The sequence below is a fragment of the Lissotriton helveticus genome, chromosome 3_1, assembly GCF_964261635.1.
Source record: "Lissotriton helveticus chromosome 3_1, aLisHel1.1, whole genome shotgun sequence".
Classification (NCBI taxonomy): domain Eukaryota; kingdom Metazoa; phylum Chordata; class Amphibia; order Caudata; family Salamandridae; genus Lissotriton; species Lissotriton helveticus.
The window spans coordinates 752,681,094-752,753,182 of record NC_136061.1 but is presented as its reverse complement, the minus strand read 5'-3'; positions in this window follow the sequence as shown (position 1 = coordinate 752,753,182).

Genomic DNA, 72,089 nt, shown 5'->3' with positions numbered 1-72,089 from the left:
GTGGAGTAGTAGAGTGTAGTAGAGATTGAGTAGTAGAGTGTGTAGTAGAGTAGTGCATGTTTAGTAGTGTGTAGTAGAAAATAGAGTAGTAGAGGGTGTGTAGTAGAGTATTGAGTGTGTAGTAGAGTGTGTAGTAGAGTAGTAGAGAGTGTGTAGTAGAGTAGTAGAGAGTGTGTAGTAGAGAGTGTGTAGTAGAGAGTGTGTAGTAGAGAGTGTGTAGTAGAGAGCAGTGTGTCTAGTAGTGAGTGTGCAGTAGAGTGTGCAGTAGAGTGTGTAGTAGAGTAGTAGAGAGTGTGTAGTAGAGTAGTAGAGAGTGTGTAGTAGAGTAGTAGAGAGTGTGTAGTAGAGTAGTAGAGAGTGTGTATTAGAGAGCAGTGTGTCTAGTAGTGAGTGTGCAGTAGAGTGTGTAGCAGAGTGTGTAGTAGACAGAGTGTGTAGAAGAGAGTAGTAGAGAGTAGTGGAGTAGTAGAGTGTAGTAGAGATTGTGTAGTAGAGTAGTGCATGTTTAGTAGTGTGTAGTAGAAAATAGAGTAGTAGAGGGTGTGTAGTAGAGAGTGTGTAGTAGAGAGTGTGTAGTAGAGAGTGTGCAGTAGAGAGTGTGCAGTAGAGAGTGTGCAGTAGAGAGTGTGCAGTAGAGAGTGTGCAGTAGAGAGTGTGCAGTAGAGAGTGCAGTAGAGAGTGTGCAGTAGAGAGTGTGCAGTAGAGAGTGTGCAGTAGAGAGTGTGCAGTAGAGAGTGTGCAGTAGAGAGTGTGCAGTAGAGAGTGTGCAGTAGAGAGTGTGCAGTAGAGAGTGTGCAGTAGAGAGTGTGCAGTAGAGAGTGTGCAGTAGAGAGTGTGCAGTAGAGAGTGTGCAGTAGAGAGTGTGCAGTAGAGAGTGTGCAGTAGAGAGTGTGCAGTAGAGAGTGTGCAGTAGAGAGTGCGCAGTAGAGAGTGTGTAGTAGAGAGTGTGTAGTAGAGAGTGTGTAGTAGAGTGTGTAGTAGAGAGGTGAGAATAGTAGAGTGTGTAGTAGAGAGTGTTTAGTATAGTGTGGTGAGTGTGTGGTAGTGTGTAGTATAGAGTGAGTAGTAGAGAATACTAGTGAGTAGTAGAGTGTGTACTAGAGTGTGTAGTAGAGAGTAGTGAGTGTGTTGTAGTGAGTGTGTTGTAGTGAGTAGTAGAGTTTAGTAGAGTGTGTAGTAGAGTGAGTTGTAGAGTGTGTAGTAGAGAATAGTAGAGTAGTGAGTGTGTAGTTGTGAGTGTGTAGTAGAGTGTGTAGTAGAGTGTAGTAGAGAGTGTAGTAGAGTGTAGTAGAGAGTGTAGTAGTGAGTAGTAGAGAGTAAGTAGTAGAATAGTAGTGAGTGTGTAGTAGAGTAGGGAGTGTGTAGTAGTGATTGTGTAGTACAGAGTGTGTAGTAGAGTGTGTAGTAGTGAGTAGTAGAGAATAGTAGAGTGAGTAGTAGAGAGTGTGTAGTAGAGAGTGAGTAGTAGAGAGTGAGTAGTAGAGTGAGTAGTAGAGTGTGAGCAAGCACTACAACAGAGCTTTAGACGCTAGGCGGGCACCCCCCCTCCCCCCCACCCCAGTATTCCTGGTGTGCTGATTCACCCTCCTAAAGGTACTGGCTGTAATGTTTGCCTGATTCTGTAGTGTGATAACTTTGAGGTACCAGGCGGTACCCTAAACATTTACCGGGTCCACTTTGGGATTTCCACTGGTGCCTTGACGGCGGGCCATACCTGTCCTGGGCACCAGTGGTAAAGGAGCGTAGGCGCTATGGATAGTGCCTAGTAATCCTAGCTAGGTTTGGCAAACAACGCTTTGGAAGTAGTAACTCTCCACAGATCAAGCCAGAATAAAGCCTCACAGCGCTGCCTGGTTCCATGAGTATCGCTACTGGTTTCTTGGCCTTTGACCGGGGTTGGGCGTTGTGCTGATTACTGGTCCTATTTCCTTTGGGGTCCTGGTGAGAGGCTTTCACCTGTGACAGCGCTGCTAGTCCTCTTGTTTGACGTAGCGCGAGCTAGATCGACAGGAGGAACTTCCAGGCGCTTTACAAAGCATCATCCAAGTCTAGGAGGCAACACGGTGGACGTGCAGAGAAGTGAACGTCAAACACCTACATTGGGGTGAAAGGTTCCATTATTTCCTGGGTTAAGGGGCGCAGGCTGGCATCAGATGAGAGAGTTAGTGTATTGCATGACCGAGTGACCAGCCTCGAGGCGCTAGAGGCGAAGGGGGACGGGTATTTGCACGTCCTTCTGAGGACGCGGGGCGCAGGCTGTGAATCTCAGCTTCCGACTCTGGCAGCTTCTGTAGACATATAATGTTCGTTGTCGGCGAGCTACACCCTCCTGCACGCTGCTTTACCAGGTGAAGTGGGGGGCGGAGGGGGCCCTGTTTAAATGCCAGGAACACGCAAGTACTCCTCTCCATAGCCCTGCTTTTCCATACATAGCCCCAAGATCACAGGCTGGTGCACGACCTAGAAAGTGCCACAGTGCCTTGAAGCCGCCCGCCAGGTTTGAGATGTTTATTTCCTTGACTCTGATGCATGGCGCAGAGGACGCACACATAGCATCTGAGCTGTGTGTCTTTTTGCAGATGTGACACTTTGTGCATTCTGGGGTTACCCTGCTAGTGTCCACGGGTTTGGTTTTGAGTGGCCTGTAGGCGCCTGCTGCCTGTAGACAGACCCCGGCCCTCTCGGGGCCCTGGACCCTTCATCTTTGGTACGTGACCAGGATCACTGTCTGTTGAACATTTGATGAGCCTCGATTCTTTCATTGTCTGCCCTTGAGCAGAGTGCTGTGCAGCAAGACTGTCTGTGGGGTCAACGGGGCGAGCTTGTCTCTGAGCACAACGGAACGAGCCTGCCTCTCTCATCGAGCCCATGGCCCAGGGGCACTATCTTTGCCATCTTAAGAGGGAAGCGTCAGCAGGCACACAATCGGCAGCGGCTGAAAGCGTGTTCCTAAGTCTTCGAAAAATGGTTTTACACGCATTTAAACTTTCGCAACCGCTCAAAAATATACGTTGGATTACATTTTCAATAACTAAAAATAATTAATCATGCGCTAAACATACCAACTAATCTATGTGTAAATCCTTAGCGCTAAAATTTCATATCAACCCCACAACATACCATTTCATTTTAAAAAGCCCAAAGTTACCAAAAATAAACTTACCAACCACGCTGCCAAACGTTTCAAAAGCCGCAGAACTCAACTTAACAGCCCTTCGCAGGATACTCAGATATAATGCAAATTTAAAAGTCCAACGCTGTCCCAACAAGTACAAACAACAGCAGCCACCGCAGCGAACACGGAAGACTACGAAAGTAAAAGCAGCTCAGTACTGGGTTGTAACTGAGGGCGGGGGCTGCCTGCGCATGCGCGTCATTCCAAAGTTTCGTTTTTAGGAGCGAGCCCCGGAGCGAAAACGAAGTGGCAGCTGAAGTCCCGGGTCCCAGGAGGGGGCCCGGGTGAAGACCAGCAGATACCAGTGCGGGAGAGAGAGACACGGAACCCGGAGAAAGAGACGAGGGGGCCCGGGTGAAGACCAGCAGATACCAGTGCGGGAGAGAGAGACACGGAACCCGGAGAAAGAGACCGGTGAGTGGGGAGATGTGTGTGCGTGTGTCTGTGTACATGTGTCTGTGTACATGTGTCTGTGTGTAGAGCACGGTGAGTTGGTGAGGGGGGGTCGGGAGTGTGTCTACATGTGTGCGCGTGCGTGAGAGTGATCCATGGTGACTGAAGAGCCTGCCGGAATCGGAGCGCGTGTTGACGCGCGCGACCTGATCCCGGCAGGCTGCTTCATGCGTGCGCGTGCCAGTCTCTTGTCCTCTCCCTTTCAGTCCTTGAAAGGCAGAATGATTGCAATAGTCTCGCTCTGCGACAGCAGGCCTTTGGCCTGCAATCGCAGGACGAGACCTAAAAAGGGCTCTTAGTTGAGGAAGATATGAGTCCTTCCCAAGTAGGATGTAAAGATTCTTGTTCAGTTAAATACAACATTTCAATAATTTAAACCTGGGCTCACCCCCAGGTAACTATTTCACAGAATAGGAATGCTTAATTTAGGAGAAGTTTCTAGATTATGAACAGTACCCAACTGATAAACAGGCTAAACAAACACAATTAAAATCCAACAGACATTGTCTAAAAATATTTAAAAAATGTTATTTAAATAATAAGACACAAAAAGTGTTAAAATCCAATTAGGGAAACTTGAGATATGGATTTTCTTTCTTGTAGGCAGTAGTAACTTTGTTCATACTGTGGTTCTTGTCTCCTGGGTGCACAAGGATCCTACGTCACCTAACCCACCATCAATAATATTGATGGCCCCCCTGAATATGAAGTGGGGCTATTACTGGATTCCCGGCAGTGTGTGACAATTTGCAATATATAGTGGCATGGAAGGGCTAGAGCACTTCAAAACAATCCTGGGAACCTATTTTATTAGTAGGAACCTGTAAGGTATTCAAAGTGTATCATAAAAAATTCCCCCGGGAAACCAGGCCCAAACGAGCATAGGGAAAGCCATTCTGGCCATTGGGGAAGATAGTGTCACGAATCAGTCTTAGATCATCGTTGTCCATGGGCCTGGGTCACAGAAATATATTCCCAGTCATTTCGGACATTGCTTTCCAAAAGTACTAACAAGTTACAGGAGTGAAACACAATTACACAGGCCAGGAAGCTATGTTTTAGGGCTTGAACACTCACAAACATTTTTGAAGGGGGGCACAATGTTTGGTCTTTGGTGTGACTGGGGGCCCCACTGAAGCCAGCAGGGGAGGTTGGTGTAAAATGGTGTAGAGGAAGCGAAGCATGTATATCTACTGGGTAACCTTAACTGCACAATGTGAAACCCTGCTTCTCCTCCCGACCAAAATTTATGAACCTCTGAAATTGTTTTATTTCAATTTCCCTCATTTTTCTTCATCATCACATATAAAAAGGACCTTGAAATACATGCCTTCAGGATGTGTGCTGTACAAAACAATCTTTTGTGCTTGGCTGTAATCACTAATGGCATTGTTGTCGGGCAGAGCATGAACGTTTCTAAATACATATATGAAAACAGTCACTTGAAAATAATTCTTCTGAAGGCACTGCTATAATTTGATTTACTAAAGTGAAATGGTTCTACAGGTCAATGAAATACACTTTTTGAATTTTGGAAAGGCTATCGTATTTTTAGGTGTTTGACGTTTTTAAAAATGAAGTGTTCCTGAAGTAAATGGCCTAGTTACTTCCTTTTGTTTAACTGCAATTGTTTTAAATAAGTGATTGCTGTATATATATATATTTTTTAAGGTTATTGCTGAGTCGAGCTAAAAGCAGCCCAGTGCTGCTGCTCAGGGGGCCGCATGTAAAGGACAGGAGGGCCGCATGCGGCCCCTGGGCGGTATTTTGTGTATCATTCTTTTTTGGAGTTCACTTGACACTGTCAGACACCTAGATTATCCAGCTTGTTGATGTTGCTTCTTGTCTCTGTTACTAATTTGGAGGGGAAATTATTTTTTTTACCGTTTACTGTTGATAGTTATTTTCTTGCTATCTGAAAACTTTCACCGTGCCACATTTTGGAACTGCTAGCATAAACTTAGGAAACACTATTTTGCATAGTAACTGCAATGTTGCAAACTTGCTGATTCAAACATTACTTAGTATTTCCACCACAACGCCTACTGTTGAAGGTCCTCTATTGGTAAAGAAAAAGGGAAATGCCAAAATCCCTTGTTTGTTAATTGGAGTGCCTGGGCTAAACTCACAACTTTCACATTTGGGTTCTTCGGATCACAGCAGTGCATAATAAACAGCAGCTGACAACATCGAGGCATGCAGGTGGAGCGCACACATTGCGCCAAAGAACTCAGGCTAACTATAATTTGTGTGTGGATATGTAGTCAGTAACTCTTACTATATTACCCCCAAAATCAATTAAACTGCAGACACAATGAGTACAACTTTTAGAAACAGAATGGGGTACTTGTTCCTATGTAATAAAGGAATGAAGAAAGGTTGAAATTGATACCAAAGATGGGAATCTTCTTTTTTAGGAAGTGATGACCCACACATTACTTCCTAATAAGGAAGATCCCACTCAGAGCTATATATTCCAACCTTTCTTCACCCCTTTATCACATAGGGACAGGTACCCCATTCTGGTTACATATATTCCCTTACTAAGTAGCATTGGTACTGGACCTTTGTCTTATTCCTTGTACCTCACTCTACGTGATATATAAAAAAGTAGAACCCACTTATTGCACAGGTTCAAAAGATCTATTCCATGTGGCACTGTGGGATAGGAAGTCATAAATCTGACAATTAAGCTGGGTGTGGCGGGTCTCTCGGAAAAATGCGTGAGTAGCTTGCCCTTTAATAGCTCGTGGGGATTTCCACTGATCCGAAGTAGCTCTCACTACAGAATAGGTTGGTGACCCCTGCACTAGGGGCTGGACAGCAGTATCACAGTGTGCAGAGTTAAAAATCAGCAACACCAGTCAGCAACAAAAGAGGGATTTTCTTATTTCTGAGCAGGTGACTGTTCTGAAACAATGCTGGTGGTTGCTCTGTGAAGTTATGTAACACATTGGAGCCAACAGTGCAGATGGTCTCCTATAATTAGCCCTGTCTGCTTATTTCAGTCAGTCATAGCATTCTTATTGATAGCTTGGCCAATGGTGGACACATTGGCTGTGCCCTGGTTTGGTTTCAATCATTGTTCCAGAAACCTTCAACAGCAATATCATGGGTGTTGTAATCAGGGATATCATAATTGATAGGATTTGAGATGTCATCAGTGATGTCATTAAACATGACATAACAGATTTCATATTGGAGGTCATAAGCAGAGCAAAATGGAGGCATGAGTTATGGTTACTTTAACCATAACTGGTGAGCTTCACTGTTATTTTTGTTTTTGTAAATATAACTTCACTTTAAATGTGCTTTGCTTTTCAATTCCTGAGGTTTTTATTTACTTACGTTAAGACTAAGATGCCATTTCTTAAATTGCCTTCGCCTTCGCATAGCATGTTGTTTTATTGTAAGCAGTCTGATGTACTTACCTGTGGTTAATTGTCTTTTGTTTTTCCTTATATAGGTTTGTGGGTTCATCTCCCCTTAAATCTTGTGGTTACCTCACTTCATTCCCGTCTTAGTGTGGCCTGGACTCCCTTTTTCAGGCGGTCGGTTTTGTTGAATGTCGCCATTACCTCATTGTTTATTCTTGTATGTTTCCCCCAGGTATGTTTTTCTCAGTCATCCTTTTGGATATGTACTGTCTCTTCTTGTATTTTCTTCTTCTCTTCCTTTCCTTAATTTCTATTATCTGGTTCCATTCATCTTCCTCCTGTTTTTGTTCTTTCAGTATCACGTTTTACATCTGTATAGATCTCTTTTTCCTTCCTTTATTGCATCCCGGCTCTTTCTTTGATGTTACATGTTATATTCTTTTTCTCTCTATTCCTTCTCTCATTTTTTGGCTGTATATTACTTATCAGCATTCTTGCATCTTTATGCTATTTGTAAATTCAGAGTTGTCTCCTGGAATGTAAAAGGTTTTATTAGTCCTATTAAACGTCAGAGAGTCCTTTCCCATTTAGCCTCTTATAACCCTGATATAGTCCTTTTGCAAGAAACCCACCTTATTGAAATCGAATCCCTTAAATTAAAAAGAGGTTGGGTTGGTACCGTTTTATTTTCACCCTCCAACAACAAAAAGAATGGAGTTGCCATTTTATGTCATAAGAAATTAAAATATAAAGTTTTATCTCAAGAAAATGACGATGATGGTAGATGGATACTAACTAAGTTGCTAATTAATTCTATACCTTTAACTGTTTTAATATCTATGGCCCTACTCAACCCGATTGCTCTTTTTGGCCTTTAATTACGAACAAATGTATTCAACTTAAGGATGATTTATTTATTTTGGGTGGAGACTGCAACCAGATTGTTGACCCATTCCTTGATCGTAAATCCACAGTTCACGTCATACCTCACAAAACTCACAAACAATTTCTGGACACCATTTGGCAATCACATTTTATTGACTCTTGGCGGCTATCATATCCCGATACTTTGGACTACTCCTTCTTCTCTCCTCCTCACACATCTTTTTCTCGGCTGGACTACATTTTTCTCTCTCAACCTCTATCTCAAAATTTAAAGTCTTCCTCTATTGAACCCATAGGTATTTCGGATCATGCCCTTATTGTAACAAATATTGACTTGCTTCCACCGCGCCCCAAGCCATCTCCTTGGTGCTTTAATAGCGCACTTCTCACTAATCCTAACTTCTCTTCCTCTTTTCGCTCCTTTGTTAAGGATTTCTTTCTATTGAATTCTGACCCTAGTACCCCTCCACATATCCTCTGGGATTCCTTTAAGGCCACCGCGCGAGTATTCATTATTGACTTCGTTTCTAGGAAAAAGAAGCAATATCTTCAGAAACGGACAACTTCTCTCGCACATATAAAGTCTTTGGAGCATACATTTTATACTTCTTCAGATAAACATATGTCACCAGATCTTTTACGAGCATAATTATAATTTAATAAATTTACCCCATATAACGCATCTTCAATTCTCCTTCGTAGTAGTGCTCGTTATTATGGTGGTCATAACAAGTCAGGGAAACTCTTAGCTAATTATCTTAAATCTCGTAAAGAACATACTCTTATAGAATCTATTTATTCTTCTGATAATACTCTCCTACATAAGGACAAGGAAATGCTTGACCAATTTCAATTATTTTATCAACAACTCTATACCCCAGAATCTCCTCCTACTCCTTCCCTTATTCATAATTATTTTGAGAAACATCCTAAATCTCCTAATTCTCATCTTCATTTTCCAGACCTTGATCTTGATCTTTCATTACATGAACTTTCGGTAGCTTTGACATCCCTTACTAAAGGTAAAACTCCCGGTCCTGATGGTTTCCCTGTTGAATTTTATTTACATTTCTCTGATCTTTTATTGCCCAAACTTTTAATGCTTTTTCAGTCATTCTTTTCATCTGGTAAAGCGGAAGGCACATTTCAAGACGCCACCATTTGTCTTATCCCGAAAGATGGTTGTGATCCCAAATTTTGTAAAAACTATCGTCCGATTTCTTTAGTTAATGTAGACTATAAATTATTTGCTAAATTACTCGCGTTACGCTTAGATGCCTTTATGCCACATCTCATTGGCAAGGAGCAATGTGACTTTGTTAAAGGTAGACTCACCTCTGATAACTCTCGTCTTTTTCTTAATGTTTTGAGTAAAGCCCCTTCTCTTTCAATCCCTTTAGCCGCTATCTCTGTTGACGCGGAAAAGGCTTTTGATAGGGTTGATTGGTCTTTTCTGTTTGCTTCATTGCGTTGTCATGGCTTTGGTCCCAAATTTTATCCCTTATATCCCTGTTATACTCCGCACCCAAGGCCTCCGTGCTTGTAAATGGTCAGCTCTCCTCCTCTTTTACTCTTGGGCGCGGTGTTCGTCAGGGCTGTCCCCTCTCCCCACTTCTTTTTGTCCTAACTCTTGAACCATTTTTGTCTTCCATCCATACTAATACCCCCATTTCTGATTTTCCCTATGGTGACAATCAATTGAAGCTTTCTGCATATGCAGACAATATCCTCTTGTTTATTACGACCCAGAAATGTCTGTTCCCCCTTTATTATCTGAATTCGACTCATTCTCTCTGGTCTCAGGAAATAGATTTAACTCAGATAAAATTGAAATTCTTCCTCTAACCAAAACTTGTCTTCCTCATTTTTCTCCTCGACTGGCTTTGCCTGGAACAGTTCAAAGATGAAATATCTCGGCATCTGGTTCTCTAACTCCATTTCTTCTTCAATTAAATTAAATATGACCACAGTTTTGTCCCCAATTGACCGAATATTCTCTACCTAGAATCCGCTTTTTCTTTCCTGGTGGGGTCGATTGGACTCATTCAAAATGATGATAGCCCCTATTCTAATTAATATATTTTCCATGTTACCTGTTCATATTCCTGCTCTCTATTTTAAACGTATTGATTCCTCCCTTTCGAAATTTCTTTGGAAAAATAAAAAATCTAGAATTTCTCTTGTAGCCCTTCGTAAGTCTAGATCTAATGGTGGAGTAAAATTTCCCGATTTCCGTCTCTACCATAAATCCTTTTCTTTACACCAGGCCTCCCGATGGCTCTCATCAGGTCCTTCCCCTTTTACTCCTCTTTGGTTCCTTATTGAAAAATGTTTGTTATTACCCTTTTCCTTTGATGAAGTGATGCGTTTCTCTACCAAATCTCCCTATACTTCATTTTCCTTATTTAAACATACTTCTCCTCTTTTAAAAACCTTGCTTCTTTCGGCTACCATCACGCATGACTCCTTTTTAAATACCCCTATTGGGTATAATTCACTCATCCTTTTAAATAACAGACCCATCTTTTGGAGTTCTTGGCGATTAAAAGGTGTCATATGGGTTAGCCATCTCTTTGATGAATTATCACCTTGCTCCTTCCCCCAATTTCAACTTTTATTCCACTGCCCCCGATCTTTTTTGCAGAAATGTACTACTCTCATGGCAATAATTCTTGATCGTTATTATTCTCTTCCTTCTTCAGCATCATTACTCCCTCACTCTTCTCTGCCTAACATCCTCTTTATTCTCCCTAAAGCATCTCTTATTTATAAAATGTTCTCCTCTCCTAACCCAGATCGTGCTAAAACTAAATTGGAGCTTGCTTGGGAAGCGGATTTTGGTTGTACCCGGTCTGTGGTTCCAGACTCCACAGGATACAGCGGCATGGATTAGCAAATTTAGCGGCACAAATATGGAAATTTAGCGGCACAAATATGGAAATTTAGCGGCATTTTTGCGACACTTTATTTTACTCATAATCATTAATTCTCAGCCTTAAATCAATGGAAACTGTTTTAGCAGAGTATTCCGCTTTGAAATAGGCAACCTGGGATATGGAACAGAGGAAGCAGCCCATAGGTGAAGGTTGTTATCCCTTGGAAATGCAATCCTCCTTTTGCTTTAGTATAGGTTCTGAGAACCCCATAAAAGATGGGCTGGTAGCATCCCATGGGAAATGGTATTCCAGAACCTACCTTAGTGAAATTAAATTTTTGCCTAAGATCACACAATTTCAGCATGGAAGCCACGATTTTATCCAGATTTTCTGGTTTCACTCTGTAGTGCGGTGAGGGCCCCCCGGGCATTGAGAGTCAGTGCCTCCTTTGTGGTGGGGCCAGGGGCCCTGTTATGCGGCAAGAGGACCCTGGGCAGTGACAGGCATTCAAGGACGTAATCTGAGGAACAAACATAGCCAGACAATCGGGTATCCTGAAACTCTCTGAGGCCATTGTGCTATCTTCAAAAAAAGATCCTTTCACATGAATAAACCTTTTTTTGTGGGGCAAGGCACAGTGGTGCTGGCTGCGATTCACGCTAATCTTAGGGTAAAGAAAGAAATAACGGAAGTAGAGCTCTGTTAGTTGGGCATGGGTGCTAGAGCCAGACGATATGGAGAGGGTACAGACAGGGCAGAACCTTGGCATGATTACTATGCCACTCATGGACCAAGTCTGACGTTATTGAAATGCCCCAGGAAGACTACACAGCTGCACATGATGCTGAGGAGATTTTCAACCAGCGCCCCCCTCAGTTTAAGAATCCTCACCATTAAAGAGTATACGGTTTATATCTTTTTCCATTTGTCCCCGTGATTATAGACTGAGTCATTGTTTTTCCAGCCAATAGGTGTGCAGGGAAAGAGCTTAGCAAGTATAAGGTAAATGTTGGATGTCTGAGGTGCTATTTCTTTTCCAGCAGCCTGCATCCTTCCTTGTGGCCATGCCATACTCCTCACTGTTCCTACCACTGCCCCAGATGCATTGCTTTGACTCTGTGAGGATTGGCTCTGTAAGGCAGTAACACCGGCGCCCTATGCTGCACCTTCATCTCTCCCTGAGCCAGCAGATTTTCTCCTGAAGCCAGTCATCTCTGCAGAGTGCCCGTGGAGCCTTCTGGTGCCCAATACACCCACTCCTTGGCCGCACTTTTCAGTAACAAACACTCTTTAAATATTAAATTAATTGTGCAGCATTAACAGTTCTAATCACCATCAATCCTAATGAACATAAAGGAAGCAAGGGGAAGGAAAGAGGCCTATGGTTAATAATTATAATAAAGTAATAAAAACTTGCATGACTGTGTGAATTGAGCATTCCCTACACCAGAGTGTCCGCTTCTGATCGTCATTTGTATTATACCAGAGAACCGATGGGTTAACAATCCTTTAAAAAACACAAGTAATGCGATCAATTACACTGTCCATATTTCAAAATGTGATTTATTAAAGAAATGGTTTCTGTTATTTGCTGCTTGTCTACCTTTCACTATTAATGAACTCGCCTGCACTTTTGTAAAAATTGCGGCATTTTTACAAAAGGGACGATTTCACCGCAAACTGCGAAATCGCGATATTGCGAAATCCTGGAGGGTCTGTTTGGGATAAACTTTGGCCCAGATCTTTAAAAATCTCTTGTTCTGCTTCTCTCACTCAGTCTTTATTTTATCTATATCATCAACTTTATCTTTCTCCTCTTTCTTTGTCTCGCTTCACACCCTCTTCTGATTCCAAATGCTGGACTTGTGATACTTCTAATGCTGATCTTCTTCATCTGTTCTTTTTCTGTCCTGTTGTTTCTGCTTTTTGGGAAAAAGTTTGGTTATACCTCTCTCGCATTTTCACACTTTCTGTTCCATACTCAATTACTTTTCTTTTTTTGGGTAGCCTATCTGATTCTTAAAAAATCCCTCCACACTCACATGTTCTTTTTGATCTCATGCTTGCTCTCGCATTCCAGCACATTTCTTCCAATTGGAAATCCCTTGCAAACATCTCCATACAAGGTTGGTGGAACACTTTATGTCATTTTCACAGGCTTGATGTTGCCTTTGCCTCCTCTTGCAAACCCATACGTAATACTGATCTTTATTGGTTACCTCTCACTACATACCTGGATTGATTTGCTCTGAAGAAATCTGATCATATCAATTAAGAATACTTTAAGCGTCCTTGAAAGACTTCAACTCTCTCCTTCTTGTTATTTCGTTACCTTTTATAGGTTTCTCATGATACATTATTTATTTATGCTGTACATTTTATGTTGATCATTTGTACCATTTTATTATATGCCGTGACTATTCTTGATATTACTATTTTGCAATGCTATTTTTCTTTCCCCCTCCCCCTTCCTCCCTTTCCTATTTTCTCTTTCTTTCTCCTTTCCCTTTATCTTCAAAATCCCTATAAATTGCTTTTTGCTTCCCACTCATTGATATTAGCACTGTTATGTTCTATGCTATGTTTGAGCATATCCTTTGCCTCTGCTGATATCTTTGCTTTTTTTTTTCTCCACTAAAGCTTTTAAAACACAAAGAATAAGATGCCATAAGCAAGCATGGATCACAATTTCACTTTAACCTTCATTTGTTGTTAGTGACCTACCCTCTGTAGGTGACCAGGTCCACTGTGCACGGTTTTTGGATTGTGCACAGTGGGAGTTGGCAGCAGGGCCTGGTTTTAGCAAGGCCCTGTGACCAACCTGAAGCAAGTGCCAGATCCCTGCTGCATGTGGCCTTTGTTTTTTTATTTTTAAGGTCTCTTAGGGTTTGCAACCCCTTGCTGATTCAAACTGCAGGACAGGTTTAAAAGCTCCATCAGCTAATCAGATTTGAATGATTTTGTGTCCGCAGAAGGTTCACGAAACAATGTTTGCAGACCTTAGCGGATTAATGGTCCAGATATCTCTCTAATTTAACCCTTCTAGGTATGCCAATTCTAATTCCCCCAAAACTGGCATCAGACTTACCTGAGCCCAACAGTGACACTTCTATGAGGAAAATTGTACTTTCATACGAAGTTTGGTAGAATTTTGTTCAGTGATTTTTCTGTATCATCATGCACAATGCTTTATGGGAATGAAAATGGGAAATGTCACTTTTTCCCTCCCTCCCTTATTTTGGCCCCTGCTTGACAGATCTGTATATTTTTTATCTTTATTTTTCGAAACTCTTTTTATTAAGGTTTGCTTATCGTACAAAAAAATGTAATATTTGATTCTAACGTACAGTGTACACTTCAAGCAGAGCATATAACAGCATGACCATAAGAATTTCTGTGGAGACCTCACATAGTGGCAAGACACAAATGGAGCACAGAGATGTCAGGTTTCCCCCCCTTCCCTGCCATGCCCATCCCCGCAGGTTCAGTAGCCTTGGTAAGGATGCCAATTGCCCCATACTTGTTCCCATTTCTTTGGGCAGCCCTTGCTCTGATAGACTGCTTTTCTTGCTGCTGGCACCAATCCATGTTAGACTCCCAGTCTGTTATTCGTGGGGTGTAGCCACCCCCGCTGTCACAACCAGACACATGTTCTGGTACCTAGGTCACATCGCCTCACTTGTAATGTTTAGTATGAGCCATTTTGCATCTAGGGGAACTGCCAGGGTGACCAACTTGGCCATTATTTGTACCACTCCTGAAAAGTAGTGTTGTATGATCGGGCAGTCCCAGAGTATCTGAAAAGAGGTGCCCACCTGCCCACAACCCCTCAAACAGAGCACAGTCACCCCTTCCCATCTTGTGTCGAAGCACTGTAGAATAGTATGATCTATGCAAGATCTGAAATTGCACCAGTCTGAAGCAGACCAATATCACCAGGCTTTGTAACGCTTCCTCCCTGTCATCATCTTCAAATGTCTCAGTGTCCCTTCCCCAGGCTTATTTTAAAGACTTCAGGAGGTCAGGGGAGTAATTCATTATTTCTTTATATATCATGGAAATTGCCTCATCTGTCAGAGGGTCCAGGAGGAGGTGGTCCTCCCTTGGCACCGCCTCAGGTAGATGTTCCTCGTCAATAATGGGCTGCCCGAGGTCGTGTCTGAGCTGAATGTACCTAAAGCACTCAGTCGCCACTGTCTCATATTCCTGTTGCAGGAACTCAAATGTCAACAGCTACTGTCTCCTCCATACTCCCAGGCGCTCTATGCCAATCAGGGCCAATTGTGGGAAACCTTCAATGTTTCCCACCTCCCTCAGTAGATCTGGTCCTTCAACTTGTAACCCCAGCCTAAATACCTGGAAGCGTCTCGCCACATCCTCACCACTGTTTCAGTTTGGGTCGGCAGGTCATGTTCCCGCTGCCGTCTATAAAGAATCCCTGGGTGTCCCCTGTTCCCCATGGCCACCCTGTCAACCTGGTAAGCTCAGTTCAGTCTGCAAACACCCACTTGTTAACCACAAATAGTTGTGAGGCCCAATAGTATTTGAGTATGTCGGGGAGCACCAACCCTTTGTCGTAAACACCCGTTGCAGTTTGTGAGGCACGATTGCGGCTCTGTCCCGTCTGAAAGGAGAAGTCTTACCTCATGGCCTACTTTTTTTAAGAAGTCCAGGGGGAATCTGTTCAGCGTATTCTTGGGACTGTATAGGAGGCGAGGTAGGGTCATCATTTTGTAGAGGGAACCTCTGCCCATCAAAGAGAGTGGAAGAGTCCCCCAGTGCCTAACATCTCTGTGAAGCCTGTCCAATTGTGGAGACCTGTTCCTGTACAGGAATTGCCAGGATCCCGGGTGACCTTTACCTATCTTTATTTTTTTATTGAGTTTTAAATGAACAATAAGTCAATTACATAAAAGTTGCTTTAGAGCAAATATTATAACCATACTGCAAGGTACAGGCAAACTTCCAGAACGAGTGTCTCACTCCACAATAATTGTCCAGCGCAAGTATCGGAAATGAAAAGGCCCCCACAGATAAGCATGGCGGTATTAAACTTTACTGAGTCAAATTACTAGAAATAACGATTGACCGTCTGACATATGCCTAATGATTTGGAAGATGAGAGTGAGAGAATGACTCAAAGGCAGATAATATAGCAAAAACACATAGCCAACAAATGATACAAACAACCTGCAGAGATCTGACCAAACCAGTTCTGGAGGATTCCATTCCATCCGTTTGAACAGAAGACAAGAGTATACATTTGGGAACTAAATGGGACTGTCAACAATAAGCAGGAGATTGGACGGGTAGTCTTACCGTCCACCTGGCACTCGGGTATCGAGGTGTTAAAGCAAATGATCGCGGATAGGTTCCCTAGAGGCTCTTGAATTTATACAGCTACTCAATTAATGTATAAATCATCCTCTTATGTGACACTGGGATCTGCCATGCCTGAGAACCATTCCTCCATGATCGGCAGTTTTGCATTCTTCCAATGCCTTAATATGCATACTATGGCCACTGCCATAGATGAAAATAAATTGTTCCCGAGCACATAGACACAGATTCTTAGATTGTCCCAAGAGAAAAGATAACCACAATCCAAATTGCTTTTTCAATGTTCATCAAATCAAGTTCCTTTAATTTTCATTTCTTTTCTCTTCATATATCAACAAAAACTCTTCATAATCTCCTTCAAATTGACATAAATGTAGCCAATGCATCAAGGACCAATGCCAACACGTGTTTCGTCAGAGGGTACAATTACCCAAATGACTTCTTCAGGGCAAAAGATACAGTCCAAATATGAGGTCAGACAACCAAATTCCAGAAGATATTAGTTCCTCAAATATTACCGAGAACTCAATCCATTTTCTATTTCAGAGTTCTTCTTGTAGAGTAAAATATAATTAAGATCTAGGAGAGTACTCCTTACGCCGGAAAAAAAAAAGGGGGTTCGTTTTCTATGAGACATAGAAAACGAACCCCCTTTTTTTTTCCGTCAATTTGAAGGAGATTATGAAGAGTTTTTGTTGATATATGAAGAGAAAAGAAATGAAAATTAAAGGAACTTGATTTGATGAACTTTGAAAAAGCAATTTGGATTGTGGTTATCTTTTCTCTTGGGACAATCTAAGAATCTGTGTCTATGTGCTCGGGAACAATTTATTTTTGTCATTTGAACTCCCTGGTCCCAAGGGAGTTCTTCTTTTTGGGGGCGCTGGTGGCCGTTTCTCCCTGTTCCCTTGAGCCGCTTTATTTGGAGAATATTACAGCAGTTGTTGTTGCGCAAAATTTACCCAGCACCAAATGATATCGATGGGATCGATGGGATTGTTTGACGGCCTTTGTAGCCCTGGAACCGGGACCTGTGTTACCGTATGCCGCCGGAGGCTGCTGGGGCAGTGACGGATGCTTGAGCTGGGGCGGAGCTGGCGCCTTGAGACGAGCTGCCTACGGTGAAGGAAATAGACGGACCCTGATTCGACCTGTGCACATCGGCTGAGTGAGAGCGCATTCTGTTCCTTTCTCATTGTGGAACACTGCAGGTGGGCTGTGCTGTGCTGACCCCATTCTGGCGCTGTAGTATATAGACCCCGTGTATTCCCCCGACTTGAGCCGCAAAGGAGATGACACTCGCTGTGGGCTGACCATTTCTAGCGTGTCCGGACGTAATCGGCGGTTTTGACTCCAGCCTCTCGGTGCCGGTTTCGTCCCCACACTCCTGTGCATTCCCTGACGGGGTGGCAATGGCGGCTGGCTCTGTGGCTGTGGGGGTGAGTGTCTCCTCGACTCCTGACTGTGTCGCCCTGCGTGGAGCTGAGCGGTGCGTTGGACCGTGTGTCACGTCTCGTGCCACGGACTTGTTGGATCGACAGCCGATGTTAACTTATGGTTCCGTTCTTGCCACTCTTGCTGATTTACGATCTGAATGGATGGAGTGCTCCCGAGTGCTGAGTGGGAAACTTGATGCTGTTACACTGGCTCTGGGCAATGCGCAACTGCCCTGCTCTCATCGATGTGCTGCTCAGCTTCTGCTGATTTCTGACTGGGCTACGGTGCTACCACACGAGTGCGGGGAAGATCGGTCCCTCGGCTGTGTTGGTGCTTGCGGACTGCATTCCGCCTACCTGAGCAGCGCTACAATGTCTCCCTCTCTACCGAAGCCTGCGCCCTCACCCTTGATGTCGCTACTTTTGTTTCTGACGCCGCTGCCACAGCTACCTGTTCCCCTTCTTGCCTTTGTCTCGCTGGCTAGGCTATTCCTACACTGTACTGCATTTTATCGGGCGAACCTGGAAATGCCCCTTCTCTGGGACAATGGAACTGTTTGTGACTGGCGATGTCCATTTTGTTTTGGTGCACGTCTCCTTTACCGAATGTGGCCATTTTGTTCCTTTGTTCTGTCTGGGGCGGGTCTTCTTTTGGCGCCATGCTTAGGGAGACGCCCACGAACTGGCCAGGGCTAGGGGAATCCTTTTTTTTTTTTTACAACTTGTGCTTGAGTGGCCGGTGGGGACTCGGTCTGGAGCGCTTCCACAACACGTACTGCTGTGATATGTGATGATTCTCCCCATTCCATCCTGTGCTTGAGTCATTTTGCTGATGTTGTTATGTACGGGGTAGAATTCAAATGTGTGGCGGAGGAGTCCGGGAGAATTTCGAATTTGCCCTCCTCCGGTCTTATGTGGTTTCCTTTTTCTTTTCTTCCTTTCTTTACTTTCTATATTTCGGGTTCTTTATTGGGCGACAGGCACACTGCTGGGGGGGAGGGGGGGGTAGGCCGTGGCCCCTGCATGCGTGTAGGGTGGGGGGTAGGTGGTGGGGTTTATTATTTTTTCCGTTTTCGTTTCTATGGGCCTTATTTTTCTCCTTTTTTCTCAACACTTTTCTTTTCTTGTTTCTAACTTGGGTACGCGGGTTGGTTTGATACGGGGTGGGTAACGGTAGACATGATCTATATCAGTTGTTTGATATTCCTGTTGCATATATCCTTGTGCCACCATGCTGAGTGGGGGGACTTCATTGCTTGCTGATATTTACTCCACGATGTTGCCAACTCATGTTGTCAGAGGATTGTACGGACTCCGCTTATCTTTTTGTGCTCTATTTGAAAACGTTTTATATTAGGGAAAAAGTCGTTAAAATTAACCTTCTTTGCTCCTGTCCTCAGTAACACGATGGTATCCGGTGCAACCCTAATTGATTGTCAATTTGTGTAGATGTGCTACTGAGTCGCCGCATTGCTTGCAATATTGCCTCGAATGATATCGTGGCCGGCCGGATGGTTGTGGGCCCGTATTTGTTCTTCTGCTATTTCACAATAAAGGTTTAAAAAAAAAAACAATGTTTCTGTGGTGTCTGTAAAACATCACGGATGGCATTGGATTTAATGGCATACTCTGTTGTAGTGGAATGTAATTTTTTTTTAGTAAAATTAGGTAAACCTAGTAGTTCATGTAGTTAGTGTAGGCCTGCTTGAGTTCATTTACTTTCTATGGGTGGCTTGGCCAGGTGGTGGCGGCCATTTTGTGTTTGTAGCCACTGTGTTTTTGCCATAGGCCTCCAAGCTTGTGTCCTACTCTGCCAGTAGGCCCAAGGGTACTACTAGAGTCCTCATCATGGGTGCATGAAAGTTGTTCAACCGTTATTGGGGTGTTCAAGTTGTAAGTGTAACATCATGTAGGTCATGGATGGTTTTGGATTGATTGGCAAAATGTGTTTTTGGTGTTAAATTGCAGGTTTTGGATGTGTGTTGAATAATATGGCTTTTTCTGCGCACTAGGTAACCCTAGAATTCAGCTCGCGTAGTTTTGGTAACTTTGCACAGTGCAACAACACGACCTTACAGTTTTTGTCTTCTTCGCGCGCTCAATGTGCGTGCTCGGGCACGCGATAACGACGTTTTGTACAGTTCGCGCTGCCGAACACGCCAAATTTGCATTCTCGCGAGCAATATGTATCGAGTTGCCTAAAACCTTCCCGAAAATGTTTATGCTGTTCATTTTGCTAAAGAAACTCCTCAGGTTGTCATTTGCTTGTAGTTTTTGGAGCATGGACCTCTTACTGTTCTGTCCTCTATGTACTTTGTTGTTTGAGGGTGGCCTGACCATGTGGGCGGCGGGGCGGCCATTTTGTGAAGCCAAGCATTGTCCTTTTGCCATAGGCATGTATTGTCTCTCTTCTCTTTCTTTTCATGTTGTTGGGGGTGGCCAGGCCATGTGGGGGCGGCCATTTTGGGTGACCTTCCATCGTGCTTTAGTTTTTTTGTCAGCAAGCCTACAAACTTGTGATTTCTTCTGCCAGTAGGCCTAGAGTCCCAGAGGTAGTCAGCGGGGATGCTTGATGTAGCGGTTTCCATTTTGTCTGTTGAATTTAACATCATTTAGGGCATGGGTGGCAATGCATTGAATTTTCAAATGTGGTGTTTGGGGTGTAGTTAACTGTTTGGGTGTAAACTGTAAATGCCTTTGTTGTTTGTGTTGTTGTGTAACTTTCAAACCTTTTAGCCATGGGGATTTTCTTTTTTGCATTAAGCTTTGATGTGTAACATGCATCCTCCTTTTTCTGGCCATATAGGGATATAGGCCTGCTTGAGTTTATTGTTTTCTGGCCTTTACCCATGTACCTGTGATGAGAGTGCCCATGTGGAGCTGTGGTGGTAGCAGTAGTGTGCTGTTTTGTTTTTGACAAATTGGCCTGTGTCTTGCCATTGTTCCTGTTGGCTTACTACTGTTCACATCCCCATTGCTATCTGCTGCAGGTCACTGATGCTGCATCCATCTGAAATGATGCACAAATTAAGGATAAACAAGTTCCACTTCCACTACATTTGCATTTTAGTTCTTTGCTATTCTTACTCTTACTGAGTGTACTAATACTTCTAGTAGTAATTAAAATTAAAGCTAAAAAAAATCCACATTCGACTGATGTTATTCTGCCTTCTGTGCTTGTAGGTGCACAAAAGACTGAAGAGGAGGTGTCTATCATCATTCATCGCCTGTTCTACTGCCAGGCGGACGTCCTTCTGTACTACGTCACGTGTGGTGTGACTAACCTGACCAGACATCATTCTCAGCAACTTGTGCAACTGAGTGCTGCTGCTGACATCTGAAGAAGATGGGCCCAAAGAAAGCAGGTACCAGGTCCTCCAAGACCAAGAACGTTGCTGAGAAGAAGAAGGAAGAACAGAAGAAGGAAGTGACACTTAAGTCTGGTGTTGACCCGAAAACCTTTTTTGGGAAAAAAAAGGTACGCCTGCAGCAGCAGTGACCGGGGTCCAAGCTGGGGCCAGCACCTCCGCATCAGTGGGCCCAAGCCACCAACCCAAGCCCAAGCAGATGAGTGGGGAAGAGGTAGCCAGCCTTATGGTGGAAAGCAGTGATACTGAGCCTGACCTGAACTTATCGCTATCTCAAAGTAGTACACATTCCACGCAAGAGGGAATACAGCAGAAAAGTGGTGAACAACAGCCACCGCCCGCAATAGTAGATGTTCAACCTGAGCCACCGCCCGCAATAGTAGATGCTCAACGAAAAGAACAACCACAACCACCGCCTGCAATAGTAGTTGTTCCACAACCACCGCCCGCAATAGTAGACGTTCAACGAAAACAACAACCACAACCACCGCCTGCAATAGTTGTTGTTCAAGAACCACTACCCGCAATAGTAGTTGTTGTTCCTCCCGAAGTCGGGGCAGTTCAGGAAATTGAGCCTGATGCAGAGCAAGAAGAAGAGGAAGCACCTCATGCAGGAGATCTATTGTTTTCCAAATCCCCACCAAGGAAAAGGAGGGTTAGTCCATCGAGTTCTTCGCCAAGCATCCCTTCTGATGATCTTGATCTCAATTGGGAGCCACAACAATCTGAGCATGAGAGGGAGAGACATCCCAAGAAGACTAGGCTAGGGAAAAGAAAGGTTCCAGGAAGCCTTGCACTTATGGAGTGCGATGTTCAACAGCCGGATAATGATGGTGATGACGAGTCAGACCCAGTCATCACAAGCATTACTCCTGGCCCTGAGGACATGGAGACCAACATTTTAACCCTAGCGAGAATGGCTGTGACTAGGGATGTAGCACGCATACCACTGTCATATAGCTACTGTATATCTTTATAATGTGTTAAGTTAGCATAGGCTCATTACATGTTTAAACGCCATTTTTCCTTTTGCTGCTTCTGCACACGACACTTAATTGTTGATTTAGCTTTCAACCTAGTAGTTCGTTGTGGTTTACAGGAGAATAATATGTTATTACTCTGATATCAGCTTTGCTTAATAAACTATGTCTGTACAGAGAGTGGTGAAGCTTCAGGAATAACACGATACAGAATTGTTATGAGGTCTGATCTTCGCGCCTTCATAGACATAACATAAGTGCAGCTTCTGCCAACTTTGGGCTTTAGGCGGGTTTTATATTGCTTTGTTTGAAGCACACAAACACACTTGATGCTGTTCGCATGCAGAGAGAGCTGATGTATGTTGATGTGATCTCTTCATTCTAGGATCCTGAGGTATGGGCCCGCCCTGCTAAAACCCAAAGAGACCTTCTTAGCTATTAATATAATATGTGAGTTGGGGAGGGTGAGAAATAAGTGTTGTTAACCCTTATTCATTACAGCATGTTAACATGCTGTCACCATTTGCTTTCTATGGACTAGTAACTATGCTGATAACTTTGCTTCTGATAATATGTTTCCTTGTATTATCTAAGATACTGCGCCTGAGAAAACGGCATTAGTAAATAAATATTTCAAATGTGCACGTGTCCTCATTTACTCCACGTTCTGGTTTGAAATGATTGTATAACGAAAGAGTGCTCATGTGTTCCACGTAACCTGAGGTATTGTAAGTTCATGTTCTGGTTTGTCTAAACATTGGGAGTTTGTTATGACCAATGAGACACTGTAGCTAGCTCGGTAAGGGGTTTGTTGGGTACTAAGGTGAGTTTTCGGTCACCCTAATTCGCTGAGGTTCCAATCCTCTGTGCACAGTTCTGTGGGAAAACAGAAACCCTGCTACATGGCGCCCATACGTTGGTGGTCTTATATCATGGCACTCGAGTAGTATATCATTCAAACCTTAACCCCTTCACTATTGTTTCCGGAAGACGGTGGTGTCGGAAAAACCTACCTATTTTTGAAATAGGTCTTTTCAAGCTTGAATCTTTCTAAAACGGTTTCTTTGAACTACTGCCCAGTTGTGCTACAAAGTTTCCTTTGTTTTTCAGTAGTTCCGGTGTAATCATGGCTCAGGCTGTAGACATCCCGCAGCATAGTCGCATTGCGGTGCGCAACCATTTACAGACTTTCCAGGTCCCTGTGGATGGCTTGGCTGTGATTTTAGTGGTGTGTGCAGATCCGGCGTACCCTTTCGGACTGTTTTATTCGTGGGTAACGTTTCCGGCAATAGACGCAAATTCTGGTGTCTTCCTCACCTACACACCCTCACCTGTACCGGCTGAATATACACCGTACAGGGCACTGGAAATACCTATTGATCATTGGCAGCATCGCGTTTGGTTTGATGGCGCCCTACCCCACTCTTTGTCCGCTGCGAGGTTGGGTCCTTTGTCTATTCCAGGCACAAATTGGCCTGCTTTGGGTGGATTCACCCCGCACCCGAATCACGGCGCTTGTCCCCTAGCGGATATATCCGCAGACTACATGCTGTTTCGATTGCCGTGATTCGTGCGTTAGTGCAATACATAGGTCGTCATCTCCCGGGTGGCCCCCGGGGGGTCCGGCTGTTCAGACGGAACATGGCGGTTTAAGGCTCAATCCGGTTATGGTCAATTCGGTTTTTGGTAAGCGCCCCGATGATAAAGATGAGTTCCCTTTCTGGCTTGCCGAGAAATTTGACCAACTGGAGGCTGTGTTTCCGAATTCTACTCCTGCTGATAAACATAGAATGTTGACGATTACTTTGCCTAAGGATTTAACTCCTGAACTAGTTGACTGTGAAAGTTGGGGGAAAACTTTTGCGGCTGTTTATGCGAGGTGTTTCGGCACCCCATCTATGTCTGTACTGCCTACGATCGTTAAACGTGTTCAGTATGATCACGGACCGGAAGCAGCGGTTGAATTGGGTATGCGCCTGTGTGGTTCTTTTGAGATTGTTAGCGATCTCATCCTCTCCAATATAAAGGGAGATGCAGTGAACTTTCAGGTGTCGAATGCTTTGGCTGCTCTGCCCCATGCCGAAAAACCCCGACAGTTAGCGAAGATTGTTGTGGCCGCATATAAAACTATAGATCGCACAAGTAAAGGTCTGAAATATTTTGCTATCAAGGAGAAAAAACAACCACAAGGGCAGTCTGCTGCGGCAGATGTCCAGCCCAAGTCCAAAATACAAAATTGGCCTAAAAATCAGAAACAGGGGAAGCAACAACAGCAGACTCAGGATTCTTATCCTGCGCCACAAGTTCCTGCGCCGACAGAGAGTGTTTATGATTTGCGCGATCGCGCGATGATTAAATCACCTGATCGATTTCAGGTTTCTGATCAACGCTCTACTCGTTCCTTTCAGGACTCATCGGCCCCAAAAACCGGTGGAGGAGGAGGCGGACGGGGACGTGGTGGCCAACAAGGACGTGGCCAGCCCCGCCAGACTGAAGGCACAGGGAAGCAGGAGGATTCTACGCCAAAGAGACCGCAGTTTGTGAAAAAGAAAGTCGCAGCCTTAACAGCTCATTGATATGCCACAGATAGTGAGAACGCGGCTTCGGAATCTGACGTGGGCTCTGACCTTGTTGGACAGCACGGCGGAGATTACCATAGTGAGAGAAGTGCTGCATCCACTACTGAGGGTGACAGCGACTGATGTCTACGTTGTAATAGAAACAGCCGATACGAGACTTGCTCCCCCTGAAAGACTTTATGAAATTGTCCTGTTAATTGAAGGTGACATACAGCGTACCATCAAAGGGGTATTTTGGGAAAATCTTTCTTCTACGTATGATATTTTGCTTTCGGAGGCTGACTGGCCCCCACCTTTTGTGCTCGCGGCGCCGCGAGGGGAGGAGGTAATCCTCCCCAGTTTCGCGAACACTGTCTCGAAAGAGCATGCGCAGCATTTTGCAGAAGAGTGGGCTCGGGCTCTCGCACCGGCTCTGTACCGTAACCAATGTGGTTGGGATAAATTGTCCCCTTGCCACGAAATTCCCTTGCGGTCTCAGCCGCAGCCTCAACCTCAATATCCCATTCGGCATGAAGCCAAGGCTTCCGTCGCGGAAATCCTTGAACAATTGGAATATCAGGGAGTTATTGAAACGTGTGTGTCACCGATGAATAATCCTCTTTTTACTGTGACCAAGCCTGACGGATTGTATCGTTTGGTATTGGATTACCGGCATTTGAACTCGCATTGCCGTAACTGTGCAGTACAGAATACTCACGGCTCTACCCTAGTGGATAGTCTAGTGCGTAAGCGTTTTAAAACAACGCTTGACATATCCAACAGTTTCTATGCCCAAAGATTGGATAGCTTTAGCTCCCAATGGACCAGTTTTACATGCGCTGGGGTCCAAAAACAATTCCGGCGTCTCCCAATGGGCTATAGGAATAGTCCTTGTATTTTTAACGCACGCATAGTCTCTCTTTTGGAGAGGATCGACCCAGATGCTTGTTCGTATGTGGATGACATATATCTCACAGACGACGAAATTTGGGAGCATCTGTGTCGTGTGAATTCGATTATTTGTAACTTTGCAGATATGGGTTACAAATTTACCTTTGCAAAATCGCACATTGCTGAGTACACAGTGTTGTTCCTGGGCTATGAGCTCAACAATGAAGGTAGAGGTTTGGCTCCTCACTTCTTGGAGAAATGCACACAGTTGCGCGCTCCTACAACACTGAAAAAATTACAGTCTTTACTGGGCTTTTTAAATTTCGGGAGGACATACATTCTGGAATATGCCCAGCGTATCAAGCCTTTATATGCTTTGATACAACCAACTTTTTCCAAATCATTCTGGCTGCCTCAGCCATCTTGCAGTCCTTGCAGGCTGACCTGCTCGCTTCTAAATTCTTACTGACTCGTGATAACCATACCAACCTGGTGATAAGAATATTACCGGGGACAGTGGGTTTCACGTACCTCACTTTTAATGAAGGAGACACAGTACCTATTGCTTACAAGTCACACTTGTACACTTTGGCTGAGATGCGGTTTCCCACTGTGGAAAAGGTTTTAACAGCTGTGCAGATGGCGATTCTTAAGGAACGAGCTCTGTCACAGGGGAAACGCATTTTGGTTGTTACACCCTGTCCTAATTTGGAGGCAGTCATGAAAGCCAGTGTACCAAATTCTAAAGCTTTGCACCCTCGGTGGATTCATTGGGCTGCGTCCTTGACGTCCACGGATGTCACGTTTATTTTTGACCCCTCGTTGCGGTCGCAAGAGTACTTGCAGTATGAGTTTGTTCATCCTGCTCCTCTAGCTATGCGACCTTTGGAGGACTTCCATTGCATCATTTACACTGATGGTTCGGCGCAGGTTGCGCATGGCTCTAAACATGCCTACGTTTCCGCATGCGCCATTGTGGTCGATGCCATGTTGAACGATGAGTTCATATCCAGGGAAGTGCACACGCTGCCACTGGGAGACTGCACCGCACAATTGGCAGAGCTTCATGCTCTCTTACTAGCATTGGAGTACGCTGATCCTAGTGTTACTACTCTTATTGTAAGTGATTCTTTCTACTGTGTCCAGTCTTACAATGAAAACTTGTTATTTTGGTTTCAGAATGATTTTCGTGATTCCAAGGGTAGCACAATAAAACATAAGATGATCTGGGTTCGAGTGGCGGAGCTTAAGGCTACGTTGCCGCTCGTTTTTGTAATTCATACTCTTGGCCACCAGCGTGTTGGAGTCCACGCTGTCGGTAACTCGCTTGCTGATGAAGCAGCGAAATCAGCGGTGTCTACATACTTAGTTGTAGCAGTTACTCGGTCCAAAAGTAAGATTGATAGTGACATCTTGGCGGCTGTTGCTGCCACTGAGAAGGGAGGTAAACATCCTACGGGGTTCCCTTCAAAATACACATACCACTTAAGTCCCGAAAAGGTTCCTTTTGTGAAATTCCTGATGTTGGGGAACGTTTGATTCCCAACTCGGATCGCAGGGCTGACTTGATTACAGCGGCTCATGAAGGTGTGGCGTCTGCGCATGCGGGCGTCTCGGCCACTGTAACTCAATTACAACAACGTTTCTGGTGGCGGGGACTGTCAAACAGACGCGTGATTATGTCCTTCTTTGTGACATTTGTCAGCAGATTAAACCTTCGACTGCTGCGCATCCGCCACAGACACAGTTGTACATTTCTAATAAACCGCTAGGTTGTGTTTATTTAGATCACTGCGGTCCTTTTTCCTCTGATACTGCATATAAGTACATCTTAGTAGCAGTTGATTCATGCACACGCTTTGTGTGGGTCTGGCCCCATCGCAGCGCTGATTCACGGACTGTCATTAGAGATTTGCGCATCTTTGTAGGGATTTTTGCCTGTGGTACCTTCCATTCGGATCAGGGTCCGGCTTTGGCCTCTAAGGCGTGGATCACTGAAATATTATCGACGGTCACATTATCGACTAGCAAAAATATAGTTGAAAAATTATCGACTACAAAAATATCCACTTTGTATACTTATTACACCAACTACTAAAATATCGACTCAAAAATATCGAGTATTTACAATATCGAGTACATAAATATCGCCTTAATAAATATCGACTACAAATATATCGTTGTTCATGAAATTACCCCTAACACTACAAAAATATCGACTACTAAAATATAGAGTACTAAAATATCGTTAAAAAAAAAATATCGAGTTCTTTTTTGTACCCTTTCATGTCTAAGATACCATATTAATCATCTATAAAAGTCATTGCTCTATACAAAAAACATTTTACATATAATACCTGTTACTTTTATAAAATTCCTATTTATCTACATTTGCTATACATTCTATTAAATGCGTTCTATCTTGTGGAAAATATTCTTTACATTTAACTAACATTTTCATTATTTTTTACCACTTACACATCTATTTTATTTAACAACTAACTTGCTTTAATGCGGAAATCACCACATACCACCATTCTCACATCAACAAACATACCAATTAACAAAAAAAAAATTCAAACTAGCCTATACAATCCTTCCTTTCATCCTACAACCAATCAAATCAAAGCACACAAAATACACATACTATAAAAGGGATACATGCATTATACCATTTGCTGCTGCTAACTCTATAGAAAGAAGATGCCAACACTCTGAAGATTTTGTTCCTGAACAAACATCTTAAAAGATCCAGCTCACTAGCTAATTAATCAAGTAAGTTACAGTGCATTATGTAGAAATCTAAATTAGTAGTGTACTAATTTACTTATATCTCCTAACTCTTGCACTTATTTAATTTTTATCTCCTCCTACATTTCTGATAGAAACTACTACAAATAAATTCATAATACATGCTCCTATTTCTTCACCTGGAAAATCAGATAGTAAGTATATATTAATGCTCTGTTATACACCAACTGCTGTTTTTAAACACTATTTCACAAGATTCATTCTTTATTTTAAACATTTTATTCACAGATATTCAGAGAATTTCCTATTTCAACACTACAAATGTATAAAACTAGACTAATTAAACATGTAAGTATATATGTTTTTGTTAGTAAACCCCCAATATTACAAATGCTATTTTCTAAACAACATATCTTGCATATTACATCTTCCCTACAGATCCAATAATAACATCCAACATCAACTATACCAAAAGACAAGACTACCCTTGTAAAAAATGTAAGTATACTTGTAATTGGTCTAAAACTTCCGAAAAAAACGAAAACTATGTTCTTAACACCATGTTATGTATTTTATATTTTCTCTACAGATATTCTGAATACATCATACATCTATTCTACCTACAGCAAACAAAACTACGTATTTAGAAGTCAGTATACTTTTAAATATTTCCAATTTCCCAACAGTTCCCAAAAATTTTCATAATATTTTACATTTATTTATTCTATCTTCTCTACAGATCTGAACTTTACTACCTTGATCTACTCCACCAAATACTACAAGTCAACTATTTAAACAAGTAAGTATATGTAATGTTCACATCAAATGTAGTACTAAGCAAAATTAAAAACTGCTTTTTCCTAGGAAAAACGTTTGTTATGTGTAAACATTAACTTAGCATTTCTATATTTTCATACCAACAGTAAATAAAGAAATACATACAAGAAAATCCTTCAAAATACAGTTCTGCATTTGTGATTACTACTTTTAGTAACTGTAAGTATAAATACATCATTAATTATGTTAGCACCACAAAGTGAAATATATGTTTTTTGATTTTGTTTCTTTCTACTCTTTCCTAGAACAAGTAAAACAAAATGACAGAAGGTGCAGAATTTGTTATGTCACAGAAAAATAAATTACTGTTATGTTATATGGGTTATGTTTATAATCAGAAAAGACAAAGTGGTAGAAAAGTTTTCTGGAAATGTACAAAATATTACTCAAACAAATGTTATGGAAGGGCTACTACTGAGGAAACTAATGTGTTATTTACCAGGGAACACAATCATCCCCCCAATGTCACAGAAATTGAAATAAGAGATGCTTTAGAAAGTATAAAAACTGCTAGCACACAAGGGTGTCGATTCCGATCCGGTAAAATCCCCATCCGTACGAATCATATCCGGAGCCGTTTCCGTACGACTCGTACGGACGCCATACGACCGGACGATTCCGATCCCGATCGGCCGACCAGGACGCGATTGGTACGGTACACGTCGATTTGTACGGAAAAGCGCACGATCACCTACACACCGTACGGTGCGTACCCCCCATGATCGCAGGGGTACGCGCCGTACCCCTGTGATCATGCGGGGTACGTGCCGTACACCCAGCGTACATGGGGTACGTGCCGTACACCCACCGTACATGGGGTACGGTGCGTACCCCATGCAGCTGCGTGTTCGGCACGTACCCCGCATGATCACTGGGGTATGGCGCGTTCCCCTGCGATCATGGGGGGTACGTGCCGTACCCGGGGGGGGGTGTTCCGTACCTGTTTTGGCGCGAACCCTGCGTTTACGACTGTTTTCAGCTCCCGTAGGAAAAGGGTCGTACGGTGCGTACCCGACACGAATCGTACTTGCTGGGTCGTAAAAACCAGCCGCGAACCGTAGCGATGTCGTGTACAGCAGGTTCCGAGTGAGACTCGTACGGATATTTTAGTCGTACGGAGTCCTGTACGACTCGTACGGACTTTGGCTCCTGGTACGGATCGTACTTCGTCGTACGTACGGGGACGTTTACGGGTACGATTCGTACGGGGAAAAATGCTCCGTACGACGATTCGGAGCGCATTTTACCGAATCGGAATCGACCCCAAAGTGAGAAACCAACAACACAAATCCTTAAGGAAGAACTGTTAAAATTCCCAGCCCATGCTTCCGGTCAACTACCCTCTATTGACTCCCTAAAACGCACAATTGCATACACTAAAAGACACACTTCCACAACCCCACTCAACCCTACTACTTTTGAGGAAATTATTATTTCACCAGAAATGTCCATCACACACAATAAAGACAAATTTATCCTTTTTGACAATGAAAGCAGTACAAACAGAATCATAATGTTTGCAACTGCAAGTAATTTAAGAAAAATCCAACAGTGTCCCCAATGGATGATGGATGGAACATTTAAACCATGTCCAAAACCTTTTTATCAACTATATTCCATCCACGGTTTATACCATAACTATAACATCCCTTTCATTTACTGTTTGCTACCAAACAAACAGCAAAACACTTACACAGAAATATTAAATGTTCTCAAAAATGAAATCAATAATTATTTTCCAGAAAAAATAATTATTGATTTCGAATTAGCTATGATTAATAGCATTTTGAGAACATTTCCCCACACAGCAATCCAGGGTTGCTACTATCATTTCAATCAGAGCATATGGAGACATCTCCAGAAATCAACTTTAAGTATTCTATACTCAACAGATAGCACCTTTGCCTATCAAATTAAAAAATTGATAGCACTGGCCTACGTTCCTGTTACCGATGTAGCAGAACACTACAATTTATTAATTGACAGCACATATTACAAGAGGAATGAAGAAAAATTAACCCCATTACTGGACTATTTCGAAGATACTTGGGTGGGAAGGTTGCACAGATCTGGACATCGATGTCAACCCAAATTCCAAATCCCTTGGTGGAATGTCTATCTTAGTACTTTAAACCAAGAGTCTAAAACAAACAACAGTGTAGAAGGGTGGCATAATGCTTTCCAAGCTACCACAAGCAAAGCCAGACCCACATTCCATAACCTACTAGAAGCTTTGAAAAAAGAACAAAGCTATCAAGAACTAAGAATGGAACAATCTGTGACCCAAATTGGTCCAAAACTAACAAAACAAACTAAACAAATGTTCCGACTACTGCAAAGTCAAGTCACACTATATCCTACAACTAGAGGATTAGAATACCTGTCAATAATAGCTAAAAGCCTACTATAAAAATGTCAACAAAAGATACTAATGTCTTCTTACAATAATGGTACATAAAAAATCATAATTTTTTTAATAATTATAAATAATACATATTTGTTTAACAAACTTATCAAAAATGTGGACATTATTTCTGAACAAATATGCAATATTTATAATTACATCACACATACACATTACATTAAGTTCAACATTTCCCACCCAATAAAAAAAGTACTTTAAATACTTACAATTTTTGTACATGAAAAAGACGTAATGAAGCAAAATACAATCCATACAATCCATTGCAATGTAGGATAATTCCAATATGGGAAACCATCAAAAACCCGAAAATTATTTAAAAATGAAATAAACGCTCCAGGAAATCCCGAAAACAATAGTGTAGACACTTTACTATTTAAAGTGATATACACACAACTTTTAAAAAACGGTCACGCATATCAATGTATCAATCCAATACGAAACCCTCCAAAAACCCGAAAAAAGGTTAAAAAAATTAAAATCCGCTCCTGGCAAACACGAAATATAGGAGATACACGTCAAAATATAACCATAATAAGTCATACATTAGTATCTCAGGAAAAAAACACGCTTCCTTCCATGTAGTTTTCATGCGAGGAACCGGAACCTGTAAAAAAACATACATAACGAAACCCACCCACAAATAGCCCATAACATTTGTAAATACACTCACAATTAACATTAACCATGTAAGAAGACATTTCCTAACACTTAAAATAACACTGGAACTAAAACATACACGACGCATCTATAACGACGACATTTCACCTAAAAGCGACATAAACAATTCATACATACACACAAAAACACTACACAGTTCGAATATACCCTCAAACATTACCACTCAGTTATAAATTGTATGTAAAATTAACCTTACCTCTCTCCACACGAAGCAACTCCCAACCGCGAGCTTCTCCAGTCCTGAATGAAGCGCAATAACCTTACGCGGTAAAAAAGTAGTCCCCTTAAACCATTTTTGAAAAGGTATTATAGAAAATACAATGTTATAGTATAAAAATATAATACTTACACATTGTTATTTTAACAAATTAATACACTAGACTCATAAAAATTTAAACAGTTTAAAAACTATAAATGTATTTAATATTAAATAATATATAGTAATTATTATATATTAATAATATTAAAAAATAATGTAACACTTGAAATGATATATGTAAAATTATTTCTTTTTGTGTACATTTATAGGAATAAGTTTGTGTTTGTTTATAACTAAACATTATAATTGTTTATGTTAATAATTCATAATAATAAATAATATAACTTATTTATTGTTATTAATAAAAAAATTATAACCATTTAGTATATAAATAATACCCTGAAATAATGTATTTTTATTTCTCTGAATGTATGTTTTTCTGAAAAGAAGAGATAAATGTTTAAGTTTAATAATTAATAATAATAATAATAATAAATATATTTGTTATTATTTTTATTAATTATTAAAAAATGTTTTATAATAATTTCTAAGTATTATAAAAGTATATAATTGCATAAATAATCTTTTGACAATACCAGATATTATTATTAAACATATTATTCCCCTTTACAGTTACAAAGTTAACAACATAATATATTTATATTTTTGATTTAAAAACAACATTGTCTGAAATATGTGCCAAAAAATGTCTTAATTTGTATTTCCATATCTTGAGCAAATATAATAATTGTCATGTTACTTTATAAAAATGTAAGTGTTTAAATTAAATATTTAATAATATTAATATATAATATTAACATTATTAAATATAAAAGGAAGAAGCAGAAAAAAACTGCTTGTTTATTTTTTTCAATATAAATACTTGTTACTCAAAGTTAATGATGATAAATATTTTTATTTACAGAAAAAATGTTGTTAAATATATGTTTGTGAAAAATTACAACATGTACATAAATGTTAATGTGTTAATCAGCAAATACTACATTTGCAAAAAAATGTATGTTCTTTTTGATTGTGATTGTATTGTAGTACACATTAAAAAATTTAAAATTTGTAATAAAGTTTTGTGAAAACATCCATTTTGCATTGTTTTGTAATATAATAACATGGTAATGTACAATTATATGCAAATGTGCTGGACACTGATCAATTAATATTTACTATTAATACTCCAGTCAAGCTACTATAATGTATGGTGCTGGACATTGACCAATAATTATTTACTATTCCTACTCCAGTCAAACTAATATCAGGGAAGGTGCTGGATTCAGAAAAAAATTATATTACTATTCCAACTCCAGTGTAGCTAATATCAGGGAAGGTGCTGGACACTGACCATGTATAAATTAGAATAGCTACTTTAGTATAATGTTACTGTTTAACAAATTTAAAAAAAAATTAGAAATTTTTATTAATTTTATTTACATATATTTTTATTATATTTTTAGCTGAGTAGTACAAAAATATTTTATTAGCATAAAATTTTTTAACTTTTTGTCACTACATTTTTTTCAAATATTTGTAATATTTTTAATATTTTTTAGCACACTTTATATACACAAAAGTAACCCTGAACCCTAAAAATACCCCTTTACCCAAGAACTGAAAACTGACCCTGAACCCTAAAAAAAACCCTTAACCCAAGAACTTAAAACTGACCCAGAACCCTAAAAAATACCCCTTGACCCCAAAACCCAAAACTGACCCTGAACCCTAAAAATACCCCTTTAACCAAAAACTAAAAACTGACCCTGAACCCAAAAAATACCCCTTTACCCAAGAAGTGAAAACTGACCCTGAACCCTAAAAAAAACCCTTAACCCAAGAACTTAAAACTGACCGTGAACCCTTTAAAAATACCCCTTCATCCAAAAACCCAAAACTGACCCTGAACCCTAAAAATACCCCTTTAACCAAAAACTGAAAACTGACCCTGAACCCAAAAAATATCCCTTTACCCAAGAACTGAAAACTGACCCTGAACCCTAAAAATACCCCTTTACCCAAGAACTGAAAACTGACCCAGAACCCTAAAAAATACCCCTTGACCCAAAAAACCAAAACTGACCCTGAACCCTAAAAATACCCCTTTAACCAAAAACTAAAAACTGACCCTGAACCCAAAAAATACCCCTTTACCCAAGAACAGAAAACTGACCCTGAACCCTAAAAAAAACCCTTAACCCAAGAACTTAAAACTGACCCTGAACCCTTTAAAAATACCCCTTCATCCAAAAACCCAAAACTGACCCTGAACCCTAAAAATACCCCTTTAACCAAAAACTGAAAACTGACCCTGAACCCAAAAAATATCCCTTTACCCAAGAACTGAAAACTGACCCTGAACCCTAAAAATACCCCTTTACCCAAGAACTGAAAACTGACCCTGAACCCTAAGAATACCCCTTTACCCAAAAACTGAAAACTGACCCTGAACCCAAAAAATATCCCTTTAGCCAAGAACTGAAAACTGACCCTGAACCCTAAAAATACCCCTTAACCGAAGAACTTAAAACTGACCCTGAACCCAAAAAAGACCCCTTTACCTAAAGACTAAAAACTGACCTAGAACACTAAAAATACCCCTTTACCCAAAAACCCAAAACTGACACTAAACCCAAAAAATATCCCTTTATCCAAAACATGAAAACTGTCCTAGAATCTAAAAAATACCCCTTTACCCAAGAACTGATAACTGACCCTGAACTCAAAAAAAAACCCTTTACCCAAAAATCCAAAACTGACCCTGAACCCTACAAATACTCCTTTACCAATAAATAATTATTATTATTTAATTACCAATTAATTATTAATTAACAATAACAAAGAAGTTAATATATTAGCACATTAGCTGTAATTAATTAATTGTAATAATTAATATGAATTTTTCCTAATTAATTAATTAACTATAACTAAAAATAAAAAATAGAAAAAAGACTCTAATTAATATAAATAACAAATGAATATTAATTAATTACCAATTAATTACTTATAAAACATATGTACAAAATTATATTAATTAATTAACTAATTTATATTAATTATTTACCAATTAATAAAAAATTAAAATTACAAACCTATATTATTTAAATATTTATTTTAAATTACTCCCCACCCTTATCCCCTATTAACCCAACATCCCGCTCCTAAACATTAACTACAATTTATAACATTAAAAATAAAATTACTCTATTAGCACAATACCTGTAAATAATTTAATGTAATAATTATTAGTATTTTTCCAAAATAATTAACAATAACAAAATATAACATATATAAAAAAAACTCGAATTAATTAAATTAACTTATTAATATTAATTAATTACCAATTACTTACTAATAAAAAATATGTACAAAATTATAATAATTAATTAACTAATTAATATTAGTTAGTTAATTAATTAACTAATTAATATTAATTAATTACCAATTACTTACTAATAAAAAATATGTACAAAATTATATTAATTAATTAACTAATTAATATTAATTAGTTAATTAATTAACTAATTAATATTAATTAACAATTAATTACTAATTAAAAATATGTACAAAATTATATTTATTAATTAACTAATTAATAAGTTAATTAATTAACTAATTAATGATAATTATTTACCTATTAAATAATGATAAAATAAATTTACAAACATATATTAATTAATTAATTATTTTAAATTACTCCCCACCCTTATCCCCTATTAACCCAACATCCCGCTCCTAAACATAAACTACAATTTATATTACTATTAATAAAAAAAAAAAAGTAACATTTTTTCTACATATTATCGATATTTTTTACTTCCACTATATATCGATATTTTGTCTTGTCGAGTTTTTTTGAGTCGATATTTTTGTACTCGATATTTTTTATCATTATTTTAAACGATATTTTTACCAACGATATTTTTGTTATCGATATTTTTGTATTGTCGACATTTTTAACTCGATATTTTCTCCATTCGATATTGTGGAGTCGATATTATGTCTAGTTACCGTCCGTTCCAGTGGTTGTTTGCTTCCTTAAATATGAATGCCCCACATGTGGAAGGAGCCGCCCAGCCCCTCCTGGCGCTGTTTCGCAACCGGATGCTTGAATATTATGGCACGCTGCCGCTTGCGATTTTAAGCACGGCATATGGATTATCGTTTCGATTTTCCTACTTCACCGGTGTCCAGCCTGTGTTTCATTGCCTGAGCTGTGATTTCGACTGGGCCATTGATTTGTGTCTCTGCGGACCGGTTTCTCCTGACGTCGACTTTAATCAGCTGATGAGTCCCATCGTTAATCACGAGTTGGTTTGTACAGGCGAAAGGATTATGGCCTTAGCAGCGATGCATGGACTAATGGGTCCTTGGAACATTCTCGCAGCAGCGCAAGATTTCTTGGCAATGAGCTTTCTTGAAAACCCACCGAGTTGTCCTCTTATGGTGATAGAGGCTCCGGTACTAGGAGAACATGTATGTTCTTTCCCGCTTTTAAATTGGATGGCTGACCTGTTTTCTGAGGAAGACGGTGATTTCATGCTGGAGGCTGTTGCTGCATATTTTTCGTATTCAGTCTTGCCTTAACTTTCTTTCTTGATTTATGATGATGCCACCTTTTTCATTTCATTTTTTTCACCTCCCAGTCCTATTGACTTGACTGCTATTTGTCACTAAATGATGACATTTTGAATTTTTTGGTTTTGTAGTCTTTTCCATCACTTTATATGATTGTAACGTTGTTCATCGTTCTTAAACTCTGCTTTCATGAAGTTGCCCTTATCTTATCTTATCTTATCCGTCCTCGGATCATGGGGGGCTGTCATATAGCTACTGTATATCTTTATAATGTGTTAAGTTAGCATAGGCTCATTACATGTTTAAACGCCATTTTTCCTTTTGCTGCTTCTGCACACGGCACTTAATTGTTGATTTAGCTTTCAACCTAGTAGTTCGTTGTGGTTTACAGGAGAATAATATGTTATTACTCTGATATCAGCTTTGCTTAATAAACTATGTCTGTACAGAGAGTGCTGAAGCTTCAGGAATAACACGATACAGAATTGTTATGAGGTCTGATCTTCGCGCCTTCATAGACATAACATAAGTGCAGCTTCTGCCAACTTTGGGCTTTAGGCGGGTTTTATATTACTTTGTTTGAAGCACACAAACACACTTGATGCTGTTCGCATGCAGAGAGAGCTGGTGTATGCTGATGTGATCTCTTCATTCTAGGATCCTGAGGTATGGGCCTGCCCTGCTAAAACCCAAAGGGACCTTCTTAGCTATTAATATAATATGTGAGTTAGGGAGGGTGAGAAATAAGTGTTGTTAACCCTTATTCATTACAGCATGTTAACATGCTGTCACCATTTGCTTTCTATGGACTAGTAACTATGCTGATAACTTTGCTTCTGATAATATGTTTCCTTGTATTATCTAAGATACTGCGCCTGAGAAAACGGCATTAGTAAATAAATATTTCAAATGTGCACGTGTCCTCATTTACTCCACGTTCTGGTTTGAAATGATTGTATAACGAAAGAGTGCTCATGTGTTCCACGTAACCTGAGGTATTGTAAGTTCATGTTCTGGTTTGTCTAAACATTGGGAGTTTGTTATGACCAATGAGACACTGTAGCTAGCTCGGTAAGGGGTTTGTTGGGTACTAAGGTGAGTTTTGGGTCACCCTAATTCGCTGAGGTTCCAATCCTCTGTGCACAGTTCTGTGGGAGAACAGAAACCCTGCTACACCACCAACACAGGCCACACCAAAACTACCTCCAGCTTCCATTTTTACATTTGCACAGAGCCGGCAGCGTCCTACATCCAGCACAAGTTCCACCTCAGCAGAAGTAGGTAGTGGTACTACTGCGCAGCCACATAGTGAAATTCAACACACAACCTCCGGTTCATCCGGCATTGGAAGTGGCACCTCTAACAGGAGACAAAAGTTAAGCTCTCCAGTGTGGGACTTCTTTACAGTTAGCGCAAATGAGGACAACATTGCTATGTGCTCCATTTGTCATTCCTCTGTTAGTCGTGGTAAGCTTGGTACAAACTATTGTACCGGAGGCCAAATGACCCATATGAAAAAACACCACGCAATCAAGTGGGAGGACCACCTACGTAGCATAAATGCAGGAACCATTAATGTTGGTGGGGAAGCAGTAGAAGGTCCACGGGTCGAACAGGAAGAAGAGGGAGACATTCTATCTGGTAGTGGTACACTAAGTACCCCTGTCCCCAGCACTGCAGTGGTAGATCCCACATCCTCCGCATCAGCAACATCTCAGTGGCACCAGAGTAAGAGTAACCCGGAGACACCAAGGAGTACGGGTGCGAAGTCTGCGACGCAAAGTACTGCATTGAGCATAACTGAAAGAAATACCAAGCAGCGTACCATTATTAGCATGTTTAGGCAGGAGGGAAAGTACGAACGCAACCACCCAATAGCACGTTTGTACAATGCTAAGCTTGCTAAAATGTTAGCACTGGACCTTCTCCCTTTTTCTTTTGTTGAAGGGGTGGGTTTCCTGGAATTTGTGACAACACTCTGCCCAAAATGGAATGTTCCCAGCCGCTACTATTTTGCCAGAGTTTCTGTTCCAGCACTACACCACGACGTGCTGGAATTGCTTGGAAAAGCCTTGCAGCAGAGTGCTGTGCATAGTATCCACCTGACAACAGACATGTGGACCAGTTGCCAAGCCACTGATTACATGTGCATCCCTGCACACTGGATCTCTTTTTCAGGTGTTAGAGACAAGATATCTGCAGGCATTGACACTGCTGAGATTTTTAATGATACTCGCAGACATGCTACTGTAGCCATGTTTGCTATGGAGAAATCGCATACTGCTGCAAACATTTTGGATGAGTTTAACAGCAAGGTCTTTAAATGGCTGCGGCCAAGAGGCCTTAACATTGGTTTTGTTGCCACCGACAATGGCAGTAATGTAGTTAAGGCCATGAAAAATGGTCGCTATTTCAGGGTCCCGTGTTTGGCACACTGCATTAACATTGTGGTTCAAGACTTTCTGAAAAATGAAAGCAAAGTCAGCAACTTACTGACCATTTGCAGAAGAATCTGCACGCATTTCAACCATTCTTTTAAAGCCCGGAAGCAGCTACGGGTTATTCAACGTGAGTATAAAATGCCAGTCAAAGCACTCATCCAGGAGGTACCAACACGTTGGAACTCTACTTATTACATGCTTGATCGGCTGTTTGAGCAGTACATACCGCTTAATGCTTATGTCATGACAATGACAAGAAGATCAGGGAATCCAACTGTTATTAAAGCCATGACAGTTGAGATCTGGCAATGGGACCTCATTAAATGCCTGACAGAGATGCTACTTCCTTTTGAGGTCTTCACATGTGCAGTCAGCAGGGAGGACTGTACTATGGGCCAAGCTATCCCATTGTTGTACATGCTAGAGCAAGAGCTGAAGGAGGTGTCTGAAACATACGAAGGTGTTGAAGGAAAACTTGAAGCATGTAATTTGGCGAAGGCCTTAGCCGGCCGCTTATCTGAGAATACAAGGATTCAAAATAAGATTGTGTCACATCAACATTACATTACTGCCACAATTTTGGATCCACGGTACAAATTTTTTGTGAACAGTAATGCAGTAATTCCTTTTTCAGAAGGGGATGTTTCCAAGAACAAAACTGTAATAGCCGAGGAAGCCACTGAGTTAGAAAACGAACGGCTCTCAATTAGAGGCCTGCCAGTGCCAACCCAGGACAGTGCAAGTACTACTGAGCATCCTACAGAGTCAAGTTCTTCTTCACAGCATGCGAGCAGTGCGTTTGCTTCCCCGGCAGTCACCAACACAACCAATAACAACAACCGCACCAACAGGATCTGATTCATCAGACACAAGCAAAAAAATAGCTGCTTGGTTTCTACAGAAAGGGATGGGTAAGTCCGTTGCTGTCGCAAAGCAAAAAGAGGACGAGCAAACCCGAGCACCAATGAACATTGAGCGGTTGGTCCAGGCCTATCTGGATGACACAACAGAGGTGTTCATGGAGCAAAGCCCATTGGTGTATTGCTATAGGACAAGAAAGCAATGGCCAGTGCTCAGCAGGCTGGCGATAAAGTATCTAGCTTGCCCTGTTGCAAGTGTCTCTTCTGAGCGTGTTTTCAGTGCTGCTGGTGCCATTGTAACTGTGAAAAGGACCAGTCTCTCACCCAAAAGCGTGGAGAGGTTAACCATGATCAAAATGAATCAGCACTTCATACCACCAGACTACAAAATACGTGAATCAGAGCTGGAAGAGGAGAGCGAGTCGGAAGACATAATTAGTGGGTTACATGACCTACTTCTGTCAGAATCAACCACCAGGGTTTGAGGACGAGCTCCTCTTCCCTGACAACTAGGCTTTTAAATTGTTACATTCTCCCTTCCTTTATTTCTCCCTTCCTTATTTGTGTGTATCTGTCTTTCTGGCTCAAACTTCAAAACCAACACCATCTTCCTTTCTCTTTTAATTACCTATTGGAGTTGCACATCTGAGCATTTACTGTGCACTCCACTCATCAGAGTCCTGCTCCATCTTCCTGACTCACCCTAAATACATTTCCATCTTGCCATACATTGGATGGAGATGGACAATAGTGCAATAATGTAGCCTCTAACAGTCCCTCCATAACAAGTGAAATGTACGTGACTATAGCCATCTTCTGTTTTGTTTCCAATCTGAAATGCATCACTGTCTTAAGGCTACACCTCTGTCTGCAGGCATACACAACTCTTCAATGTCAGAACTTGAGCAGGGCTCCAAAATTAAAGTAAACTCGTCATCGCTTTCAGAAGGCTCTGCTGCCTCTGTGACACAAAGAAGAGAAAGACAGGTATATGAAAGGAATGATCCCATACATTGCATTGGATGCTTGCTGACTCAGAGCAAATGTGCATGAAGTAGAACTATACTAGTAGTTTAATATAATAACAAAGTACTTGTGTCTCAAGTGATGGTCAATGTTTCCATGTTGTTTAATAATATGTATCCAATTGTACTCCTACTACTGCAGGTGCAGTCAGGACTTAATCGTAGTCACTCACTACAGACTGAGTTGCTGTTGGTGGTCTGTTGGAGAACAAGTACACATGCCACACCGGATGATGATGATGATGACCACCATGCCATCTTTGCACGCTGTCAGTCAGTTTGATCTGAAATGATTGATGGAATATGTTCAGGAAGTGGAATACAAGGTAAACACCCAACCAATCAACAAGAACCACAGCAGACCTAGGCTACATGTGTGTGCAGTGGTGGAATAGAATAGTGGTATGATTGACTTACATTGGCGCATTGATTTAATCACTTGTTTTGTAAAATGCTAGGTTGCTGTATATGCCTTTTGTCTGAAACTGTGAAAAATGTAGGTAAATGGAGTTTGGGCCACAGACTCACGGCCCGGTGTTGTGGTGTGGCCCTGTAACTGTTCTGTGCTGGCTCCTATCTTGTTGTTCTTTTCGATGACTGCTGTGCAACTAGAAGAGTAGAGTTAATCAATGTATCCAAGCAGCCTCAGTCTGAAAATCTTCTCGCTAACGAGTCTTGTCTTTTTTGCACTACACCGTAATTGATTTTTATGTTTTCTTTCAGTTAACATATTTTGTAATACCCCATTTCTTCTTTCATCAACACTTACAGGCCGGCCTTTCACCCAGCGCTATTATACGTGGAGCAGCAACTCACACTTACCTTACCAATCCTCCTCATCATCCAGACAGAGGCGCCCAAGAATGATATTCAATCACAGTGTCCATGGAAGGGAGGACAAAGATGAATGACGAGATACAACTACACATTTGGCCCTGGATAATACATTAACTTTAGTATCATTTTCATAATTTTCTTTGATTCCTTTTTCCTCTTAATTTATTTTACTCTTGTGTTTGGTAATTGATTGTTCACTTAAACTATCTCTTAATTTTCTTTTCTAGCTTTCAGCCCGCTACATCAGGTATTACGGTTTCTCAGAGGGCATACAGCCTAGGCAAAAGTCATATTCATATCATATATAAGAAATACTTCCTTTGAATTGTGTAGTAGTAGTTAAGTAATTACCACTTATTATTAACAATCAAGTTAATAATAAACCTTCATCATTCCTATATTTCGTTTTTCTTACTTGACTTTACATTTATTGGGTAGTAGTGGATCATCAATCATCATCTTTATTGTTTTGCTTTTGTTGTCTCCATACATACTGTTTTTCTTTGTCAAACCTTTCCCCAAACCCCCGTTCCCATCCATTCATCAAACCCTAACCCTCTTCCCCCGGGCTGTGTGGTTTTATATTGAGGTGTGATGTTAATACATTAAATCTACACCAACAATTGATCACACGCTTGCTGGGGCAGATGTGGTGAAAGCAACACTAATGAAATCAAATGTCAACGAGGCAGGGCGAGGATCTTCTTCTGCTTGCCCACCCAAGCCCACTTTATGTACTAGTGTACAAGGCAATTAATTTCCCAAAGTGACCCAACGAATTAATCTAAATAATTGCTGGCATTGTTTGAATTTAATTTTAGAGCATTTAAGTTTACGAATTGGATTGTGTTTTACTGACTCCAACACAACTACAGTTATCTTCTTGTACTTGGCAGTCCCCGACACCATTGATTTCTTTAAGTTCGATTAGCAGTTGCAATATTGTTTGTATTTCTTTGTCAGTCTTATGTACTGTATTTTTCTACTTCTCCCACATTCTCTCTCAGGCAAATGACTGTCTCTTTGTTTTTGTTTGCCAATGCTAGTGCCAGTGTCTTGTCTACTACTAACTCCTTCAAAAACAGGGGTAACCCGGTAAACCAATGGCATCTGGGTACATAAAGATTTTTATAAAGCAAAGTGATGCCTTGGACACAATTAGCACAAAAATATATTAAAGAATGGGACCACTTAATTATCTCATTCTCTACCTAATATATTGTATTTGCATGAATCAAATTCTTAAATTTCATTTCCTCAGGTAACCCAACCTTACATAGAGAACAGCGAATCTTTTTCTTTTTTGTTTGATTTTCAATTTAATTCAAACGAAATTTAAAGTTAGACTTTTTGTCTTTTAAAGTCTCTTTTACCTTATTTAAACAAACAAAAATATATACACATTATTTTTTACACACATACATATACAATATATACAAATGGTAAACTGGTACTGCAATACTTTTTGTTGTTAGCCCAACCTCTTACACAGGATGCTTGCTTCCAGTATAGCCCCAGCATTCCTTTTAGACAGTGAGTAAGTACCCCAGACCTATCAGAGTCTATCAGATCGTTTTTAATTTTTAGATCTGTCTCATGTCCTTTTTACTCCTTGTGAAACCAATTATTTTGTTTACAGTTTTCCAATCTTTTGGCTGGGGTCTTCTTTCAAACAAAGGAGTGGACGCGTTTCAGCCCTCTCATTATGGGCCTCATCAGGACTTGGGCCAATACAATATTCCGTCTACAAAGTCATACAAAAATCAACAATTTACTTGATGCATTCGTTACTAGATCAATTCAAAGACAGGGTCCTATATACACTATGTACAACTATCTACACCTCAACCTTGTTTTCCAAAACCTTGGCGTGGTCAGACCAAAAAGGCATATCCCCCCTCTTAAATACCAAACACCATTTAGCCTAAATCAAAGTGGTTGCAACCGTCTACTACTAACATCACACAACCACGGCATATTCTCCGTTGTCTTGGGAAACCATGCAGCCCTTGCGGTGCCAAACTTAATCATCATCAATCACAGGTAAGAAGAGAAGTTTGCTGGGAGGTATAATGTAGGAGAGGCTGGTAGTACTAATAGGACAAATATAACTGAGTGAGGGGTACCGCATCTACCTGTTTGCATGTTACACATGTGGTCAATTATTAAAGTATTTCAATCAAACACTGGCCGCTGCCCTGCATCTAGAGTAAACCTTGTGACGTACAACAGTAACCCCACCACAAAACAACATCATATGTGTAAGTTGAAAATGAATAACATTTATTCATGTAAAAAAATATCCTCCTAGTCCTATCCCACCCCTGTCCACACCCTAACCCAAACCAATGTCCAAGTCCAAAGAATGTCCCACAAAAATAACCCCAACACCCAATTCCCACCCACCAACAAAAGTATTAAAAAAGGGGCAATTCAACAGGGTCCATTACAATTGGCGGGCTTTGAGGTGTTTGTCCACTATTATCTTGACGCGCTCCTCTAATTGGTCCTCCAGCTTGGCCACCCGGAGGAGAAGTTGTTGCCGAAATGCACGACACCTACATTTGCATCCATGATGTGAGGGGGTGGCAGATGCTAAATGCCGGCGGTGAGCGGCTGCCTGGCCGCGGCGCCGTACTCCTGCAGGTGGGGCCTTGCTGGGGCCAGATGCATTGGAAGAGGCAGCAGCTGCTGCCGCCGCCTCTTCCTCCTCCTCCTCGGCCTCAGCCACCAGCCGGCGGTACTCCTCCACAATGGCCTGCAGTTTCCTTTGCCGGCCCTGGCTGCCAACTCCTTCCGTGATGGTTTTTGGGAAGGAGTATGAGTATCTATAAAAAAAGAAACAGAATTGTATATGAAACTCTTCAAAATTAATTCAACAGTACATTGTGGCATAGTAGCACTACCAAGCGCAGTACATACAATTGGTGTCAACTTTTAGTATCTATCTAATCTATCCTCCTGCTTCCCCTGCCTGTAGCATTTGTTGAAGTTTTTTCTGGCATTATACTTGCCCTAGTACTATGGGTGGACTTGAGTACACAGAAGAACACCAGTCTTTTTTGTATCTCCTTTTATATTTTCAAAGTAAGACTCTGCTTCCAGTGACAGTCTCCACCTATGATGAATACAATACATTTAGGGGCCATCCACCCATTAAAAGTAAATGTCTATCATTCTTTATTATCGCCTTAGCTGGTTTCACTTTCACCAGCAACCACCCAAGCGTCCACTCCTTCCTTGCCTTGGGTTTCATTGACACAAACTCAGCTCATGATTCTTGCTATCCACTATATACATGCACCTATATTGTTTTGCCCAACCAGGCCTGCATTTTCTTTCACCTTCCAGTTCTACCTATCCTTCAACAACCCATGCATCGGATTCATATCAGCCACGTGCACGAACCTTCCAAAGTATCCTTCTATGGTAGTCTTATTATTACAGCTCTTTAGTCCTTCCTCCTTCCGCCCTAGTTCACTTCTTTCCCTTTTTGTTCAACACATCCCTCAAGGTCATCTGATCTGACTTTTAGTCTTCTCCATAACTTTCACAGCTGAGTTGGAGTCTGATAGAAGAGGCCTTGTTTACTCAACTCACACTGGTAATGCTGCAAAGGGTGTTTTTTTCAACCATTGTATATTGTCGAGTACAACTTCAAATTCATACTTTCTTAATAAGTCTCAAGGCACAGTGAGGGAAATGTTCTCCTTCCACCTAGTAATGCAAATAAGTAATGAATATAACTTACCACCGCCCACTGCTGAAGTTTCCTCCCCCACTGATGCTCCTGCAGGTGCAGCAGCCACTGTCCCCTCATGGATGGCAATCGCATCACCGCTGGCCCCGTTGGCACTGGTGGTTGGTAGTGATTGTGCACCTATAAAAGCAAGTACACCTTTTTAGATTCCTGCACACCTCCCCCTATTTTACTAGTTGTACGTTTTTCACCAGGAAGGAAGATTGAAAAAACAGTTACGTACAACATAAATCGTTATAACTAGTCCAAATTGCGTCCTACTGTACAGCAGTCACATTAGACAGAGTTTAGTTTTAATTTATTAGATGGTCCCTCGGGTCATCTAATCTCTACTCCTACTCTAGTCTTTGGAAAGTTAGCCTGAGCCATATAACCATTTTAAATCCGGGTCTACTGCTTTGCCCATGTTACCTCGCAGCTTGTTGCACAGTAAGAAAGACACCTTTGAGGCCACATGAGTGTTGCATACAACTAAAGAGGTTGACAAACCAGTATTGTTAGTGCCTTTTGATTATCCATATTGTTGCACTTTTTGCCATGACTGCTAAAAACTGGCATAGTTGTATTCACTGTCTAACGTGCAACATTTTTCTCATAGGCAGATGAGAAGATTGCCTTCTACGAACCAGAGATTTGCAGAGCTTTCGAAAGATGCATGTGCAACCAGTATACGTTCAACAGTGAGGGGTCTCCCACAATTCACACATTTCTCTATCGTGCACTAGATGTGCAAAATGTATAGTATTTAATCTTCTTCATTTTGCATGGTTGAGCAGGATGGAAATACTTACAAGTTACAACAATACAAAGCTTGTTATTAAAAAAATAAAGTTTTTGAACTTGCACATAGACTCTGTGGTATATTTTGAGTGTCTGGGGTGTTGTGGACTGAAACGAGTGAGTGAGCGAAAGGGTGTTCTTCTGTTCTGGGTTGTGTAATAAAATCATTGGGTATATATATCTAACTATCTTCGTGTGGGGGTCGGGAGTGGGACAAATGACTATGACTGAGACACTTAGGTAGGTAGACGGTCATTGGATTGTGGGTTCTTCTGACTGAGTTCTGTGACTAGGGTGTAAGGTGTAAGTAAGGTCCAACCTGTGTCATACAATAACAGAAGATTTTGAGACGGAATTGATCTGCAATGTAACTAAGCGCACCAGTAATCGTGTTACTTATTCGTCCAAGAACTATACACAATACTTATACTACTATATTATATATTAAATTATTAATATTAGTAGCTACTCACCAAGCCCCACGACCTCGACGCCTAGCAGCTCCAACAGGTCCTGCTCCCTGTCCAGAATGTCTGCCCACCGGTGGGCCAGCTGCTGGTGGGTGCGCCGGATATCCGAGCGACGGTAGACTGCCCGGCGCACCTTCGCCCACCGGTGGTGACGCTCCTCTGGGAGGTAACCGGAGCCTGGCCTGCCGCCTGCTGCCAAGGTCAAGGGGAGCTCGCGCTGGATGAAAAAAAACAGGGCGGCCACCTCCGCCTCCCCGAAAAGATTCTGGGCATGCACCCCTGCAGGTCGCATTCTGCCGCAAGGCAGCCGGTTCTTGAGCGCAGACGCCTTGCCCATCGAGCCGGTTCTGCTGCTCCCCTTTGCCATGGTTCTGGGGTGGAGGTGGAGGTGTAAAAGAAAAGTTAGAACAAAAGGAAAAAAAGCTAGGGGGAAGAAGTAGGAGCTTAAATAAAGAAGTAAAAGAAAACAGTAGAAAAGTTTTAAAAAAGGTGGAAAAGTAGAAATCAAATGCAAAATATAAACTTAGGGACAGAGAGAGATAGATGATAAGTAAAAAAAGTAAGAAAAACTGTGAAAATAGGTAAAGATTGCACAGATAAAAGGTGGATCGAAAACTAGGCCCAGAACCATAGCATAGAGTGTGAAAAACAAGATGGCCGCGCCCATCGCGACCACGTGGGTAAGTTCGCGCGCGATTTCACACGAACACGCACTTTGTCAGCGTGAACAAGTAGTTGTGTTCCCGAACAAGACGTGCACCACGCAAACACGTTATACGCGATCCGGAAGAGGAAATAGGGGATGCGAGCGGGCGGGACAATTGAAGAAACAAGATGGTCACGCCCATAGCCCACCACATGGGTAAGGTCGCACGCTACAATCCCCCGAACACGCAGACAGTGCCCCGAACATGCACAACGCGCTCCCGAGCAAGAAAAACGGCTCGCAAACGGGTCCAGCAAGCTAATACGCACGCTCACGAAGCAACGCGAAGCTCGCGTAGTGCAAGAACGTCTTCGCGTAGCGCGACTACGCTTACTACGCCCAGGGTTAATCTTTTTCCAATCCTCTGTGTAAACCCAACTAAGGCCATTGTAGCTTTCAGAAATTGGAGTTTTCTGACCTCTATTGCCCGTTTCCAGGTGCCCTTTTCATCTATGACCACTCCCAGATAGGGATAAGTTGGAGTGTGGTCAATCCTGCAGCTGGTTAAATAGATATCATTTCCCTTTCGTAGCTTTTTTCTAGATGTCATTATGAAGGTCTTTTTTATGTTGATTTTTAGATCTAAGTGTGACATAAATAAGTTGTAACAGTTTAGGGAGCGTTGTAGTTCACGGGGGGGTGCGGGCAATAATAACTGCATGATCTGCGTATAAAAGTGCGGGGATACAGCGGTTCTGAACTAGTGGAAGGTTCTGGCTCCCTTCCAGCATGGCTGTTTCCAGACCATTTGTGTATCGCGTAAAAAGGAAGGGAGCCAGGATGCAGCCCTGTCTTACTCCCCGCTCAACTTTAAAGGGTGAAGATAGCTGACCCCCCTCACCGTATCTCACCTTTGCAGAAGCATTGGAATACATTTCTCGCAAATAATTAACCAAATGCTTGTCAACCCCCATTTCTGTGAGAATGTCCCAAAGTTTCGCATGGCGCACGCAGTCAAATGCTGCGGTCAGGTCTACATATGCCATGTACAATCTGCCACCTTTCGCTTCTACGTATTTGCCTCTTATCAGAGTAAGGTTGAGGATTTGTTGGGTGGTACCGAGGCCTTCCCTGAAGCCGTACTGGGGGTCAGATATGATGTTGTTATCTTCCGTCCAGCACTGCAAGCGTTCTAATAGCATTCGGCCCACCACCTTGCCCAGCGAATCGAGTAGGGAAATAGGGCGGTAACGGTACGGTTGCCCTTTTTAAAAACTGGGACCAAGATGGACTCCAACCAAGAGTCCAGGAGTCCAACCTTTCCTGTGGCTTCTAGAACCTTCAGTAATAAAGGGGCCCATAGGTCCATTTTAAATGTATATAGATCCACAGGGTTCCCATCCAGACCAGGGGCCTTCCCTCCTCTACTTAGCTTCAGAGCCTGGACAACTTCGGCCAGATAAAATCTAATGCCAATGTCCTAGGAAGAACACTTAGGCTTTCGGGCCCTTTTCAAGAGTTTCCAGATGTTTCAATAATAGGGTCAGTGGATCTAAACATCTGGGAGAAATAGGTTGTCCATTCGATTTCAGAGATTGCAACTTCTATTTTGTTGTTCTCTCTTGTTCCTGAGAGGAATGGGGAATTAATGACCTCCCAGAATGCTGTGGTATCATTTGTTTTACAGCTGTTTTGTAGGGCGGTCCAGTGTGCCTCTTTAAGTTGGTTCCTTCTCTGCCGAAGTGTTTCATTATATAACTTTCTTAGAAGGATAACCTCAGCCCTGTCTCTGGGAGATTTTTTTAGGGCTACTTTAAGCGCAGAATGGGCTTTAGAGCAGGATGAATTAAACCAGGTGGTCTTAGTGTTTCTTTTTCCTTTGGGAAAAATGGTTAGAGCTTCATTTACTGATTTAGTAATCAGTTTGAAGTTATCTATGATCTCCTGAGGAGACGAACTTTCTGCCAGACATAGGCTAACTGCTTTATTAGCCGCCCTAATTACCTTTTCAGTTATTATTTCAGGGTTGGTGCGGTTCCACTTTATTGCGTAGCCGTTTGATCTATTCATGGTAAGGTTTTCCTCCCGAAGTAATGTCTTTGGTTTTTTCCGATCTTTTGGCAGTTGCATGGAGACAGAGATAGGAAAATGATCGCTAAATGCACAATCATGCGTTGTAAAGTTGGTAATAAGTTTCGAACCGCTGCTGGTCATGAGAATGAAATCAATGCAACTGGACGCTCCTCTGCCGTTAAAAGTGGGACTAAAGTCAACGGTAGATGTTAGCAGCTCCTTTGCAAAAGCCAATTGAAGTAGTGACACTGTCTCGTTCATACGCTCCCCTTTAAGAGAGTGAGTGAAATGGGTGATGTTATTCTCTTGGAGATCAAGATAGCCACAGGTGGTATTGTTATTTCTCTCACATAGGAGTAAATTAAAGTCACCGCCCCACATAATTAATTTTTTTTTTGGTTGATTAGTGTTGACATAATCTAAAAGGAAATGACGGATTTACTTCAGTGTCTCCACTAGTTGTGTGTCCTGTAAGTTATTGTAGAAATTTGCTACCACTATATGGGCTGATTTGTCTGCAGTTATTAGGATTATCTGATAGTTCACCTCATTTTTTAGGGAACTAGTTTCTACAGGCTGTATTAAATTGGAAACATAAATCATTAACCCACCTTTGGCTCGCCCTGAAGATAAGGTACGTGCCGGAGAGAAGAATGTTTTGTAGCCATTTAAATGAATGGGTGATACTGCCCAGGTCTCCTGGAAACAAAGGATGTCATAGCACCGCACAAATGCTATCCACCCTTCTTGGTTGAACTTAGAACGGAGACCGGTGATGTTCCAAAAAATTACTTTTGTAGCAGTCCCTCCCAAAGTTTCGGCTACTGACTGAGAAGGTGGATTTGGTGAGCTATTCTCTTTTAGGGGAGATCTACTGATTAAAGGAACTGCGACTAGTTCTGGAGGTGTTGTTTCATAAGAGTTTAGTTGGCATGCTAAGGAATCATATCTGGGTATGGGAAAAGTTGGTTGTCAATCCACCTCCTCTATTGGTGACAAAAGTTCGAATCTGTTCTGTGTTAAGATAGAGCCATTAACTTTCATTGTTGGGTTGAGGGCCGGTCTATAGAAGAAGCCAAGTGGAACAGAGAAGATTGCTGTTGGTGGCGACAGGGCTTCCTCCCTGTTGGCTAAAAGTGAGTGAACGATTCGTGGAGTGTTAAAATTAATGACTATACAATCACCCTGGATGCTTTTTTGGGAGGGAACGACCCATCCTACTCTCCGAACCATAAGGATTTGTTTGGAGTTCTGGGGGTTAAAGTGCTTGTGTTTCCCTAGCCAGTCCACCACTTTGTTCCATAGAGAGAACCAGGATTCGGGCTCTCCTTGCTTTAAGGGTGGAACACCCGTTAGCACCAAGACATAGGGACATGATGCAGGTGGCAGACTTAAGGAATCTCTATTTGGTTGAGTACTGCTTTTGGGAGGATTGTAGTTCGCCTTCTTTTGTCCAGGATTTGTGTGAATCTGCTCCCTTTCCAAAATAATCAGTGGAGGGCCCCCAGTGATAGTGTTTTGGGTCGCTTGTTGCAGGTCCATGGGGGGATCAGACCGAACAATTTTATTAAGTTGGATTTGTGGATCACTTGGAGGCGATACAGTATTGTTTACACTAAGTGTCACATTAGGAGCTTCTAGACGGGCTCTAAATGACTCAAAATCCTCTTTCATTCGATCCATCTTGCGTTCCATACGAGCAAGCTTGCCATCAAAAGTTGAGGATAGCTGATCAACCATATCAGAGATTTCTTGTTCTAAGATATTTTTTATGAGTTTCCATGTGTTTTCCTAGGTGTTGTACTATTGGGTGCGAATTGTCAATAACGGGACTTGGCTGAGCTACAGGGGGGGGGGGGTGAATTTCGTCTGTTTGGGTTCCTAGTAAGCAAAAGCCTGTCCCAGCTGACACCTTTCCCTCTTTAACCTGGTTGCCTTCCTTTTCTTTTATGTTCGGTGCTCGACCTTTTTTTACTTTAGATTGGCCCCGAGTTTGGGGGCCCTTAGCTCTTGAGATAGGGGTTGCAAATGGCCTTTCTCGAGTTTCAGGTGATTTTAATAACGGGGAAACCACTGGTGGAGGAGAGAAAATTAGGGAGGGGGAATTAGTCAATAATAAAAAAACATTTGGATCATCCTCCCTGATAAGTGGAAGCTGTGAGGGATCGAGTGAGAGCCTACGCTTTGTTAGATGTATCTCTTGATCGATTAGAAATTCGGCTCTTAATAAATATGCATCTAGCGTGCCCGAAGTGCTCTTACATTTCTCCATGATTGGTGGAGCACTATAGATGGCTAAAGGGTCAATAGATGCTGTGTGTACTAGGTTGCCAAGGGAAAAAGGGAAACTCTTTAAATGACAATATAAAAATATGCAGCCACTGATATGTCCCGATTATCAAAAGTTCTTACCAAGGTTCTTAATAGGTCCACTTGTATGGAGACACTTAGGGACCGGGCCCTACCCTGCCTCGGTCTGCCCTGGACGGCCACAGATGGCCCGCCCTTTGCCCGGGCTTAGGGGGAGAGGCTGCCTGCTCCGCTGGTCTGTGGGCCTTGGAGTCCTCTGCCCGCTGTGCTGCTTCTGAGGCGCGAAGCGTCTCCCACAGAGCGGGAGACGCGAGGAGCTGAAGAGTCCCCCGGTAGCAAGGGGGAGGGGCTGCCTGCTCCCCTTGAGGCCCCCGCTGGTCTGTGGGCCTTGGTGTCCTCTGCCCGCTGTGCTGCTTCTGAAGCGCGAGGAGCTGAAGAGTCCCCCGGTAGCAAGGGGGAGGGGCTGCCTGCTCCGCTTGAGTCCCCCCCTGGTCTGTGGGCCTTGGAGTCCTCTGCCCGCTGTGCTGCTTCTGAGACGCGAGGAGCTGAAGAGACCCCCATAGCAGGGGGGGAGGGGCTGCCTGCTCCACTTGAGGCCCCCGCTGGTGTGTGGGCCTTGGAGTCCTCTGCCCGCGGTGCTGCTTATGAGGCGCGAAAATTGCAAAAAACACAGTTGAGGGACAGAATGTAAAACAATGTCATACATTCACCCCAGTACAAGGATCTGGGCCTAAATCCATCGTTTTTTTGCACTCCACACCACCCTGGGTTAGACACTGGCTATATGCAAATCAGCTCTGACCCTGTGCCTCATGGGAACAGTCCAGCCCGAACTACCAAGCCATGTCTTTCCCAGACCGGAATCAAGCATCCAAGGACCGGTTTCTGGCTATCAGCCTTCATCAGCCTGGATAGCTTGACTCCAGTGGTGTGGAGAGCCTGGGACTCACGTCTGAGCATACCCAGCACACACGGGGTGAAAATTGCAAAAAACACAGTTGATGGACAGAATGTAGAACAATGTCATACATTCACCCCAGTACAAGGATCTGGGCCTAAATCCATCGTTTTTTTGCACTCCACACCACCCTGGGTTAGACACTGGCTATATGCAAATCAGCTCTGACCCTGTGCCTCATGGGAACAGTCCAGTCCGAACTACCAAGCCATGTCTTTCCCAGACCGGAATCAAGAATCCAAGGACCGGTTTCTGGCTATCAGCCTTCATCAGCCTGGATAACTTGACTCCAGTCGTGTGGAGAGCCTGGGACTCACGTCTGAGCATACCCAGCACACTTGGGGTGAAAATTGCAAAAAACACAGTTGATGGACAGAATGTAGAACAATGTCATACATTCACCCCAGTACAAGGATCTGGGCCTAAATCCATCGTTTTTATGCACTCCACACCACCCTGGGTTAGACACTGGCTATATGCAAATCAGCTCTGACCCTGTGCCTCATGGGAACAGTCCAGTCCGAACTACCAAGCCATGTCTTTCCCAGACCGGAATCAAGCATCCAAGGACCGGTTTCTGGCTATCAGCCTTCATCAGCCTGGACAGGGAGACGCGAGGAGCTGAAGAGTCCCCGAGTAGCAAGGGGGAGAGGCTGCCTGCTCCGCTTGAGGCCCCCGCTGGTCTGTGGGCCTTGGAGTCCTTTGCCCTCTGTGCTGCTTCTGAGGCGCGAAGCGTCTCCCGTGGAGTGGGAGATGCGAGGAGCTGAAGAGTCCCCCGGTAGCACGGGGAGGGGCTGCCTGCTCAGCTTGAGGACCCCGCTGGTCTGTGGGCCTTGGAGTCCTCTGCCCTCTGTGCTGCTTCTGAGGTGCAAAGTTTATGACTGCAAAAGGGATTTTTTAAATGCACGAGAGTCAGAAAATTCTATCTAACTCGTACAAAGGCTTTTACGGCCATGTCTGAATCGCAAACAAGAGGGGGCGTGAAAGTGACCCCCTTCTATTCACAGATCAAAGAATATATCAGTGGTTTGTGACAGCATTTGTAGTTGCAAACTTTTGATCGGATGCCAACACCAGAAAGTGGTTGTTACCAGGGCACAAGTCCCCCCCAAAAAAGTGGGGGGACGCTGACGTCACGACAGTAAGTGACGTCATGAAAGGTGACTTGCACCGTTAGACTCATTGCCTCCCCTCGCTCCTCCCCTTAGATACGATTGCATCAGAGAAGCCAGCGCGTGAGCAGCGTTCTGAATGAGCTCCGATCTCGCCCCAGAGAGGCCAAAGAGTGAATGTGTCGAGCTCCGGGTAAAATAAGTGGGGGGACGCCGTCCACCCGCCTGGTACCCCGAATCGAGCCCTGGACTTGTTACCTCATTTGCAAAGGGGAACGGGGCCCCTTTGAGCCCCTTCCCCTTAGTGAATCTTGAAAAAAAACTTTAGGGCGAGTCAACAGTGGTCCGCAGAACCACCATAAACTCTGACTGAAACTAGTTGAAAAAAGAAAACCTTTTTAAAGTGTAGTTCTGTTTCGTTTAAGGAAAATGGGCTGCATAGGAATGTTTTTTCTTTATTTACCACTTGGAGGTCTCCTGAGCCTTACAGGCCACAAACCATGTGACTGTGGCCAGCGGCAAGGGGTTGCAAATTGTGAGCTCCTTAATGAATATTTATTAGAGAGATCGTTATGTGACCTCATGTGATTCGGTATTTTGAGAACTGACTTATTTTTACATAGGTTCTGCAAAATACTATTCCATTCACAAAATGTGTGTGCACAATTTGTGACTCCATTTTGTAAATGGATTAATAGCACATGAGACCCCCCAGTTCCCTGTGACTCTGCTCTGTCGCAAAGTGGTTTCTTTCTGGACAAAGTGGAATGGCAACAAATATATTATAGAAAGTTTGTACAGATGGTCCTTATGCACACTGATATCTCTTTCTGCACCTCAGGGTCATTTCAGCATTTCTTTATGCAACTATTTGGTTTTGGCCAGCATGTTCAGCCGAAATCATAGGAGTTTGACTTCCGATTAAACATTATCAATCACTGGTTGTGTGCAGTTCAATGGTAAGAATATAAATAGGGCTCCCGGTTTATGGCTTTTATTTCTTTGACATTCCCATCTATGTTAATCCATATTTATTTTCTGCTCAATTTATCTGTTTTCATCCACATTTATTTGGGGTTTTGTGAAAAAAGTAAGACTCAACTAGTATACTTCCTCACGCATTTCATTTATATATGTACAATCACACTTGCATAATTAATGGATAACTTTTTATACAATTATGAAACTGGGCAATGTAGTACACACGTGAAAATCTGGAGCTGCTTAAGCTCACTAGGAAACTTCCCTGTTTCCATTTCCCCTGCCTGTAAATCTGCACAGCTATGGGCTGGGCAGTTCTTGACTGACAGCATGTAAGAATCACTCAAAAAAGAAAAAAGATCCATTTTTATCAACGTATGTAAATAAATATTGGGAGTGAAATAGATGGTTTTCGGCCTGTGTTTATATGCAAAAATCCGCAAAAACTGCAAAACTCATTGTAGGATCGTTACTAATAATGGCACATTCATAAGTGCCTCCACACACCAGAATATTTATACTAAGCTCCGTCCCGCTTCTTTATTCTTTGAAGTCAAGCTGTCAAGAAATTAGTTAGAAAAAGAAAATGGACTCTCATTTTGAACCATGCACCAGTGGACACTGAGTGAGCAAATGAGGCAAGCAAGTACTTCATGTATTGGTTGTTTCCCCAAGATAAATCCGAAAGCAATAAGAATAAATGGTCCCTTTTACACCTCATATCTCAGTAAAATGAATCATGTATTCAATCATCCTTCTCTTCATCCACCCTTCTCTTCATCCACCCAATCTTTTCCCCTTCAATTTTTCCTTCTTTTCACCAATCCTTGGTTTCTTTTCTGCATCTATCCTTCCTTCTTCTCTCTGACAATTCTGCTCTCGATCCATTCATTCATCCATCCATCCTCAGTTCTCTTTGTCGATCCATCCATTGACCAGTCCATCTACCAGTCCATTCATCCATCTATCTCAATCCTTCCATTCAGCATGCGTTCTATCCTTCCATCCTCCTTTCATCCATGCATCCGCCCATTAATTCATCCATCACTCACTGTATGCCTTCACCCATTTCTCTCTCCACCAATCTCACCACGTACTCATCCAAATCTCCAGATACTCATCAGCATCTCCATCCATCCATCCTTTGCTCCTTCCATCCCTCCATCCTTTCTTTCTTGTCATGCTCTATTTTTGCATATGTTCCTCACCCCCATGGCTCCATCATGGCGTCCTTTTGCAGTATATATGGAGAAACAGGAGTATGAACCCATCAACCTATTGGGATTGGGGTCTAAGGAAATATATTCAAAACAATATCCCAACTGGTGTTATTGAACACGTTAATAAACAGTACTTGGTAAGGATATCTATACAGTATTATCCTACAAAGATCAAGGAGTCAGTTATTTTGTTCATGATAGTGCTAAAAAGCAATATTTTATATTCAAAGGAAATTGAGGGATGGGGGCAGATAAACACAATTCGTTGCAGCACTGTGTGAACAATTAAACAATTAACAAATATCAGCCCATAGGGTAGTACAAGGTGCACGAGTGCAGTGGGTTGTGACACTACGGCAGCGCAAGTTACAGAATATACAGCGTGAACGGCGCAAGGTGCAAGGTGCAAATATATACAGTGAAAGTACACAATGGTTTCCAGTTCAATAATGGTTTCTCAGTTCAGTGTTTTTAAGGAGAACCAATGTGGAGGGGCGCCTGGAGTCTGGCTGTTTGTCCTTTTGCAGTGGCATTGATTAGCTTCTGTTTCGAAACCAGTATGTTAGACACACTGCTCAGTGTCACCCATCCCAACTCAGATTACTAAAGTTGGGGGATTAATGACGCCCCTGATTGCAGGCGATGATATGAAAATGGGCATAACACACATTTATGTTGTTAACCAAAATCCACATAGGAAACTGTAGTAAAAGGTATGAATTTAAAATATTTGAGCTCGGTGAACTTTATTAACCCCTTCCCCGCTCATCACGAGCTCGTCATGAGTTACGACGCTCCTATGCTCATGACGAGCTGAGCTCGTCATGTAACGCGGGTTTTAAAAAAACGCAGCGCACAGCGGGAAAACCGCTAGCGCGCATGCGGTTAAGACTTGTTTACAAATTGGCGCTATCAGAATGTCAATGCTTCCTTATGTTGACTGGCAACAGGCAGCCAGGGCCTGATTCCGATGGCGGACGGACTTATGTCCGTCTGCCATCGTCCCGGGGATGGGGACCATCATCTATAAGGCGGTAGTCCCACATATGCTATTACGATGTGACCGCCACCACGATTGTCGCACCTGCCATATTTAACATTGCGGCGGATGCTGCTAGCTGCAGCACCTGCCGCAATGCTAAAAATGCAATCTTAACATGTTTCTGAACCACGTGGCAGGCACCATTCGGTGCCTCCCACATGGTGTAGGGAAATGTACAGGGCATCATAGGTGCCCCCTAGTGCTCTTGCCCTAGTGTCAGGGTTTAGCGAGGACCAGCTATGGACCCCCAAATCCATTTCCACCTGCCGCTTCGTGGCGGGTTGACCGCCGCAAAACTACCAGCAAAAAGGGATATCATAATCCCGACAGCGGTGCCTGACAGACACCGCCGCAATGCTCGGCTATACGGCTGCTGTGACAGGCGGTCGGAAAATGACTGCATGTTGGAACCGTTGTGGTCAGTCTTTCCGACCGCCACGTTTCCACACGCCATTCTAATCTGGTGGGCGTAAAACCGCAGTACGATGGTGGAGGTCCTTCCACCGACATGCTGTTGGCGGTGGGCTCTTCACCATCGTAATGAACCCCGTAGTTAGGAGGAAGAATAACTGATCATATAGATTTGAAGTAAGAAATGAAAATCATAGTTGGAAGAATACGGAATACCATTAAAGATCTGGGATAAAGTAGTTTCATTAGAATGAAATAACAATTGGAAACACAAATATGGCCTTGGAATACGCTTCATGGACAATAGGTGCATGTGTATGCATAAATATGCGCCACACATTTTTAGTCAATATTTTTATTACTGTCACAGTAATCATTTGCTTTATGGGTCAAGAGTTATTATGATACTTAGCTCCTGTAGAAGAACTACATTGTTCTATATGCATTGAGCAGTTTTTTTAGCAGTTTTTTGTTGCTGTATCCCTGTTTGGATTTCTGATGTATGAGAAAATAAGAATGAACAGAGAACCCTTCAACAAAAAATAATAACTGAAGCATTTATTTGAAAAGTTAGTATGAAATAAACTAAATAAATATGTGAAGTTAACAATGTGATGTGTTTGCATTTCAGTTATAAGAACAAAGAAAATATGTGCATCAAAGTCTAATTTCGCACTAAGCTCCTGGATAGTCGAATTCAAGTATATACACTTCATTGAAAAACAATTGGTTACTAATTCATAATAAATTGTGGGCTTCATTAAAAACAAGGAAGTGTTGTTTTGGTTATTTAAAAATATTTTGAAATGGGATAGAAATCCTTCTCACGAAAAAGGGGTGCCTTAGGTGTCCTTTAACATCAGAGCTAAGCTGTGATGTCTCCGACTAATATGAGGGAACCGTTTCTGGGTTTGTTTGATTGTTGTGCTCACTGGGGGAACCACCAGACTTGGTCCGAAACTTACAACGAAAGGGCAGTACAGCTTCACAGATCTGTGCAGAGGATGTTAGACATAACATTACACTCAATATCATACCCCACAGATCAGAGTGTGTGAGAGCTATCTCTGGGTCGGAGGGTATTGGTCGTCTGATTGGTGATGAGTCAAACGACACCCGGCACTCTCGCAAACTACTCTGATTTGTGCTCAACAGTGAAGCCCAACCCCTAAAGGACAACGTACCACCTAGAATGTCCACCCTTCATTGTCATTAGCCATTTTTACAGGTTGTATTCTTTCTAGACCACAAGCATGATCCCAAATGAGAAAGTCAAGAAGGGTCTTGAACCCCACATGATGGCTAAGGGATGTTTTTCAATAGCAGCCTGTGTCTGCTCCCTATGGAGAAGCCTGCATCTGATAAAGACACCATCAGCTCGTCCTTTGTCTGTATGACCCGGCAATGAGTGCCCTTACTCCTCTGTCAGAAGCAATTGTCTGGAGGACGATGAAGGATAGACTGTGGTTAGAAGCAGTCATCACCACGGGCACATAGAAAAATGCCTTCTGACACTTCTCGATCCAGATAACCATCTTGAGCTATTTCTTGGAAGTCGGGGCTGTGAAGAGGGCAACTATGATCACAAAGTTTGCCACAAAGTTCTGGTAGTAACTGGTGATTCCCAAGAGGCCTTTCACCCTGGTATGGGTAGTCTAACTTCGTAGCTCCAGGAGCTTTGCCTTCAGAAGCCAAATCTTTTCAAAACCCACCAGGTGCACTAGGGTAAAACAGAGCACCGGCTATCCTTTGTTGCCTACATCACAGGCAGCTCCTTGTGAAGGCTACAATTATTCTCTACTAGTGGACTGGAGGGCACTGAGTCAAGCAGCATCTGGAAGGTGGATGGGGTACTTTTTAAACCCGAAGTGTATTGATAAAGATCAATTTACAATGGTCAGGCGATTTCAGTAGTTGTTTCCTAAGTTAAATTTGCCAGGCGTAAAACGCCTCTAATACCATACGAATTTATTCAATAAAGAGGCAGGCGCTGGAGACTGGAAGACAGGAAACAAGTTTTATTCCGACGGAGTAGAACACGTCAGATCGGACAACAAGGTATCGTCTCGAGGTGCTCTCTCAGCCTCTCTGAGACCTGGTCTTTTATACACTGGTTTTAGACATGTGAACGTCCTTTATTACAACAGGGACATTGTAGAGCATGAGAACGACATCACCGGCACCCCCCCAGTTCCGGCCCCTTCCAACACATGACAACAGTAGGGGCCCTTTCCCCTCATATGATTGGGAGGGGGCTATCACGCAGCTGAGTGTTCTGCCGATTCCTTTGGAATGTGTGCGCCTGATCGAATCTCCGGGGGTGGGGATGTCATGATCAATAGTGGCCTCTTTCAGGAGAGGCGAGTGCATACAGTAATGGGCAATAAACTGTATCCTCGGGCTAAAGGATGACCAGCAGTCAGTGCTGACGTTCAGGCTCAGAGGAAGGGGTCATCAAAGGAGGGGTATTCATGGACGGAAAGGAGGTGTTGGTCAGGCGCGGGGTGCGATTCCCTGGGACAGAGTCATGGGAGGGGAGGGTTCATGACTTGTGCATGCGAGTGCGGGGGCAGCCAGGGTGTGCGGGGAATGCTTGCATGGTCAGGGAAGTGTGCTGACGGGCGATCGTGAACAGGGAGACCATGGTACCTAAAATGGCTGTCGTGTATGCTCGTACGTGGGTCTGCAAGATGGCGTAGATGATGTTCAATACACTAACTAAAATTCCACAGTCCTCCCTTTAACATGTCTCGCCAGCTTGTCAGTTCGGATCGATCCCCATGAGACCACGCACCTCTACCTCGTATACGGGACTCATTTGCTCAGGTTTACAGTTCAAAGTCTTCGGGCACATACAGTTGGAAATGAGTGCACATAAAGATGGTAAACATTGAACACCTAAACAACACCCACATAGTATCATGATTGGTATTAGCAAAAACGTGAACAGTCTCCATCCCCAGTTCTTTAAAGTGTCCCAGAACCAGCCTCCAAGCGACCATCCTTCCTGTTCCTGGTGAACCTCCGAGGACAGTCTGTGGAGGTGTTCGATTGCTTTGTAGACTGAAGGTGAGTTATCTGGCACGTAGGTGCAACAGCTGGAGCCGATGATACGGCATGCACCTCCACGGTCGGCCAGAACCACATCTAGAACAAGACGGTTTTGAAGAGCCACCAGGCAGACTGCCTGAAGTTCAGCCGTGTTGTTGGCGAGGATGCCAGCGGTGATATTAATGGTTGTTTCTAATGCCTGAGTTAGGTGTCGGATTGCGCGGCTATTGGCCATTGGTCCCCACAGAGGAACAAGTCCCTTTGCTGCATCCAGGAACTGTGCTCCGGTGGAGTCGGCTTGTTCAACATCTCCAGCGCGCTTTTGCCGGTGGTGGTTGGCTGGAGCCACATACGTGGGAGGAAGAAAGAAGGCGATGTAGCACGTACCCTTCCAGCCTTTTGGGAGCCACGTGTAAGCTTTGGTGCCACAAACAAAGTACATATTCGGGGAAGCAACAAAGGAGGGGGGGGTCAGCTGAGGCCAATGTTTTGGTGATGCGGCAAGAACTGTGACCCACCAGCTGCGTTCCTTGTCCTTTGAGGCATACGAGTCCTGTGACATTGATGACAGACAGGGCCGCAGTCAGGGTGGCAGCCGTTTGTTTCCGCAGGTGGGAGAAGGTGGATCTGGCTGGATTGTGGAGCACCTGCATTTCGACCCTTTCTTTGGCAGGGATGTTCGTAAGGAAGGTTGAACCTGAAATTGCGGGACAAAAGGGCTTTCCTGTGTTGTTCAGCCAGAACCCATAGTAGAAGTGCGACACTGTCTGACCAGAAGCGGCGTTGTCCTTGTGGCTTTCTTGCATGAGGATCAACCAGGCGAGGCAAGAGCCGTGAACTGAGAAAGGTGAAGGAATAAAGGGGATGGAGTGTCCGGTAGCATGTGGGAGCAACCCACAGATCCAGCAGTTTGTGGCATTTGCAGCAAGGTTGTGCTGGTGCAACAGTTGTACAAAGGAATTGTTCCAGAATTCCCTACGCCTTTCTCGAAGCTGAGGTGAAAGGGTGATCAGGTGGTGCTCTTTCACGGTGGTTGGCTGGACAGTGGTTGGCAACATTTGGTGGGCGGGTGTGCTTTCCTCTAGGATCCAGAAGGAAGTCATGAGGAGGAGGCAAAAGAGGAAGACAATGAAGAAGGCGATTGTCTTTGATTTGTGCAAATTGTCAGTCTTTGGGTTCCTGTAGTGGGTATTTCCTGTTGCTTCCGACGTCTTCTTATCTGGCGCTTCCATCATCTTCTTATCTGGCGCTTCCATCATCTTCATTTTCAAGGTGCTCGGTAGTGGGCAGAACCACAGACTTAGTTTAGCTTCTCTCCAGGTAACCCTTGGTTGCTTTGGGTCACCGTTCTGAGATTTTTAACTTAGTCAGTGGCCTACTTAGCCGAAGCTCCCTCCTTTCGACGCAGGAAATACCCTTCTCGAGATGGCACAGTGGGATCAGAGTGTTTTGCAAGTTCAAGTGCCTCGGTATCAGGATAGCAGTTCAATGAGGGTCGGTCTTTGTTCAGGAGCTCTTCCTGGGTGCTGATGTTGTCTGTCGTGGCCAGGGTCGAGGAAATCTTCTTGCAGTGGTGCGCATGCAGCCAGTTCTTTTTCCCCTCCACTTGAAGAGCCGTCCGAGTGGTGATCAGTACTTGCCAGGGGCCCGTCCACCGGGGTTCCAGACTCTTCGCTCGTTGAAAGTTCCGGATCAAGATATAGTCCCCCGGTTGGATATTGTGACCGGGACCCCTGGAAGTATCGGGGATGGCCTGCTGCACCTGTTGATGAATGACAGACAATGTCTTAGTTAACTTGTACAAATAATCTGACAGCAGGACGTCGGGGACGTCATGAATGGAGGTTGGTTTGGGGGCAGTCCAGAGGTTCATAGGCCGTCCAAACACAACTTCGTAGGGGGTCAAGTGATGCTTAGTGGGGGTGGAGCGCATCGATAGTAATGCCAGTGGAAGGGCATCTGGCCACTTAAGTCCTGTGGTGGCCACTATTTTTGACAGTTTCAGTTTCAGTGTAGCGTTGTGTCGTTCAACCAGGCCAGCGGATTGGGGGTGGAAGACCGCATGGAACCTTTGTTTGACCCCCAACCCCTTCAGGATAAGTTGGATAACTTCAGCTATGAAGTGGGGGCCATTGTCGCTCCATAAAATTCGACAAAGGCCGTAGCGAGGGAAAAACTCCTTCAGTAGTACTTTGGCAGTAGTCATGGCAGTGTTATCACGGGTCGGATAGGCTTCCACCCATTTGCTGAAGGCACATACAATGACTAATACGTACTTCAAGCCTTGGCACCTCTCTAATTGGATGTAATCCATCTGGAGGACCTCAAATGGGTGGTCGGGGATCCCAAACCCTCCCCGGGGTACCACAGTTCCTTTCCCGGGGTTGTGTTGTAAGCAGATAAGGCACTGTTGGACTAGGCGTTTGGCTGAGTCGGGGATCTTGCCGTTGTGCCAGACTTTGGAAATGAGTTCGATCATGGGGGCAGAACCTACGTGTGCAGGGGAATGTGCCATTGTCAGTATGGGGATCAAGTATGCATCAGGCAACAACCATTTGCTTGTGTCCTTTGTCCGCCAGCAGCCTTCATCGTCCCTTAGACCCACCCGTGCCCACTCAGTCAGTTCGTGTGGTGTGCTGGTCGATTGGATATCCCTGATCGTTTCCCTAGCGTTGGTCCATTTTTCTGCTTGTGACCTGGTCACATACATGCGTGTCGTGGCCCTATTCTCAGCTGTGGTTCGGGCAGTGATGTCGGCTAGTGCGTTTCCCTGTCCAACTAAATCTGTCACCTTCTTGTGTGCCTGACATTTGATCACTGCTAATCGTGTGGGGAGAAGGACTGCTTCAATCAGGGCGGAGACTAAATCTCCGTGAAGGATGGGTGTACCATGGGACGTCAGGAATCCCCTTTCCCTCCACAGGATCCCAAAATGATGAACTACCCGGAGGCGTACTGGCTGTCCGTGTAAATGTTCGCCGTGGTTCCTGCTGCTATGATACATGCTCGTGTGAGGGCAATTAGTTCTGCTGCCTGTGCGGATCGTTGTGTGATGCAAGCAGTTTCAACTACTGTTCGAGCAGTCGTTACCGCATAGGCAGCAGAAGTGGTGCCGTCTGGGATTTTGATGCAAGAGCCATCTACCCATAGTTCTCCGTCAGGATCTGTGAAAGCAACGTCTCGGAGGTCAATTCTACTCCTAGTCTGCTCGTCTGTGAGACTCACGCAGTCGTGTATAGGGGGCACATCGGGGTCATTTTCGGGCAAGGGTAACAGTGTAGCAGGATTTAATGTCGTGCATCTCTTCAGAGTGATGTGGGGCGCAAGCAAAGTCAATTCGTATCCTGTCAGTCGTGCACTAGTCAGATGTTGAGTCCTTGTCTGGTTCAAAAGCGTGTCAACTGCATGGGGTACTAATACTGTGAGAGAGTTCGAAAGTACAATTCCCTCACTCTGTCGGATAGAGACATCAGCAGCGGCTACTGCTCGAAGGCAGGCTGGTAGAGCTCTGGCGACTGGATCAAGAGTGGCAGAGAAGTAGGCACAAGGGCGCTGTTTGGTGCCGATGGGCTGGGTTAGAACGGACAATGCGCATCCCTCCCTTTCGTGAGTGTAGAGGGAGAAGGGCTTGGAGTAATCTGGTGTTCCTACAACGGGTGCCGAGCAAAGGGCATCTCGCAACTCCTTAAAGGATGCTTGGCATTCGGGGGTCCACGGGAGTGGGAACGGAACATCTTTGGCCAACAGGGAAAGTAGGGGTTTTATAATGAGACTGAAATTTGGTAGCCATTGTCGGCAGAAAGAAGTAAGGCCTACTAATGAAGGGACTTGCTTCTGTGTTTTTGGAATTGGGGTGTCTAGGATGGTTTGGATTCGGTCGGGTGTAAGTTTTCTCCCTTCTTTGGACAGGAGATGACCTAGGTATGTTACTTGGGACTGACAGAACTGCAGTTTCTTTTTGGAGACTTTGTGGCCATTCTCCGCGAGAAAGTGCAAGAGTTGGATAGTGGCTGTGATTGCAAGTGGAGTGGTGTCGGCCGCCAAAAGGATATCATCGACATATTGGATCAACACCACTCCATCTGGTAGCTGGACGGCGTCCAGCTGCCTTTTTAGGGCCTGGCTGTAAATGCTGGGACTTTCAGTGTAGCCCTGGGGAGCTCTACAAAATCGGTATGAACGTTTTCTTAAAGTGAAGCCGAAGAGATAACGGCTGTCTGGATGGATGGGGATAGAGAAAAATGCATTTTTAAGATCTATAACGGTGAAGGTGGTGGCAGTGGACGGGATGAGGGTCAGAATGGTGGCGATGTCTGAGACTACGGGGTACTAGGGCACCACCACTTTGTTGACTTCTCGCAGGTCGATGATGAAGCGGTACGCTTTCTCATCCCCCTCACCTTGCTTCTTAACAATGGGTAGGATAGGACTATTGCAGACATTACTAACCACTTCCTCTACCACTCCTGCATTTACCAAGGACTGAATAATCGCTACCAATGCCTTCTCGCCTTCGGGCGATATCCGGTACTGTGGGAGTTTCGGGAGCATTGCATCTGGTCGAACAGTTATGTGTACAGGATCGATCATCATTCGTCCTACATCCGAGTCGTTTCTGGCCCATAGGTGCAGGGGTAGCGAATCGAGCAAGGATAGGTCAGCATCTGTTAAAGTGTACATATGTCGTGCGGGGTAGGGTCCGGACATGTTCGGGTTGTCGTACAGGATAACTCGGACTCCTTCCGGGGAACACCTAATAGTAGCTCGGAAATGTTTCAGTAAATCAATACCCATAATAGCGTCAGGGGAGTTGGAGGAGAGCAGAAACGTTGTGTCAGTGGGATTGTTTCCTAGGTCAAAGGAGATAGGTACAGACAGGGGATTAGTAGAGGGTGACCCATCGAAACCTATCGAGGTAATGTGTGAGCCAGACAAGGGTGCCCTTGGAATCAGTCGTTTTGATAACACACTACGTGTCGCTCCAGTGTCTACCAAAAATGGAGACTTTGTACCCAGGACCTTAGCAGTGACATAAGGACCTTGCTGGTCAACACAGAGCTCGACTGGATCCCTCCCTTGCCCCTGGCAGTCCTATGCAGAGTTGTGATCATTGTAGCCATCGGACTGTTGGCACTGATTCTGTCAGGGGCGGTCAAATGTGTTTGGTCTACCAGATCGGTCATTGGTGGTGTCGTGGGTCTGTCCTCGTCCCTGCCCTCCAGTTTTGGGGCCATTTGCCATGTCCCTTGTCTCTTTATTTTTAATCAGTTCCCGAAGGGCTAGGCATTGAGACTTCCAATGTCCAAATTCTTTACAAAATGCACATTGGTTCTCATCAAGGTCGGTTCGTGAAGCGCTAGGGGTGGGGTTGCGGTCTCTAGGGGTCGAATTCCTAGGGGAATTTGACTGGTAGTTTCCCCTATACCGTTCCCTCCCTGTGGTCACTCCCTGTAGTTGTGCAATCATTACTCGTTCCTTTAGGTCCTTTTTCTTTTTCTCAGTTGCCCTTTCGTTCTCGTTCTTTTGGTGTTCGTAATACTGAGCCATCTGAAGGATAGCTGCAGGTTTAGAGGCTCCCCAACTACTTTCGCTAGTCTGTAACTTTTGGGAGACCTCTTGCGATAGCCCCTTTACGTAGTTCTGCACGAATAGGTGTTGTCCGGTTGCGGTGGTCATGTCTTGGCCACTGTAGTCGGAGAACACTGTTTCAAATCGTGAGAAGTATTCTGATACGTCCTCCTGAGGTTTCTGGCGGCAGGCCGTGACTATCGACCAGTGTACCTTCTTTTCTGGGATCAACGTTTTTAGCTTCTGCACTATTTTGTCGGGGAGTTCCAATATGTCTTTTACAGGTTTCTTTCCGGGCTCTCGCTGCCTATCTAGTTCATCGAGTTTTGTCCAGGTGTGTCCGAACAGATCTGTGTGGTCGGCTCTCCGGATTTGCTTCCACACATCAGCCGGCAGACACAACCCGAAAAACAAATCCATGTCCGCTAGAGTCATTATGGTTGAGCCCAAGGCTGTGCCTAATTCGGTATAGAATGCTGTAGGGTTCTTTCTTAAATCGGGCAGGGTTTGTCTAAAAGTTAAAATATCTTGCCGATCCCATGGTTGGTAAACCCAGTTGTACACAACCCTCCCTTTGGCATCTGCATGGTTGATATCATCGTTTGTTCCCTGACCTCTTGGGGGAACGCAATAGGGGGCGGCTTCTCTGATAGGCATCATGGTGTTGGCTGCTTCTAATGAGGGCTCAATCGTCTCAGGGACTGTGATCTTGACCTCTGGTTTCTGTTCCGCGAGGTGGCGGAAGACCTCAAGCGTTTGCATGAAGAGGTCCGTCACATCACTTTCAGCCCCATCTCCGACATCAACCCTTCTATATAGAGCCGTCACTTTAGCAGGACCCTTAGTCTGGTACCTATCCTCATACGCGTTCAGGGTGTGGTAGCTGAACCGTAAAATAAAATGCCGTCTGTGACTACCGGCATGCGAGTTGTGCATATTCATCGTATATTCTTCGCTCTCCTTTCGTTCTACCAGGGTTTTTGCTATTTGGTCGATTCCATCCCGCTCATCTTTGCTCAACCTGTTTGGTCTGGCTGTTAGATGCCTGCTGATCTCATGCTCATCTGCTGTTGTTACCAACGCGGTTGGTGCGAAGGCCGTAAGAGCCGGGGCACTAGCGCTAGGGTTACTCACACCTGCATTTTGAACTGGTGAGTGTTGTGCTAGAGGTTGGCTGGGAGCATAAGGAGGAGGCATGTAGATAATTGGAGGACCGAGCAGTAACTCGTCATTTGCTCGCTGTTTGGAGGGAATCTCCGGGTAGAGCACAGCGGTGGTCCTGACAGGGCATTGACCTGTCAGTCCTGATTCTTGCGTTTGTTTAACTTTCTCTCTTCTTCTTATTTCTTCATCTAGTTCTTTTGCGGATAGATGGGCTGCTTTTCGTAATTCTTTCACTGTTTTTACTTCCTCTCTTTTCCTGCGATGGTCTGCTTCTTTGCGCCACATGCCAATACTAACGAGCATAGTGGGCGTTACCTTATTTATTTTTACAGCTGCTTCTAGTGTTTTTATTTTATTTTCATCAAAAGAACCTATCAGTGGCCACTGGTTTTTAGGATCCCTTTTTGTATATTTATGCCATAACTTACTATAAGCTATAGCGACTAGTCCTTGCTTAGTAAACATGTCCTTATTAGGGGTGCCCTCCAGTGGAGCTGGATGGTTCATCTCTAATAAGCGGTCCGGGTTGACCCAACTATGAGCCAATGGGGAGAAGATAGGCATGACGGATTACAATGGGGGGCAAAAGCCTGCACTACCTATCTTTTCACTATTTGCAAAGACTGGACAGAATAGTGTATTCTACGCTATTTGCAAACAGAGAATACCTCCAGAAAGAACCAATTCCAAACAGTCAATGTTTGGGCACACAATCAATCAATGAGGAATGAAATAGGTACGACGTGTTAAAGGTTTGCGTTACCTACCCTTCACTCTCTGCAAAGGGAGAGAGAATATTCCTATTCTTCCCCGTTTGCAGGCAGAGAAGATTCCTAAGAGAACCAACTTCGAACAATTCAATGCTCGATTCAATCAATCAATCAATGGGGAGAAAAAAAGAATAGGCACAACGTGTTAAAGTTTTGCGTTGCCTACCCTTCACTATCTGCAAAGACTAAACAGAGTATGGCGATTCTGTGTTTGTTTGCAAATAGAGAATTTCTCAGAAACGGTTAATAAGTAATACTAGTATTTTCAAACAATCAATCAATCAATTTCGCAATTTGTCGTGTGTCACGACCTTACCCGGACCGCATGGACAGTTTCTCGTCTTCCGCTTCCAGCGCCCGATCGTCCTCTATTCTCTGTTGCTATCGCGGCACTCCTGGTGGTTCCCAGTCAGGACCGTAGATCACTCGGGAGAGGTCTGCTCGGAATCAGTGAAGTTCAGATGATCGGCTGTCAGACGAGGGTCTATCGGACAGGAGCTCTTCCGATCGTTGCAGTCGTTCACTCTGTCGTCGGGACCTCTCCCACTGGATCCACGTGTCGCTGATGGGCCCCACGTTGGGACGCCAATTGATAAAGATCAATTTACAATGGTCAGGCGATTTCAGTAGTTGTTTCCTAAGTTAAATTTGCCCGGCGTAAAACGCCTCTAATACCATACGAATTTATTCAATAAAGAGGCAGGCGCTGGAGACTGGAAGACAGGAAACAAGTTTAATTCCGACGGAGTAGAACACGTCAGATCGGACAACAAGGTATCGTCTCGAGGTGCTCTCTCAGCCTCTCTGAGACCTGGTCTTTTATACACTGGTTTTAGACATGTGAACGTCCTTTATTACAACAGGGACATTGTAGAGCATGAGAACGACATCACCGGCACCCCCCCAGTTCCGGCCCCTTCCAACACATGACAACAGTAGGGGCCCTTTCCCCTCATATGATTGGGAGGGGGCTATCACGCAGCTGAGTGTTCTGCCGATTCCTTTGGAATGTGTGTGCCTGATCGAATCTCCGGGGGTGGGGATGTCATGATCAATAGTGGCCTCTTTCAGGAGAGGCGAGTGCATACAGTAATGGGCAATAAACTGTATCCTCGGGCTAAAGGATGACCAGCAGTCAGTGCTGACGTTCAGGCTCAGAGGAAGGGGTCATCAAAGGAGGGGTATTCATGGACGGAAAGGAGGTGTTGGTCAGGCGCGGGGTGCGATTCCCTGGGACAGAGTCATGGGAGGGGAGGGTTCATGACTTGTGCATGCGAGTGCGGGGGCAGCCAGGGTGCGCGGGGAAGGCTTGCATGGTCAGGGAAGTGTGCTGACGGGCGATCGTGAACAGGGAGACCATGGTACCTAAAATGGCTGTCGTGTATGCTCGTACGTGGGTCTGCAAGATGGCGTAGATGATGTTCAATACACGAACTAAAATTCCACATGTATAGCCCCAAGCTCGTAAAGATGCATTTTCTTTGTCACAAATATCAAGGTGATTTGTCAGTTGTCACAAGTTAAATCAATTGTACTTGGGGTGTTTCTAATATGTCAGATCAGGGAATTGGATGGACACCAATCTTTGTAAAGATGTTGAGATACAAATAATCCATGCAGAAGCATCAACCCTTGTCTGGGCACCAGCATCAATTGGTTCGCCAGTAGACTATGAGAACACTTAATAACTCCCACATCCATCCTTTTGCCTACCTCAGCCATTATGCAATCCTGTAAGTCATGTTCTTTTTAGGAGAACTGTAACCTGTCTCAACGTCATAGATAATAACTGGTGTTGTGTTGACCCTTGGGTCAGTGCAAACAGTTGGTCAAATGGGACCAACAGTGCTTTAAATTCTGCCTGCTTGGTAAGTATCATGTCAAAGGTGAGTTAACTCCCTCATCTGAGCCATCTCTTATCTCTACTTGCAGCAGGCCTCAAAGGTCTTGACTGGAGCAAACATGCCAACAAAAAACACCTCCAGAGATATGGTTTTATCATCTTGAAATGGAACATCCATTGGGTGCCAGAGGTTGTACCTATGCAAACTAGGTAGTTGACATCAGAAATCATATTGATTACTTTGTATCGGACACACAATTTGTCCTCCATAGCTTAAGGCAATTATTTATTTTGGATTCATATTTGGTCCTCTTGCAAACCATTAAGATAAGCCTTCTGGTTTTACCATTCCTTCATCACATGCTGGCTGGTATGAAGGAGGGGTATTACATTTGTTAATTTGCTGGGCAGCCCAGTACATAGTGCATCACATCACAGTTATATGTTCCAGGGATTCTTTTTCACCTTTTCTCACTAAGGAGAAGATGAATGAGTGGGGTGCTCATTGAGGAGTTCAAAGGGGCTGAATCTTAATCAGTTCTGGAGCACTTGCTTTCAGGCAAACAACTAACATAGTTGTGGGATGTCCCATTTCTTTCTTTCAAAGCTATGATAATGGTTTTAAAGGTTTTGTTGAACCTTTTTTTCCAAGCCACTATGTTTTGTTTTCATAAAGGAGGAAGTCAAGGTTGAAGCTTCCTCAAAGGTTTAGTCTTCGTCTGGATTCAGGCAACAGGACCACCAACTCATAGCAGGACACAGATTACCCTATGTGTCATTCCAAGGAATTTTCTTATATTGCTGTAGCAAATGGATTCCGGTCATTTTCTCCCCTAGATTTTTTGCTTTTTGACTACTGTGATTTGGACTTTCACTATGAGTGAGTATCATTAACTTAGTCTCACCCTCTGTAAAAATTCTGTGCAAATGGAATGATAGTGCTATCTGCCAGTGACCAACTTTTAAGCTAAGGCTGTTGCCATGCAGCTCGGGTAAGACACTCAGGGCTGGTTACAGGGGCACGTGAGCACATGTGTGCACACAGATGTGGGGGATGAGTGTGTGAAACTTCCATCTAGCTGAGTCCAGTATCTGCACCCAAGTAACCTATCGCAGAAGGTACCCTTCAGGGATTGGTGGTGACCTGGTCTAGGTCTTATAATGTGAGTGGGCACTCATAGTGTATATCTGTAATGATTACTGAAAAGTCTGTGTTCTTTCCTGATTTACAAATGCTGGACAAAATCTGTGCCACAGCACGTTTTCCCCTATGTACGTTTACAGATATTGGTCATGTGAACACATACCCGAGTGCTCTTCTACCATCCCTATCAACATAGCTACACCACTTATGGTACTTGGAAATCTGTCACGAATCCCCTGCTCAGCTCATAAGGAGATTTCAGGCCTTTGTCCCACTTACAGGGCCAAGGTAATTACTCTGCTGACCAGCAGGAGCATCAAAGCCTTCCCCCATACACATTAGAGCCATTTCCCAATGCATGACCCAGTTCTTGGGCAAGGAAGGGGTGAGGAGAAAATCTTATATGCTAATTAACTCTTCACATTGCACTCAACCTGAGCAAGCCCATGCCCTAAGAAAAAAAGGAAGAAGGTCATACCTCTACAGCCATTGATGGGAAGGGATCAGGCAGATGTGTCAGATGTGGGCAGGGATGAAGCTCTCAGGGATGGTCTTTCTGTAGACCATTTCAAGCCACTATGTTTAAATGTACCAGAATGCTATGCAGGAGAGTTGGGGCAGGGATGGACTGATGTGGTACTCTAGAATTAGGCAGGGGTGCCTACATTTTAGAACGTTCCAGTGTACTTAAAAATAAATCCTGCCCATGGACGAGGCTGTTGAAAACACATTGGACCTGGGAGCAACGAT